Source organism: Helianthus annuus, chromosome 15 (assembly GCF_002127325.2).
Source record: "Helianthus annuus cultivar XRQ/B chromosome 15, HanXRQr2.0-SUNRISE, whole genome shotgun sequence".
NCBI lineage: Eukaryota > Viridiplantae > Streptophyta > Magnoliopsida > Asterales > Asteraceae > Helianthus > Helianthus annuus.
The window spans coordinates 170,128,470-170,200,558 of record NC_035447.2 but is presented as its reverse complement, the minus strand read 5'-3'; the positions used below and the strand labels follow the sequence as shown (position 1 = coordinate 170,200,558).

The 72,089-nt window shown below is 38.6% G+C and overlaps 2 protein-coding genes across 3 annotated transcripts; both read left to right on the top strand.

Moving 5' to 3' along the window:
* The first annotated feature begins 34,956 nt into the window (after positions 1-34,956).
* On the top strand, positions 34,957-42,455 carry LOC110914405. Of its 2 annotated transcripts, none has more exons than XM_035983655.1 (8): positions 34,957-35,439; positions 36,275-36,422; positions 36,500-36,650; positions 36,742-36,867; positions 37,834-37,914; positions 37,986-38,178; positions 39,225-39,495; positions 42,010-42,455. In XM_035983655.1, the coding sequence occupies exons 1-8, from the start codon at positions 35,239-35,241 to the stop codon at positions 42,285-42,287; spliced, it is 1,449 nt and encodes a 482-aa protein (XP_035839548.1). In that variant the 5' UTR covers positions 34,957-35,238; the 3' UTR covers positions 42,288-42,455. The 2 variants fall into 2 exon arrangements, with proteins under 2 accessions (XP_035839548.1, XP_035839547.1); XM_035983654.1 differs by having other exon boundaries at positions 42,007-42,455.
* A 4,126-nt stretch (positions 42,456-46,581) lies between these two features.
* On the top strand, positions 46,582-62,109 carry LOC110912764 (ATP-dependent DNA helicase SRS2-like protein At4g25120). Its single transcript, XM_022157567.1, has 28 exons — positions 46,582-46,896; positions 47,052-47,919; positions 48,027-48,068; positions 48,141-48,304; positions 48,882-49,056; positions 49,143-49,199; positions 50,183-50,288; positions 50,368-50,501; positions 50,579-50,653; positions 51,190-51,315; positions 51,391-51,522; positions 51,608-51,805; positions 51,917-52,017; positions 53,332-53,398; positions 55,277-55,327; positions 55,840-55,917; positions 55,984-56,190; positions 56,340-56,378; positions 57,120-57,191; positions 57,294-57,380; positions 58,368-58,424; positions 58,547-58,755; positions 58,873-58,966; positions 60,147-60,197; positions 60,824-60,886; positions 60,966-61,025; positions 61,630-61,692; positions 61,821-62,109. The coding sequence occupies exons 1-28, from the start codon at positions 46,757-46,759 to the stop codon at positions 61,908-61,910; spliced, it is 3,606 nt and encodes a 1,201-aa protein (XP_022013259.1). The 5' UTR covers positions 46,582-46,756; the 3' UTR covers positions 61,911-62,109.
* The last annotated feature ends 9,980 nt before the right edge of the window (positions 62,110-72,089 follow it).

Genomic DNA, 72,089 nt, shown 5'->3' with positions numbered 1-72,089 from the left:
CCTAGCTCATCGCCTTGGGGAGCTCCAGTGTTATTTGTGAAGAAGAAGGACGGTACCTTCAGAATGTGTATCGACTATCGCGAACTCAACAAGGTGACTGTGAAGAATCGTTATCCTCTACCGCGTATTGACGACTTGTTCGACCAGTTGCAGGGGTCGAGCTACTATTCAAAGATCGATCTGAGATCGGGATATCATCAGCTGAGAGTTCGGGAAGAGGATGTCTCTAAGACGGCCTTTAGAACTCGTTATGGGCACTATGAGTTTCTGGTCATGCCGTTTGGGCTGACGAACGCACCGGCAGTTTTTATGGATTTGATGAATCGAGTGTGCAAGCCGTACCTGGATAAGTTTGTTATAGTCTTTATCGACGACATCCTGATCTATTCTAAGAGCAAGGAAGAGCACGAACAACATCTACGACTTATTTTGGAACTCCTTCGGAAGGAACAGCTTTACGCGAAATTCTCGAAATGCGACTTCTGGCTTCGAGAGGTCCATTTCCTAGGGCATGTGGTGAACAAGGATGGGATTCACGTTGATCCATCCAAAATGGAATCTATTAAGAACTGGCCTGCGCCTCGCACACCAAAGGAAATTCGCCAATTTTTGGGATTGGCAGGTTACTACAGGAGATTCATTAAGGATTTTTCTAAGATCGCGCAGCCTCTCACGTTGTTAACACAGAAAGGCGTTGTTTATCATTGGGGAAACGCACAAGAGTTAGCCTTTCAGCATCTAAAGGATAGACTTTGTAGTGCACCTATCCTTTCATTGCCAGAGGGCACAGAAGATTTTGTGGTTTACTGTGATGCATCAATTCAAGGTCTTGGTTGTGTATTGATGCAACGAGATAAAGTCATAGCCTACGCCTCACGACAACTCAAAGTTCACGAGAAGAACTACACGACACATGATTTGGAACTGGGAGCTGTTGTTTTCGCACTTAAACTATGGCGGCATTACCTGTACGGAACCAAGTGCGCCATCTACACCGACCACAGAAGTTTAGAACACATATTCAAGCAGAAGGAACTGAATATGCGGCAACGACGATGGGTCGAACTGCTGAATGATTACGAGTGCTCTATCAGGTATCACCCGGGCAAGGCCAATGTTGTGGCAGACGCCCTCAGTCGAAAGGACACTACGCCTAAGCGTGTAAGAGCTTTACAACTCACGATCCATTCTAGTCTACCTTCGCAAATACGAGCTGCTCAGATAGAAGCACTGAAGCCAGAAAACGTTAGAACTGAAGCTCTACGCGGGTCAAGGCAACGCTTAGAACAGAAGGAAGACGGTGCTTATTATGTAACAGGACGCATTTGGGTCCCACTCTATGGCGATTTACGAGAACTTGTGATGGATGAAGCGCACAAATCTCGCTACTCGGTACACCCTGGTTCGGACAAGATGTACCACGATATTAAAACTACGTATTGGTGGCCTAGCATGAAGGCCCACATAGCAACTTATGTCAGCAAGTGTTTGACTTGTGCGAGAGTTAAGACGGAATATCAGAAACCTTCAGGCCTACTTCAGCAACCAGAGATACCACAATGGAAATGGGAGCAAATTTCCATGGATTTCGTTACTGGCCTACCTAGATCACAGCGCGGAAACGATACTATCTGGGTGATCGTGGATCGACTCACGAAATCCGCACACTTTTTGGCAATCAAGGAAACGGATAAGTTCTCCACTCTAGCGGAGATATACCTCAAGGAAGTTGTTTCGAGGCACGGGGTGCCCACTTCTATCATCTCTGATCGAGATGCACGTTTTACTTCGGAACTGTGGCAGGCAATGCACAAGTCTTTTGGCTCACGTTTAGATATGAGCACAGCGTATCACCCACAGACGGACGGGCAGTCCGAGCGAACTATTCAGACCTTAGAAGACATGCTTCGCGCTTGTGTAATCGACTTTGGCAACAGCTGGGAAAGACATCTGCCACTTGTAGAATTTTCGTATAATAACAGCTACCACACCAGCATTAAAGCTGCTCCGTTTGAGGCATTGTACGGACGTAAATGCCGGTCACCCCTCTGTTGGGCAGAGGTGGGGGATAGTCAAATCACTGGTCCAGAACATGTGGTAGACACTACTGAGCGGATTGCTCAAATACGACAACGCATGGCGGCCGCTCGTGACCGTCAGAAGGCCTACGCCGATAAGGGCAGGAAACCACTTGAGCTCCAGGTTGGGGAGCGGGTATTACTCAAAGTTTCACCCTGGAAGGGTGTGGTTCGTTTTGGTAAACGCGGCAAACTCAACCCACGATACGTTGGACCTTTCGAAATCCTTGAGAAAATAGGCAAGGTGGCTTACAGACTGAAATTACCAGCAGAACTCGGTGCAGTTCACAACGTTTTCCATGTGTCGAATCTGAAGAAGTGTCTGTCAGATGAGACGCACGTAGTTCCTCTGAAGGAACTCACGATCGACGAACAGTTGAAATTCGTCGAAGAACCTGTCGAGATCACGGACCGGGATGTTAAGGTCCTCAAGAGCACTAGAATACCTCTTGTTCGAGTTCGTTGGAACTCACGTCGCGGCCCAGAGTTTACCTGGGAGCGCGAAGATCGGATGAAACAAAAGTATCCCCAACTGTTTGAGAACAGTACAAACGCTACTGAGGCTGAAGCTACGGAATTTCGGGACGAAATTCCAGATCAACGGGGGGTGGATGTGACACCCCAGGAAAACCGGGAAAACCATGCAACTTAACTAGCTTCCTCAGTGAGTGCCATCAAATTTCGGGACGAAATTTCTTTCAACTTGGGGATGATGTGACAACTCGAAATTTAGAACCTTTCGTTGTAACTTGCTTGTACGTTATGTGACTAGTTTAAATGATAACGTGAACCTTTTTATGTGATAAGTGCTTTGTTACGTGTGTATTGTATTTATATGTGTACGTGTTATATGTGAACCGAGAACCCGACACGAAACAACAAGGAACCCGACTCGAGACCATGAGGTCTCGAGTGACTAGTAATCGGTTTTGGGCCTTGGGCCGAGAACCTTTGGCCGGTTGGGCCTTTGGGCCGTAAACCCCACTCGAAACCCACTAAGGGTGCACACTTGGAACTAGCCTATATATAAACTACCCTTAGTTAGTTCTTGCCATTTGTTGAACAATACAACACACACACTCTCCTACTTCTCTCTCTAAGCCTTAAGAACACAAACACACCTCCAAGACTCTCGGATCTAATCGGTTAGCACAAGGACTCTCGGGTTTGGAACTTTGGATCGGCACACACACACCTCACCAACCGGTTAGTATTTCTTGTTGGATATTGTTGAATGCATAAGTGTCAAATATGTTCATGATGTGTTTGTGCTTGAATAAATGTATGATGAGATTATGTGACAATATGTTAAGTTGTTAAGTTTTACATAATGTTTTGAAAAAGAAATCGGTTCATGAATGTTTCTTATTATGAGTGGAACTATACATATTTGATGTTAAAAATGGGTTCATGGTATGACAAAAAGGTGAATGATGATATTGGTTGCATTTGGGTTTGATCCGAAAAGTTTGGGTGTTTATACTAAGAAAAATCGGCTAATAAATATGGTTGTCAAGAAGGATGCATGCTAGAAAATTGTATCTTGATGGTTGTTCATGATTTTGGGTGAATAAGTGTTGTTTATGTTATGAAGAACTTGAATATATGCTTTGAATATGTGAAGAACACTTTGAATGATAGTTAAGAATGTGAAAACCCTTGTGATTTTGATCCATCTTTGACTAGTAACCTGATTAGGAAAACTGTTAGTGGAATGCTATTGGTAGTTTCCGGATTTGGGCCTGATTATACTGTACCATTAATCTGACCATCTGCATCAACACGTGAACTTGAAAACGACTGCTACCGACTCGCAATCACGCAGTTGCGACTCGCAACCACAGCGTGATGACTCGAGACCACGCGGTTGCGACTCGCAACCATAGCAGGACAAGCCGAAACCACAGGTTACGAGTCCCGTTGCGACTCGAGACCTCAGCATGATGAACCGAGACTACGGTTGCGACACCGGTTGCGACTCGCAACCATCCATAATCAACACACAGCATGACTCGAGACCATGCTTGCGAGTCCGGTTGCGACTCGAGACCACACTTTTTGGGCCTTAGTTAATGGGCCAGACTGATGGGCTTCTGTGTTAACTGCTTTTACGTGTTTGGGCCTAAGTAGTTGGGCTGAACTTGTGAACCGTATGTGCTACTGTTGACTGTTAACTGTTACTGCTAAACGTGCTTGCCAAACATGTTGAACATTTGTGCACTACTTGGTTCGAATCTGATTATACGTGATATCCGTGTTAGGACGTTATTGACTACTTGCGACTTGATTGACTTTCTGTGTTTGACTGCCGAGCAAACCAAGGTGAGTTCACACCCTTTACAAAGCATGGGATTCCCTGGGTTGGGAACGGGGTTAAGGAACGTGGTTCCTCGTCTACCTTGGGTAGGACGTCAGTGGTTCAGGAATGTGATTCCTCGTCCGGATGGACGGATAAACGTACTAGACTAAAACTCTATCACGAAGTCCCTCCTTTTTGTATCGACTAATCGCCGGGCCAATGGCGAGCGGGTCATTAGTTAGATAGCGCTATTTAGGTCTGACAAGCCTCACACCGTGCCGCAGAGGACGGGCGTGAACTAATGGATCTGGGGCACGTCAATGATGATAGACATTGATGTTTTCAGGGCACATAAACATGACTACAGTCAGCAATCGATACGGTAACGAGTCTAGTATACACATGGGGTAGCCCCCACGGCTGGAGAGCCAGATGATGTACATGGGGTAGCCCCCACGGCCGAAATGCCTGATAACTACATGGGGTAGCCCCCACGGCCGGAGTGCCGGAGTAACTGGGAACGAACTGGTCACGTTTTTAAACTATGGGGTAACCCCCACGGCAGGATGCCAGATAATGTAAACTGTTTTCGAAACAACTAAAACGAACGCCCACCCGTGAACTCACTCAACTAGTTGTTGACTCGTTACTACATGCTTTGCAGGACCATAGGTACTCAGTGGGAGCTTGCATGGAGGAGGATCGTTGTGGGGCACGGATTGCTGCGTGCTATGTTAAACTTGGAAACTTTTGAACTTATGTTATAACTTTAAACTTATGCTTCCGCTTGCAACTTAAACTTATTTGTTTTGAAACACCAATCGTATTGGTTAAACTTTTATAACTGTTTATATACTTGTTCAGTATGATTGGTGGCTGGATCCTGGTCAGTCACGCCTCCCAGCGGTAGTACTCCGCAGGTGGGATTTTGGGGGTGTGACATCTCATCTGATAGGCATTTCTTCAGATTCGACACGTGAAATACATTGTGAACTCCACCGAGTTCAGCTGGTAGGTTTAATCTGTAGGCTACTTTGCCAATCTTTTCTAAGATTTCGAATGGTCCGACGTACCGCGGATTCAGTTTGCCTCGTTTACCAAATCGAACCACACCCTTCCAGGGTGAAACTTTCAATAAAACCCGGTCCCCGACCTCAAATTCCAATGGCTTTCTACGCTTGTCCGCGTAGGCTTTCTGACGGTCGCGTGCTGCCGCCATGCGTTGTCGTATCTGCGCAATCTTTTCTGTGGCGTCCACTACAATCTCTGGACCCGTAATTTGACTATCCCCCACCTCTGCCCAACAGAGAGGTGACCGGCATTTACGTCCGTACAATGCCTCAAATGGAGCGGCTTGAATGCTGGTGTGGTAACTGTTATTGTATGAAAACTCCACTAAAGGGAGGTGCTTTTCCCAGCCGTTGCCGAAATCGATAACGCACGCTCGAAGCATGTCTTCTAGGGTTTGAATCGTGCGCTCAGACTGCCCATCCGTCTGAGGGTGATATGCTGTGCTCATATCTAAACGAGAGCCAAACGCTTTGTGCATCGCTTGCCATAACTCTGACGTGAATCGTGCATCCCGATCCGAAATAATGGAAGTGGGCACTCCGTGCCTCGAAACAACTTCTTTCAAGTAGATGTCTGCTAGGGTAGAAAACTTATCCGTTTCTTTGATAGCCAAGAAGTGAGCAGACTTTGTGAGTCGATCAACGATCACCCAAATAGTGTCATTCCCACGCTGGGATCTAGGTAAGCCCGTAACGAAATCCATGGAAATTTCTTCCCATTTCCACTGTGGTATCCTGGGCTGTTGAAGTAGGCCTGCTGGTTTCTGATATTCAACCTTGACTCTCGCACAGGTCAAGCACTTACCAACATAGGTAGCGATGTGGGCTTTCATACTTGGCCACCAGTATGTTGTTTTAATATCGTGGTACATTTTATCTGCCCCTGGATGTACCGAGTAGCGAGACTTGTGCGCTTCATCCATCACAAGCTCTCGTAAACCGCCATAAAGTGGGACCCAAATACGCCCCGTTACATAGTAGGCGCCGTCTTCCTTTTGTTCCATGCGTTGCCTTGAGCCGCGTAAGGCTTCAGCTTTGACGTTTTCGGGTTTCAGTGCTTCTAGCTGAGCAGCTCGTATCTGTGCAGGAAGACTGGACTGAATAGTAAGCTGTAGCACTCGCACGCGCTTAGGTAGAGTGTCTTTCCGACTGAGGGCATCAGCCACAACATTGGCCTTGCCTGGATGATACTTGATGGCGCATTCATAGTCGTTTAGAAGTTCAACCCATCTCCGTTGACGCATATTCAAATCCTTTTGCTTAAGAATATGCTCGAGACTCCTGTGATCGGTGTAAATCGTGCACTTGGTACCGTACAGGTAGTGTCGCCATATCTTAAGCGCGAAAACAACAGCTCCCAGCTCTAAATCGTGCGTCGTGTAGTTCCGTTCATGAACCTTGAGTTGCCGCGAAGCGTAGGCAATAACTTTATCCCGCTGCATCAATACACAACCAAGCCCCTGTATCGATGCGTCACAATAAACCACGAAGTCATCTGTGCCCTCTGGCAATGAGAGAATAGGTGCGCTGCAAAGCCTATCCTTTAAGTACTGAAAAGCGGTCTCTTGCGTATTACCCCATCTGTAAACGACACCTTTCTGTGTTAGCATAGTAAGTGGTTGCGCGATCTTTGAGAAGTCTTTAATAAATCGCCTGTAGTAACCCGCCAAACCCAAGAATTGGCGTATTTCTGTCGGTGTACGTGGTGCTGGCCAGTTTCTGATCGAATCAACCTTGGATGGATCGACATGAATCCCATCCTTGTTCACCACATGGCCTAAGAAGTGGACTTCACGAAGCCAGAAGTCGCATTTTGAAAACTTTGCGTACAGTTGCTCCTTTCGAAGAAGTTCCAAGATAAGACGTAGGTGTCGCTCGTGCTCTTCCTGACTCTTGGAGTAAATCAGGATGTCGTCGATGAAAACAATGACGAACTTGTCGAGATAGGGTTTGCACACCCTGTTCATAAGATCCATAAATACTGCAGGTGCGTTCGTAAGCCCGAACGGCATAACCAAGAACTCGTAGTGACCATAGCGAGTTCTGAATGCTGTCTTAGAGACGTCCTCCTCGCGGACTCTCAGCTGATGATAACCTGACCGTAGGTCGATCTTGGAATAGTAACACGACCCTTGCAATTGGTCAAATAAGTCGTCTATGCGCGGAAGGGGATAACGGTTCTTCACCGTCACCTTATTGAGTTCGCGGTAGTCGATGCACATTCTGAACGTACCGTCTTTCTTCTTCACAAATAACACTGGAGCTCCCCAAGGCGAAGAGCTTGGACGAATAAAGCCCTTCTCCAAGAGCTCTTGTAGCTGCTTCGACAGTTCTTCCAGTTCGGTTGGAGCTAAACGATACGGTGCGCGGGCTATTGGTGTTGCTCCAGGAGCTAACTCAATCTGAAACTCGACTTGACGATGAGGAGGTAAACCAGGTAAATCTTCAGGAAACACTTGAGGAAAATCACGCACAACTGGTATATCCTCCAACTTCTTTTCCTTTGCTGATGCGTCAGTGACAAGTGCCAGAATGGCAGTATGTCCCTTTCGTAAACATTTCTGCGCCTTTAAGAAAGAGATGATGCCAACCACAGCACCACTCTTGTCACCTTGTACTTCGAGAGGTTCTTGACTGGAGCGAGGAATACGAATAACTTTTTCTTTGCATAAGATCTCCGCGTGATGTTGGGATAACCAATCCATACCGATGACGACGTCGAAACTACCCAAAACTATGGGTATGAGATCAATCGAGAAAGTCTGACCCGCTAGAACAATACTACAACCCTTGACTACCTGTGCGGCTTCTACACTTTTACCATTGGCTAGTTCTACGACGTGTTTGGTGTCTAGGGGTGTTGGTGTACGTTTTAATAATTTACTCATTTTCAATGACATATAGCTTGTATCAGCACCCGAATCAAATAAGACAGTAACATAAATATCGTCGAGAAGAAACTTACCCATAACCACATTGGGATCATTCACTGCGTCACCCCGACCTAGCACAAAAGCACGACCCCGAGCTTCGTTGCCATTGTTGTTGTTGTTTCCCCCGTTATTGTTGTTATTGTTCCCGTTGCCCTGATTGTTGTTGTTGTTCTGGTTCCTGTTTAGCTGAGGGCAGTGTCTCTTGATGTGACCTTCAGCACCACAATTATAGCACCCCTTGTTGCCCTGTTGCTGATTCTGCTGTGCCGGTGGCTGCTGCTGATCCTGATTCGCAGGACGAGGGCTTCTACAGTCTTTGGCCTCGTGACCCATCTTGAGGCATCTTTGACAACGGCCCCTGTTACACTGGCCGCTGTGGTGCCTGTTGCAGTTGTTACACTTTGGAAGGTTTCCGCGATATCCACCCTGCCTGTGGCTACCTGACGACTGCTGGTTAGGGCTTTGATAGTTGCCAGTCTTTCGCTGCTGATTCTGGGACTGAACCGAAATTGATGCTTTGCTTGAATCCCCCTCCCATTTCCTCTTGTTGTCACTGAGGGTAACGGGAGTAGCTGAAGGAGTGACTGTAGCAGTAGCGCTGACGCGCTTAGGCAGTTTATTCTGATCCACTGCCTGATCGGTGATGCGATGAGCGAGACGCTGGATTTCTTGGATGTTGTTGAGGTTAGCCGAGGTAACGTGGCTCTGTATTTCTGGTGCCAAACCTTTGAGATACAACTCAATACGCTTGTATGGAGGGTCCACCATAGTTGGACATAACACAGCCAACTCATTTGATCTCTTGGTGTAAGCTTCGATTTCCGCACCAACCATTTTCAAGTTATACAACTCGTCCTCCAACTTGTGAATGTCTTCTCTAGTGCAGTATTCCCTCTTGATCAGTTCTTTGAAATCATTCCAGGGTGTGGCGTTAGCAGCTGCCAACCCTAAGATCTGCACTTGTGCGTTCCACCAAGTGAGCGCAATCCCTTCAAGTGTGCCAGTGGCGAACTTCACCCTGCGAGCCTCAGGGCATTCACACATTTCGAAAACCGACTCGAGCTTTTCAAACCAGTGGAGGAGTCCAACTGCTCCCTCCGTGCCACTGAACGAGCTAGGACGACAATCCATGAAATTCTTGAAGGTGCACCCAGGTTGTTGCTGAGCGGGTTGACCTATTGTGTACGAATAGGGCAAAGTTAAGTACGAGAATTAATGTAGGATCTAAAGATCCTAGTGTCTATACTGCAGGGTATACTACCTGCTTGGGCGGCTGCAACTGCCGCAGCAACGAGAGCCTCTAGCTGGGCTTGAGTCATGTTAATTCGTGCGGCCATTGATCTTCACATCAAAGGCAACATAAGTGAGAAAGGTTCGCGAATAGTGCGATGACAGAAGAGTGTAAGCACATAAGTATTCTCATGCAATGACAAGTTGTGAGCAAGGTAATGTAAGCATACTACGAGCAAAGTTCTATGCAAATTCTAGCATGTAGGCAATAAACATAAACCTTATTACCTAGGAAGTTGAGTCTTACACGTGGAGCGAAGCGTCGTTGTGGATCGTTGAGAGCACTGTTCTGGTTATAGTCTGGTTTTAATAAAAACGTTTTTCCATATTAAAACCAAGTTCTCTATAACCAATGGCTCTGATACCAATCTGTCACACCCCCAGAATCCACCTGCGGAGTATCACCGCTTGGGAGCGTGACTGACCAGGATCAAGCCACCAATCATATTGAACATGTAATTAATATTAAGTAAAATAAATGTAAACCATCCATCCAATACGATAGGTGTTCAAAACATAACCATAGTTTCAAAGTGTAGCGGAAGCATAGTATGTCACACCCCCAAAATCCCACCTGCGGAGTACTACCGCTTGGAGGCGTGACTGACCAGGATCCAGCCACCAATCATACTGAACAAGCATATAAGTAGTTATAAAAGTTTAACCATCACGATTGGTGTTTCGAAACAAACAAGTTAAGTTGCAAGCGGAAGCATAAGTTTAAAGTTATAACATAAGTTCCAAAAGTTTCAAGTTTAACATATCATGTAGCAATCCCTGTCCCACAACGATCCTCCTCCATGCAAGCTCCAGCTAAGTACCTATGGTCCTGCAAAGCATGTAGTAACGAGTCAACAACTAGTTGAGTGAGTTCACGGGTGGGCGTTCGTTTTAGTTGTTTTGAAAACAGTTTACTTTATCTGGCATCCAGCCGTGGGGGTTACCCCATAGTTTTAAAAACGTGACCAGTTCGTTCCCAGTTACTCCGGCACTCCGGCCGTGGGGGCTACCCCATATAGTTATCAGGCATTTCGGCCGTGGGGGCTACCCCATGTGTATACTAGACTCGTTACCGTATCGATTGCTGACTGTAGTCATGTTTATGTGCCCTGAAAACATCAATGTCTATCATCATTGACGTGCCCCAGATCCATTAGTTCACGCCCGTCCTCTGCGGCACGGTGTGAGGCTTGTCAGACCTAAATAGCGCTATCTAACTAATGACCCGCTCGCCATTGGCCCGGCGATTAGTCGATACAAAAAGGAGGGACTTCGTGATAGAGTTTTAGTCTAGTACGTTTATCCGTCCATCCGGACGAGGAATCACATTCCTGAACCACTGACGTCCTACCCAATGGTAGACGAGGAACCCATGTTCCTGAATCCCATTCCCAACCCAGGGAATCCCATGCTTTGTAAAGGGTGTGAACTCACCTTGGTTTGCTCGGCAGTCAAACACAGAAAGTCAATCAAGTCGCAAGTAGTCAATAACGTCCTAACACGGATATCACGTATAATCAGATTCGAACCAAGTAGTGCACAAATGTTCAACACGTTTGGCAAGCACGTTTAGCAGTAACAGTTAACAGTCAACCGTAGCACATACGGTTCACAAGTTCAGCCCAACTACTTAGGCCCAAACACGTAAAAGCAGTTAACACAGAAGCCCATCAGTCTGGCCCATTAACTAAGGCCCAAAAAGTGTGGTCTCGAGTCGCAACCGGACTCGCAAGCATGGTCTCGAGTCATGCTGTGTGTTGATCATGGATGGTTGCGAGTCGCAACCGGTGTCGCAACCGTAGTCTCGGTTCATCATGCTAAGGTCTCGAGTCGCAACCGGACTCGTAACCTGCGGTCTCGGCTTGTCCTGTTATGGTTGCGAGTCGCAACCGCGTGGTCTCGAGTCATCACGCTGTGGTTGCGAGTCGCAACCAGGTGATTGCGAGTCGGTAAGCTGTCATTTTCCACGTTCAGGTGCTGATGCAGATAGTCAGATTAATGGTACAATATAATCAGGCCCAAATCAGGAAACAACCAATAGAAATCCACTAACATTTTTCCTAATCAGGCCATTAGTCAAAGATGGATCAAAATCACAAGGGTTTTCAATCCTCAACATTCATTCAAAGTGTTCTTCCTATGTTCAAACACATATTCATCAAGTATTCAACCTTTATTCAAACAAAACTATGAACAAGCATCAAAACACTAAACATAACACACAACTCGGTTTTTATATATGTCCGATTTCATGAGAAATGCAAATCCGATTTCATGTATCATCAAGATCTAGTAGTTTAACTCTATTTAACACAAGATGTCATGAGTTCTTTAGCAACACATTCCAACACTATAACTTGTTAACATACATAAAACTTCATCTCATTCATGCATCCATTTAAACACAAACATAACATAAACTAACAATAATCATCAAGAAATACTAACAATAAACATCATCTCATGCATTTTATCATTTAACATGATTAACATAAATCCATAAACATTAAAAGCACTAACCGGTTAATGAAGTGTGTGTGTGTGTCGATCCGAAGTTCCAAGCCCGAGAGTTCTTGTGCTAACCGATTAGATCCGAGAGTCTTGGAGGTGGGTTTGTGTGCTTAAGGCTTAGAGAGAAAAGTAGGAGAGTGTGTGGGTGTAATGTTCAACAAATGGTAAAAACTAACTAAGGCATGGTATATATAGTCAAGTTCCAAGAGTGTGCACCCTTAGTGGGTTTCGAGTGGGGGTTCACGGCCCAATGGCCCAACCGGCCACAAGGTTCTCGGCCCAAAGGCCTATTCGGTCACTATTCACTCGAGACCTCTTGGTCTCGAGTCGGGTCCGTTGTTTCGTGTCGGGTTCTCGGTTCACATATAACACGTACACACATATATATATATACAATACACGCGTAACAAAGCACTTATCACATAAAAAGATTCACGTTATCATTTTAACTAGTCACATAACGTACAAGTAAGTTACAACGAAAGGTTCTAAATTTCGAGTTGTCACATCATCCCCAAGTTGAAAGAAATTTCGTCCCGAAATTTGATGGCACTCACTGAGGAAGCTAGTCAAGTTGCAAGGTTTTCCCGGTTTTCCTGGGGTGTCACATCCACCCCCCGTTGATCTGGAATTTCGTCCCGAAATTCCGTAGCTTCAGCCTCAGTAGCGTTTGTACTGTTCTCAAACAGTTGGGGATACTTTTGTTTCATCCGATCTTCGCGCTCCCAGGTGAACTCTGGACCGCGACGTGAGTTCCAACGAACTCGAACGAGAGGTATTCTAGTGCTCTTGAGGACCTTAACATCCCGGTCCGTGATCTCGACAGGTTCTTCGACGAATTTCAACTGTTCGTCGATCGTGAGTTCCTTCAGAGGAACTACGTGCGTCTCATCTGACAGACACTTCTTCAGATTCGACACATGGAAAACGTTGTGAACTGCACCGAGTTCTGCTGGTAATTTCAGTCTGTAAGCCACCTTGCCTATTTTCTCAAGGATTTCGAAAGGTCCAACGTATCGTGGGTTGAGTTTGCTGCGTTTACCAAAACGAACCACACCCTTCCAGGGTGAAACTTTGAGTAATACCCGCTCCCCAACCTGGAGCTCAAGTGGTTTCCTGCCCTTATCGGCGTATGCCTTCTGACGGTCACGAGCGGCCGCCATGCGTTGTCGTATTTGAGCAATCTGCTCAGTAGTGTCTACTACATGTTCTGGACCAGTGATCTGACTATCCCCCACCTCTGCCCAACAGAGGGGTGACCGGCATTTACGTCCGTACAATGCCTCAAACGGAGCAGCTTTAATGCTGGTGTGGTAGCTGTTATTATACGAGAATTCCACGAGTGGCAGATGTCTTTCCCAGCTGTTGCCAAAGTCGATTACACAAGCGCGAAGCATGTCTTCTAAGGTTTGAATAGTACGCTCGGACTGCCCGTCCGTCTGTGGGTGATATGCTGTGCTCATATCTAAACGTGAGCCAAAAGACTTGTGCATTGCCTGCCACAGTTCCGAAGTAAAACGTGCATCTCGATCAGAGATGATAGAGGTGGGCACCCCGTGCCTCGAAACAACTTCCTTGAGGTATATCTCCGCCAGAGTGGAGAATTTATCTGTTTCTTTGATTGCCAAGAAGTGTGCGGATTTCGTGAGTCGATCCACGATCACCCAGATAGTATCGTTTCCGCGCTGTGATCTAGGTAGGCCAGTAACGAAATCCATGGAAATTTGCTCCCATTTCCATTGTGGTATCTCTGGTTGCTGAAGTAGGCCTGAGGGTTTCTGATATTCCGTCTTGACTCGCGCACAAGTCAAACACTTGCTGACATAAGTTGCTATGTGGGCCTTCATGCTAGGCCACCAATACGTGGTTTTAATATCGTGGTACATCTTGTCCGAACCAGGGTGTACCGAGTAGCGAGATTTGTGCGCTTCATCCATCACAAGCTCTCGTAAGTCGCCATAGTGCGGGACCCAAATGCGTCCTGTTACATAATAAGCACCGTCTTCCTTCTGTTCTAAGCGTTGCCTTGACCCACGTAGGGCTTCGGCTCTAATGTTTTCTGGTTTCAGTGCTTCTATCTGAGCAGCTCGTATCTGCGAAGGTAGACTAGAATGGATCGTGAGTTGTAAAGCTCTTACACGCTTAGGCGTAGTGTCCTTTCGACTGAGGGCGTCTGCCACAACATTGGCCTTGCCCGGGTGATACCTGATAGAGCACTCGTAATCATTCAGCAGTTCGACCCATCGTCGTTGCCGCATATTCAGTTCCTTCTGCTTGAATATGTGTTCTAAACTTCTGTGGTCGGTGTAGATGGCGCACTTGGTTCCGTACAGGTAATGCCGCCATAGTTTAAGTGCGAAAACAACAGCTCCCAGCTCTAAATCATGTGTCGTGTAGTTCTTCTCGTGAACTTTAAGTTGTCGTGAGGCGTAAGCTATGACTTTATCTCGTTGCATCAATACACAACCAAGACCTTGAATTGATGCATCACAGTAAACCACAAAATCATCTGTGCCCTCTGGCAGTGAAAGGATAGGTGCACTACAAAGTCTATCCTTTAGATGTTGAAAAGCTAACTCTTGTGCATTTCCCCAATGATAAACAACGCCTTTCTGCGTTAGTAAGGTGAGAGGCTGCGCGATCTTAGAAAAATCCTTAATGAATCTCCTGTAGTAACCTGCCAATCCCAAGAATTGGCGAATCTCCTTTGGTGTACGAGGCGCAGGCCAGTTCTTAATAGATTCCACTTTGGATGGATCAACGTGAATCCCATCCTTGTTCACCACATGCCCTAGGAAATGGACTTCACGAAGCCAGAAGTCGCATTTCGAGAATTTTGCGTAAAGCTGTTCCTTCCGAAGGAGTTCCAAAATAAGTCGTAGATGTTGTTCGTGCTCTTCTTTGCTCTTAGAATAGATCAGGATGTCGTCGATAAAGACTATAACAAACTTATCCAGGTACGGTTTGCACACTCGATTCATCAAATCCATAAAAACTGCCGGTGCGTTCGTCAACCCAAACGGCATGACCAGAAACTCATAGTGCCCATATCGAGTTCTAAAGGCCGTCTTGGAAACATCCTCTTCTCGAACTCTCAGCTGGTGATATCCCGATCTCAGATCGATCTTTGAGTAGTAGCTCGACCCCTGCAACTGGTCGAACAAGTCGTCAATGCGCGGTAGAGGATAACGATTCTTCACAGTCACCTTGTTGAGTTCGCGATAGTCGATACACATTCTGAAGGTACCGTCCTTCTTCTTCACAAATAACACTGGAGCTCCCCAAGGCGATGAGCTAGGACGAATAAAACCCTTATCCAAGAGTTCTTGTAGTTGCGTGGAGAGTTCTTCCAACTCTGATGGCGCTAAACGATAAGGTGCACGGGCTACAGGCGCGGCTCCAGGAGCTAGATCAATCTGAAACTCGACTTGGCGATGGGGCGGAAGACCAGGTAATTCCTCAGGGAATACCTCAGGATAGTCGCGTACAACGGGAAAATCTTCTAACTTCTTCTCCTTCTCTGTGGTATCAGTAACTAGAGCCAAAATCGCAGTGTGGCCCTTTCGTAAGCATTTCTGGGCCTTAAGAAGAGAGATGATGTTCTCAACAGCACTTCTCTTGTCGCCACGAATCATGAGAGGTTCACTACCTAAACCAGGAACACGAACGATCTTTTCGTTGCAAAGAATCTCTGCTCGGTGTTGGGATAACCAATCCATCCCAATGACAACGTCGAAACTACCCAAGACAATAGGAATAAGATCGATAGAGAAGGTCTGGTTAGCGAGAATAAGCTGGCAACCCTTGACTACGTGAGAGGCTTCCAAACTCTTACCATTAGCTAGCTCTACAGTGTGCTTGTCGCTCAGGGGTGTAGGAATACGCTTAAGCATCTTACTAACTTCTAGTGACACATAACTAGTATCGGCACCCGAATCAAATAAGACTGTAACATAAAAGTCGTCGAGAAGGAACTTACCCGTCACCACGTTGGGATCATTCCTTGCTTCACCTTGACCAATCACGAACACACGCCCCCTAGCACCATTGTTGTTGTTTCCATTGTTACCATTCCCCTGGTTGTTGTTGTTGTTCTGGTTCAGTTGGGGACAATCTTTCTTGAAATGACCTTCAGCTCCACACTGAAAGCACCCTTTGTTGTTACCCTGCTGCTGTCGCTGATTCTGCTGAGGTTGCTGACGATTCTGGTTGACGGGGTATGCGCTTCTGCAATCCTTTGCAACATGACCAGGCTTGTTGCATCGATGACAGTTGCCCCTGGTGCATGGCCCACTGTGGTGTAGGCTACAACGATTGCACTTGGGGTGATTCCCCTTGTATCCACCGTGACTTTGACCACCAGACGACTGCTGACTGGGGCTCTTGTGATCGTCCGTCTTTCTCTGCTGAGACTGAGTTTGCACTGAAGTTGAACCCCTGCTTGAAGTTCCATCCCATTTCCGTTTATCCCCACTAGAAGCACCAGAAGTAGTTGCAGCACCTATTCGCTTCGGTAACTTGTTCTGCTCCACCGCTTGGTCGGTGAGACGGTGAGCCAACTGTACAACCTGCTGGATAGTAGTCAGCCTCGCTGAAGTCACATGACTTTGGATTTCTGGCACCAAGCCCTTGAGATAGAGTTCAATTCGCTTATATGGAGGGTCCACCATAGTAGGACACAACAAAGCAAGCTCATGCGATCTCTTAGTGTATGCCTCAATCTCCGACCCCGACATCTTAAGATTGTAGAACTCATCTTCCAGTTTGTGAATGTCGTCACGACTGCAGTATTCCTCCCTGATCATTTCCTTGAAGTTTTCCCATGGGGTGGCGTTGGCAGCAACCAACCCTAACATCTGCACTTGAGCATTCCACCACGTGAGAGCCAAACCCTCGAGAGTACCAGTAGCATACTTCACCCTGCGCGCTTCAGGGCATTCGCACATTTCGAACACAGACTCCAGTTTCTCAAACCAGTGTAGGAGACCTACTGCTCCTTCAGTGCCGCTAAAAGTTGTGGGTCGACAGTCCATAAAGGTCTTAAAAGTGCACACCGGTGCCTGAGCATACTGACCTAAGGTAGGTGAAAGAAAAGACAGAGTTTAACACAAAGGTTGGTTCACGAGAGTAGGATCCAAACGATCCTAGAACAATTTCGGACTGCAGGATATACCTCCTGCGCGTGCAGCTGCGAGCGCTGCGTCAATTCGCTCGTTGATCAAAGCCGTCAACTGGGCTTGTGTCATGTTAACGCGTCCAGACATGGTTCTTCATAATAAAAGCAATACGTGTGAGAGAGGTTCGCGAAAGCACGATAGTAGGACAGAGTAAGTACGCATGTGTTCAAACAACAGTAGTTATACTAGTTAAGCATACCATGAGCAATGTACTACGCAACTAACAAGTAGGCCATATACATACATTATATTACCTAGAACGTCGAGCCTTGCATGAGGAGCGAAGTGTCGTTGTGGACCGTTGAGCACTGTTCCGGTTATAGTCTGGTTTTAACAAAAACGTTTCCCCTTTATTAAAACCAAGTTCACTATAACCAATGGCTCTGATACCAATCTGTCACACCCCCAAAATCCCACCTGCGGAGTACTACCGCTTGGAGGCGTGACTGACCAGGATCCAGCCACCAATCATACTGAACAAGCATATAAGTAGTTATAAAAGTTTAACCATCACGATTGGTGTTTCGAAACAAACAAGTTAAGTTGCAAGCGGAAGCATAAGTTTAAAGTTATAACATAAGTTCCAAAAGTTTCAAGTTTAACATATCATGTAGCAATCCCTGTCCCACAACGATCCTCCTCCATGCAAGCTCCAGCTAAGTACCTATGGTCCTGCAAAGCATGTAGTAACGAGTCAACAACTAGTTGAGTGAGTTCACGGGTGGGCGTTCGTTTTAGTTGTTTCGAAAACAGTTTACTTTATCTGGCATCCAGCCGTGGGGGTTACCCCATAGTTTTAAAAACGTGACCAGTTCGTTCCCAGTTACTCCGGCACTCCGGCCGTGGGGGCTACCCCATATAGTTATCAGGCATTTCGGCCGTGGGGGCTACCCCATGTGTATACTAGACTCGTTACCGTATCGATTGCTGACTGTAGTCATGTTTATGTGCCCTGAAAACATCAATGTCTATCATCATTGACGTGCCCCAGATCCATTAGTTCACGCCCGTCCTCTGCGGCACGGTGTGAGGCTTGTCAGACCTAAATAGCGCTATCTAACTAATGACCCGCTCGCCATTGGCCCGGCGATTAGTCGATACAAAAAGGAGGGACTTCGTGATAGAGTTTTAGTCTAGTACGTTTATCCGTCCATCCGGACGAGGAATCACATTCCTGAACCACTGACGTCCTACCCAATGGTAGACGAGGAACCCATGTTCCTGAATCCCATTCCCAACCCAGGGAATCCCATGCTTTGTAAAGGGTGTGAACTCACCTTGGTTTGCTCGGCAGTCAAACACAGAAAGTCAATCAAGTCGCAAGTAGTCAATAACGTCCTAACACGGATATCACGTATAATCAGATTCGAACCAAGTAGTGCACAAATGTTCAACACGTTTGGCAAGCACGTTTAGCAGTAACAGTTAACAGTCAACCGTAGCACATACGGTTCACAAGTTCAGCCCAACTACTTAGGCCCAAACACGTAAAAGCAGTTAACACAGAAGCCCATCAGTCTGGCCCATTAACTAAGGCCCAAAAAGTGTGGTCTCGAGTCGCAACCGGACTCGCAAGCATGGTCTCGAGTCATGCTGTGTGTTGATCATGGATGGTTGCGAGTCGCAACCGGTGTCGCAACCGTAGTCTCGGTTCATCATGCTAAGGTCTCGAGTCGCAACCGGACTCGTAACCTGCGGTCTCGGCTTGTCCTGTTATGGTTGCGAGTCGCAACCGCGTGGTCTCGAGTCATCACGCTGTGGTTGCGAGTCGCAACCAGGTGATTGCGAGTCGGTAAGCTGTCATTTTCCACGTTCAGGTGCTGATGCAGATAGTCAGATTAATGGTACAATATAATCAGGCCCAAATCAGGAAACAACCAATAGAAATCCACTAACATTTTTCCTAATCAGGCCATTAGTCAAAGATGGATCAAAATCACAAGGGTTTTCAATCCTCAACATTCATTCAAAGTGTTCTTCCTATGTTCAAACACATATTCATCAAGTATTCAACCTTTATTCAAACAAAACTATGAACAAGCATCAAAACACTAAACATAACACACAACTCGGTTTTTATATATGTCCGATTTCATGAGAAATGCAAATCCGATTTCATGTATCATCAAGATCTAGTAGTTTAACTCTATTTAACACAAGATGTCATGAGTTCTTTAGCAACACATTCCAACACTATAACTTGTTAACATACATAAAACTTCATCTCATTCATGCATCCATTTAAACACAAACATAACATAAACTAACAATAATCATCAAGAAATACTAACAATAAACATCATCTCATGCATTTTATCATTTAACATGATTAACATAAATCCATAAACATTAAAAGCACTAACCGGTTAATGAAGTGTGTGTGTGTGTCGATCCGAAGTTCCAAGCCCGAGAGTTCTTGTGCTAACCGATTAGATCCGAGAGTCTTGGAGGTGGGTTTGTGTGCTTAAGGCTTAGAGAGAAAAGTAGGAGAGTGTGTGGGTGTAATGTTCAACAAATGGTAAAAACTAACTAAGGCATGGTATATATAGTCAAGTTCCAAGAGTGTGCACCCTTAGTGGGTTTCGAGTGGGGGTTCACGGCCCAATGGCCCAACCGGCCACAAGGTTCTCGGCCCAAAGGCCTATTCGGTCACTATTCACTCGAGACCTCTTGGTCTCGAGTCGGGTCCGTTGTTTCGTGTCGGGTTCTCGGTTCACATATAACACGTACACACATATATATATATATACAATACACGCGTAACAAAGCACTTATCACATAAAAAGATTCACGTTATCATTTTAACTAGTCACATAACGTACAAGTAAGTTACAACGAAAGGTTCTAAATTTCGAGTTGTCACATCATCCCCAAGTTGAAAGAAATTTCGTCCCGAAATTTGATGGCACTCACTGAGGAAGCTAGTCAAGTTGCAAGGTTTTCCCGGTTTTCCTGGGGTGTCACATAGTAAATAATCCAACAATAGTTAATAGTTTTAAATGTCATAATAGTTCAACGTAGAAACCACGATCCTTGTCCACAACGACCCGCTTCTCCAGTGCAAGCTCCAAGTACCTAACGATCTGCAAGGCATGTAACAGAATGATCAACAAACTAGTTGAGCGAGTTCACAGTAAGTAAATGCGTAACAGTAAGTAACGGGTGGCTCTACAGGGCCAATAGTAAGTTATACAGGTGGGGGCTTCCCATGTTATGTGACCACTAGACTATTCGTATCATCCCTGTTCTTCGTCCGAGAACAGTAGCGCGTATGGGGCGTGCGTAGGTTTTACGCACGTATCCTTCATAACCGAGGATAGAAGTGAGTAATGCGTACACGTAGGTTTTACGTGCGTGCCTGACATCCGAGGCAGTAATTGGCATGTGACCACGTAGGTGTTATCCCAACCTACGGAACCGTCCTGACATCCGAGGACCATGATAGGTGATAGTCTAGGAAAAGCATATATACGTTCTTAGTCAATGATAACCTTTAACCCATTCCCACGACCCGGGAATCCCATGCCTTAGTAGGAGTGTGAACTCACCTTGGTTTGCTCGGTATGCTAGGTTATGCACTCACAAGTAATTAATCACGTCCTATTGTATGCACGTATAACAAATCAGTTCATGTTCGCAATGATACGCATGCAATCTAATGTCACATAGTGCTTGATAGCCAATATCATGCATCAATCATGTATCACATAACAGTCAGTTTGCATATCGGCACAACACGTATCATTTCACATTTAATCATCAGCTAGTGTACACGAATACAAATGTTAACATTCATCACCAAGCATGGCATGCCAAATAAATCAAGCATACATTCCATCATTCAAAGTATGTTTATAACCCCCCATTATCTTTCGACCCAACTGTTATCTTTCGACACAACAGTTATCTTTCGACATATTAGTTATCACAGTTATCTTTCGGACCAATTGTTATGTTTCGAACCAAATGTCATCTTTCGACCAAATGTCATCTTTCGACCACGCTGTTATCTTTCGGTCAACATAACTATGTTTCGGTCAATGCTATCCTTCGGTCAACACTACTATGGTTCGGTCAATGCTATCCTTCGGTCAACACTACTATGGTTCGAAGGACAAGTATCTTTCGGTCACAACAACTATGTTTCGACTAACAAGTATCTTTCGATAAATATCAGTTACGTTTACTCCAAGTTTCCAAGTTTATTCGTGATTAACAATTAACACAAATTCAAGTATTCGGTTACCTCAGAATCGATCAAACAGGGAGTTTCATATTAAACCTCATGAACCCTAATTTAACCACATGAACAATAATAACACTTAATCATATTATGTTCCGGTTCCATGAACAATAAAAATTTCCGAATTGCATAATATCACAGCCGATCCACAAAACATTATCATTAAACATCATCACAACAGATCCGATTAACATACACATCCGATTAACATCCATATCCGATTAACATACATATCCGGTTAACATACAAACAACATATTGCAAGACAATTGATAAATCATGAAGTCATATACACTCAAAGCATCATCTATTAACATAAACAACATCACACACTAACCGGAAAATCTGGATCACGGAACGAGATCTTCGAACAGAGAATGGGTCTGCTATGCCGTCACACACACACACAATGGAACTAGGGTTTTTGAAATAACTGCCGACTTACATGCATTCACGTATATAAAACGTATCACAGGAATGGGCCAAGCCCATTAGAAAGACTGGGCCGAAAGATGTCGAAGGATCCTATCTTTGCTCGAAGGATAGAGTCCTTGGTCGAAGGATATGTTTCGTGATCCTTCGAACCGAAAGTTGATCCTTCGAATCGAAGGTTATCTTTCGTGATCCTTCGATCTGTAAGTCATGTTTCGTGATCCTTCGAAGGTTGGACCTATCCTTCGAAGGATCTTTGTGTTTCACACTAACAAGTTCACACATTTGACAAGTTTCACAAATACAACCAAACAATCAAACCATAAATAACTTCATGGCAATCAATACATGATCGTGCAATAAATACGAAATAGAAATTTCGGAAATTTGAGTTGTCACAGTTTAGGTGTCAAACTCTGATTGTTTAAAAATAACTTTGACTTGATTCTTGAAAATGCTTTTAATTCAAGATTACAGTAATATGTGCACATGCTAACGGATTTAGACCCACATGTGAGTATTAAAAGTAGAATTTTGCAAATTTTTTACCCGGTTCTCTTTTTAATTCAAATCTTTAATTGACCTAACACAACCTAAATTGACATATTCATAAGTGTTTGGCTATTGGATATAACATTTTATTAAAACAAAGCTACAATGTAAACATAAAGGGTGCTATAAATGCTGTAATATTCAAATAATAAAATAATAATAATAATAATGATAATAATAATAAAAGTCTTTGTATTAATATTAAACTAGTTATAATGTAAAAAAAAAAGAAATTAAAAATGTTATGCATATGGTTTTGTTTGTTGATACGTGAATGAAAAACAAAGAAGAATATGATACATATCTATACATATAATAAAGTAAATCATATGGGGGACACATGTCGCTCTATGAGGTGATCTCAATAGTTTTTTCCCGCCTAAATAAATAGATATAGATCATATTTGTTAATAAGATTTAAAAATATATATATTATTTTAATCCATAAATTTTATCTTTTTATCTTTTACCCTAAACAAATTGATATAAATAATATTTGTTAATAAGATTCAAATAAAGAATATATTCTAAACAAATAGATATAGATAATATTTGTTTATTTGTTAATAAGATTCAAATAAACAATATATTATTTTAATATATGAATTTTATATTTTACTATTTTTGTTCCATTTATATTTATTCAGTCTTTACTTTATGATAGGGATTAATAAAATTGAATTATAATAAAATAAGCATAGGTAACTCATGGCATCTACTGATGTTTTAGATTTTTAATGTAAAAATGTAAGTGAAAATACATGTAATAATTTTATCTTTTTATCTTTTACTGTTTTGTTTTCCAATTATATTTATCCATTTTATTATTTGGTATATAAAATTAAATTTATTCAACACGTGCAATACACGGGATTTTTTTTTAAATATATTTTTTTAGTATTTAGTATATGAAATTACGTTTATTCAAACTGTGCAAGACACAGGTTTTTAAAGATGTAACTTTTTTATTTTTTGATATATAAAATTTCATTTATTCAACCCGTATAATACACGTGATTCTTAAAGATATAAATTTTTTATTATTTAATATATAAAATTACATTTGTTCAATCCGTATATTACACGAGACTTTTTAAAGATATACAAATTTACACTTATTATTTGCTATACAAAATTACATTTATTCAATCCCTGCAATACACGTTGTTTTTAAAGATAATTTTTATTATTTGGTATATAAAATTAGATTTATTCAACATGTACAATACACGAGTGATTTTTTAATGATATAACTTTTTATTATTTAATATACAAAATTACATTTATTCAACCTGTATAATACATAGGGTTTTTAAAGATATAACTTTTTTATTATTTGGTATATAAAATTATATTTATTCAACTCGTACAATACATGAGGTTATATAATAAAAGAAATAAAATGGGGACATTTTCAATTGGGTTGAGATGCATGTATTGATACCAAGACTTTTCTTTTCAATAAGTAACGCACACAATTGTAGTAAAACTGAGTAAAAAAAAGAATAAAAATAGTTGCATATTTCTTTAGGGAATATTGGATTTCAATAATAAAAATTATTCGTCGTTGGTCGCCAATAGTCTCAACTTAAAAAATAACCATTGGCAGTCCCAACTATTAACATATTGGCCTCCAATGGAACCTGACTAATAGAACCCTAACGTCGTTAGTCTCTGGTCGCCGGAATAGCGTTTTTGGCCGGAAAACTCATTTTTTTGTCTTAAAACTCTTTGTAACCTTATTACTTATTTTAGGAACTTTTTTATACTAAAAGCCCCAATTATTGGGTTGCCACTCAACATTTTCGTTTAAAACCTTTTTGTAACCTTAGATCGGACCTAATTTAGAAACCTTTTTCCGGCGACTGAAGACTAACAACATTAAGGTTCTGTTAGTCAGAGTCCATTGGAAGGCAATATGTTAATAGTTTAGACAACCAGTAGTTATTTTTGAAATTGGAGCTGTTAGCGGCCAACGACGAATAGTTGAGATTATTAAAATCCAATATTCCTTTCTTTAGTTCAACTTTTTTCAAGTTTTGTTGGTGTGAATCTAGATGACTTTGTTTTTTATTTTATAGTTTTAGGAGGTTTATCTCATGAAATTCAATGTTATTAGGGTGAAGGGGGTGCTCACCTAATAGGTGAGTCCCCTCTCTTACGCCAAACCAATCCCCGTGTGCCACGTCAACTCCCCTCTTAAACTCCCCTAACACCCCAATTTGATGGCGCCACTCCCCTATTAGGTGAATTGGGTTTTTTTTTTTTAAAAAAAAAAAAAGGAAAGCATTGATTGGACCAAGCCTCCCTCTCTCCTCTCTCTCTCCTCCCCTCTCTTCGGTGCCTCCACCCCCAACCTCTTCCCCGATTTCACCCCCCGCCTTATTGGCGGCACCCCCCAATTCGGCAAAACCCCTCCCCGATTAAGCATCCCGAAGGTGCCCCGTACCCCCTTAGAGGTTTGTCCATGAAATTAAATGTTATTAATGACAACTTATGAATTTATCATGTATGTTCATTCAAAACTATCAAGAGTAGATTAAAATTAATAAGTATTTACAAATAATAAATTATATCGTTTTCATTAATCAACCCGTGTAACACACGGGGCCATAACCTAGTATATTTGATAGGGAATGGGATCAAATACAAACACTTAAGTTTGTAAGAACCATAAGAACCAATACATAATTGACAAGTGTCCATCAATAAAAAATTAGTTTAGGGGTAATTTAGACTTTTTGACCATATTTATTTATAACTAATTAAAAATAATTACAAAAAATATAATCAGCACAACACTATATAATTAGCACAACATCATTAATCGTTCTTCATTATCAGCACATCGTCCTCGAATCGTTCTCCATTATCAACATAAACGACATTAGCACAACATCTTCAATCGTTCTCCATTATCAGCACACCAGATGTGCTGATTATATCTACTTTTGGTGTTTGTTTGTATTATTTTGTAATTAACACATAATCAGCACCTTATTAGCACAAATATAAAACACCTTTTGTTAACTTTTTTTAAAAAACACTTTTATAAATACAAAAAGGTATAGCAATATGGTACTCATATTAAAGATAAAAAAATACTTGATTTTATGGTATATATTTTAAAAAAAAAATAATGAAGTATATAAAAGTTATTTTAGTTTAAAAAACCTTGGTGGAATTTGTATTTAATAGAAAATGGTCAAATGACTAGCAATTTTACAAAATTACCCCTAATTTGTTAGTAGTAATTTTTAATTATAAGAGTTTTATTTATAATCAATATCAACCCTTGATTTAAATTAACAATGGTTCAGATCTGTTCTTACGGTTCTTATAATTAGCACTGTTTGTACAGGATCTCAACCCTATTTGATAGATCATACTTCAAAAGCATGTTTCAACTTACAGTTCAGACGTCCAAAAATTGCGGCAATACAGTTCTTATCTTTGTGATATTTTTTTATATATCACATTCAACGAATCGGCCGAAGTTGTAGGATTTCGATAATTGAATCATCATTCCTTTAAAACCTCCGATAATGCTTCTACTTTTACTTCTACAATCCCACCACCGTTCGAAGTTGTTTTGTTTGCTTCGTCACGCCGCCCCAACGATCCTACAAACCACTGTCGCACTCCACCGTAGCACCACCATCGGCTGCCGCGAATCAGTTGTACCACCACAGCTACTCGCCATCGTGAAAATACCTAGACCGCACATCGCCGTCTTCAGCCCTCCCACACACACAAACGCCAGCGCTTTGAACCGTCGCCCGGGTCTGCGAGACTAACCTGTCCGTTCGTGCTCGTCGGTTCGACTTAAGGTACTGTTAAGCTTCTTTATTCCTAGAGGTTCTTTTGCTTTGTAGTTCAATAGTCTAACAACCTCCCATTTGATTAATCAGTGTTAGACCTACGACATCTGAGTAACTCCTCGTTGATCGACTCCACACTCACACGGCTATTGTCTAGTCGATCTAAACTCCATCGATCAACCATCATTCCTAATTCAAGGTACTGATGTTAGTCCTTCTGTACCATCATATTTTGATAAAGAGAAATAATAAAGCAATGTGAGGAAGATGGGTACCTTAATGGGATTTATGTTATGAGATTTTGTAGCTTGGGTGCTTGTATTCCATACGTTTGGTATCATTATATTGGTTTTCTAAGATTTAATAGTAACTTTATATTCCATACGTTTTCTTGTATTATTGACTAAAGATAAATCATGATTTGAATACATTTATAAGTAAAGGGTTTCATAAGTGATTTTAGACTTTCTTTTTTATATATACGAATTTTATAAATTATAAATGTATGGGTCTTATTTTATAAAACAAATTGTTTTATATTCTTATAAGTCTAGGCATTTAAATAACATGGATGTGTCTCACTTAAATAAAATCCCGTTCGGTTTTCCTTAATTATGTTGCATAAAGGTTAATAAAGTGAGGGTGAATAGATGAAGAATTCCTTGAGAACTGTTGTCTAATAATATTATATAGCTAACTATTTTCTTTTAAGAGCTAAAAGAACAATTAATATCACGGATCGATTCAAATGTTTAATATAACAAGGGAAAATGAAAGATAAATCTGACTCAGCTATAATATACTATAGGTTCCCGTGTTTTATTAAGGAATACTTGATTTATTTGCTTTGCTTGCTAATAAGGTATGGATTCTGTTTTCTTTTCATCATAGTATTATTATTCAAGTCAGTTAGTTTGTAGTACGGATGTTTTTGCTACTTGTCTCTGTTTCGTATTGTTATAAGACTAGTATGTATTGTAGCATGCAATAGACCTTAGACCTTGTGCTCATTATTGCATGTTTTCTTTAGACTTATGGCAAGATACTTTTATTTCTGATAGGCTTTGTACTCTGTCACCCGAGCAATTATAAGTTACTTGTGGTTGAGGCATCAACGATATAGCACTCACCGTGACGGTGCGTAACTAAAGTTCACGGCATCTCTAGTTTGTACTTGTGTAGCACCTGGCCCCTAGAGGCGAATAGATCGATCTTAGCTCTGACTTCTGACTCCTGACTCCTGTTGAGATGGAATAATGTTTGTACGCCTACACGCACCATCTCGGCGCATGGACTATAGCCATGCATGCCTCTGTTTAGGCTCGTGGGTGCTTACATATTACGTGACTTGTTTTACTGTTATATGTTGTCACGTATGTCTTGTCTCTGTTATGATATGTTTGATATGTTATATGCATCAGATTATGTTCAGTATATGTTATCTGTTCAGTATAAGTTTTGGGATTCAAGTTATATAAGTATCTGTTTCAGTGCCAAAATCTAGACTTGTTTAACGTCGGTACCGTTCATGTTTCTATCTGTATGTCTGCCTTACTTTTACTGTTGATTTCTCCGTTACTGGGCAACTTTTTGGCTCAGCCGTAGTTTCTTTCTTGTGTTTGTCTTATTTGATTGACAGTTGATTTGGGAAACGTGGGGAATAAGTGAAGAGTGTCGTGAAGATAAAGATTTATTTTCATTTCGGTAATGTAATGAAAATGTAATTAGGATATTTTGTTTTTCAACATTATGGATTGGTTTTAGTTTTGATATCTGTATGAGTGACACGTCAGCCTGTTCAGGTTGGGGTGTTACAAATGCTCTGTTCATTCTTTATCTTAGTAGACCTCAGTTGATTTTCAATGTTAGTTGGTGAATATATTTAGTAGAGATTTGGAATTTTATGATGAAAATAGATGTGTAAAAGCTCAAATTCGGTTATCTTCATTTGATGCCATTGTTGAGGTACATAATAGAAATATACGAAACTTACATAAATTCATGTATTGAATATGAGTTGTCGTTCATAATAGACATAATTGAATCTGATATTAGTCAGGACACCCGCTGCAACGCGCGGGCCTTCCCACTAATTTAATCAAAAGTTCTTTGTTCTGATTATAATTACCGAGTAAGAATGGTGCATTCAAACTATCCATCTATATAACAATACTATCTGAAAATGTCAGTGGCGGATCTAGCTCTATCAGTTAATTACCGATCAATACCAATGTCCAACTATACCATAACCTGGGTAAAACCAACCATCACCGACGAATTATCAATGAACACTTGACCAGGGTAAGTTCAAACACGGTGACCTTTGATCAGAACTCTTTCAACGGAAGATCTGTTGCTGATCTGTTGCTAATTAGATGATAGAATATCAAAATACTCTATAAAAAGCCATGAAAACAAACACTAAATGGCAATCCGACGTCATCCATTTCAAACACTAAATTGCACACATGTAATTATCTCTTTGTTAAATTGGTGCAACTAGTGTTCTTGGAACTAATATCCGCTAGGTCTAGGAAATCACGTCTTTGTATGAAATGTCACCAATTGTGGTGGGCTAGATCGCCCATGTTAGGGCCGTTCCTACGTTTTCAGAGGCCCTAAGCGAACTACAAAATGGAGGCCCTTTTGCAAATTATCTACAAATCCCACCTTCTTTACCCGGGCTTGGGACAGACATATAAAAATAAAAAAAGTATAATTGGCGTAGTTAAAAAAAAATTAATGTTACATGTTTTTCTAGATATAGTATATGTTCAAATAAAAATTATTTTTCTAGCTTTAACTCAGGCAAATTGTTTGATGAAATTATCGTAATTAAGTTATTCTAAAAAACTTTTCCGATTGATATAATAGCTAATGATTGTAGGTCTTTCAATTTGGGTAATGGACTAATGGGTTGTTTCTATTGCAAGCCTTTTTAGTGGTTGTTCAATGTATTATCTTGTAATAATTGAGCTTAGTATAAAGAAAACACACCAAATTTTGGAGACCTTTTAATTTGGGTGGCCCTAGGCCTGGACCTAGGGTCTGAAGCCCTTTGGGCCGTGGCCCATGTGTTCAGAATATCATCGCACGTCACTAATCCGTAGGTGAAAATGCCACGGTGTAGTCACTACACTCGGTTGGCATTCTATTGCTACATATCCGTCAGTCATCCCTAGGCATTTGTATGTCGTTGGAAGTCATGTTTTGTAATGAACTAGTGATGACAACTTTGAACCTATGCAGCATTTCATAGGTGACAGGAAAATGTTTCCAAAATCGTAAAGAAAATTGTTGGTATAGGAGTCGTTGAGTCAAAAAGGCATATGTTTGATAACTTGCATATTAGAAACCTTTGTTAAATAAACAAGAAATGAGCTAGACTATCTGAATCGCATAGAGTGTGGAAAGTTGTCTTCAAAACATAACAAAATGAAGCTTTTCGGGTTTACTATGTTTCTACAGTTGATCGCCTTCACGATCTCTCGACCAAGGCATTAGCTTCGACCCAATGTATTTATCTTTGGGCTAAGCTTCACATCTCTATAATTCTATAAATATTTTAGCTCATAGGGGTTTTAAGAGCATTACACGTTGCATATTTAATCTACCGAGCCACACCCAATGACCCAAAAGGTACAAAAAAGTTTCATTGTATATTCTGAAAATTAGAATATTTAAAAACATAGCAAACATAATCTTTATTGTTTTCGATATTAAAAAACTAGCAAAAGGACCTAGATGGAATAATTTATCAACAGTACAAGAATAAAAGTGAGTTTTGTAAGTAGATGCCCCGTCCGCGTTTTCGAGGCGATAGCCGAATAATTCTCAACCAATTAAAAAAAGGCTACTATAACTTTTGCTAGGAAAAAAAAAACAAAAACGATGATAAGACCGTAATTTTGGGCTCAGGGCAAAAGTGTAATTTTTCATGACTAATGAGCTAGTGTTAGGCAACTCCTTGACACGAAAAAAAATTAAATCGAGTAAACCAATTAAAAAAAAAACCTTTATAGTTTTGGTAAAAAAACTAAAACGATAGGAAAAACGTAACATTTAACATAGGGCCAAATCATAATTTTAATTCGGGGATAAAGCGTAAATTAAATGGACCAATGGGGGAGTGCCAGGAAGTTACCGGCACGACTGTAATTTTACACTGGGGGCAAACTTGAAATGTCATCAGGAAAAGAAACAAAAACGATGGGGAAAATGTAAATTTAAGTTGAGTGCAAAATCGTTACTTGGCTGTGAGAAAAAAAAGCTAATGGCAAAAGTATAAATTTATACGGGGCAAAATCGTTTTTAGCTGGGAGCAAAAGCGCAAATTTATTTTTAAGTGGGGGTAAAAACATAATTTTGAACTGATGGGAAAATCGTATTTTTAAGGGAAAAAACTAATGGCAAAACTGTAAATTTAAACAGGGCAAAATCGGAATTTTTAACCGGGGGCAAAATTGAGATATTTAGCTGGGAGCATAGGCGTAAATTTATTTTTATGTGAGGGCAAAAACATAATTTTTAACTGATGGCAAAATCGTAATTTTAAAGGGGATAAAATCGTAAATTTGTTGGGCCAATAGGGGAGTGCCAGACAGCTGCCTTGCCTGACACTATTAAAGTCGCCACCCATTCAGCCCAATGAAGTGCCGGCACTATTGCCTGTCGGTGCCGACTCTTGTAAATGTAGTAGTGGAGAATAAAGCCAGCTAAAGTTTGACTTCCGATCCTTATTGACACATCAATTAAACGGAAAAGAAACAACAAAAAAGGGAAATTCACGAAAATGGACATTTGACAGGTCAAAATTATGAAAATGAATATGCTTCGCGTCTCTGGTGGCTTCATTCCTTAGAGATTGCGTCTGTGGTAACTTCATGAATCATAGCAAATAAAAAGTTGACACGTGTTATCATCCTTAGTTTTTTTAATTATTTTTCCACCATGGTTTTTAAACGAGTATAACCTTTTTAAATGTTAATATTTTTTTAAAAGTTTACACCAAATTAAAGAAAATTTTATTATCTTTAAGTTGGTGTATTTTTTATAAGAAATATTATCGTATGCAAAAGTTATGTTCGTTTAAAAATCGTGGTGGAAAAGTAAAAAAAGTAGTTGCGGAGACACATGACACAATCTCAGACGCAAAGTTTGCGTCCCAATCAACCAATCACATGGGCGTTAGAGGGGTAAGGTTGTGAGTAGTGGCGGAGCTTGAACATAAAAACAATTAGGGATGGCAATCAAACCCGAACCCGCTGGGTAAACCTGAAACCCGACACATTTGGGACGGGTTTGGGGCCGGTTAATCGGGTTTGCGACGGGTTTGGGAATATTTTTTATTTTTTTCGCGGGTTTGGGACGGGTTTGGGATATAGTGATATACCCGTTTACCCGACCCAATTACCCGATAAAGTGTACCCGTTTACCCGATTGTAATCCCAATATAATTTCTTTTATATTATTAAATATGTATATATACGATACATCCATTTTTTACACATATAGGTATTCTATTCCGTATACATTGTAGTTATTTGATATATATTTTTATAATGACTATACAAAATGTAACCGGTTAGTTTTTACCCGATAAATACCCAATGGGTTTTGAGATGAGTATACTCAACGAGTAATCTTTTTAAATTAACGGGTTTACCCAAAACGTGCGGGTATACCCGATACCCGATGGGTATTTACCCACTAGAAACCCAACGGGTTTTGGGACGGGTTTGGGACAAGCTTATCTAACCGGGTTTGGGTTTGGGATTACCTAAACCCATCCCAAACCCGACCCACTGCCATCCCTAAAAACAATGGGACCCGGACTCTCAAAATCCAAATTAGTGGAGATTGGCTTCTTAAAAATATAATATTTTACACTAAAAAAATTATAAAATTTCACATAAAAGTAACACTATGAGCAAAAAGTTGAGACGGGACGGGGCACTCCCGGGCCACCAAGATGTTCCGCCAATGGTTGTGGGGTCCACCCCAATTAACCAATCACACCTTTTTTTAAGTCAAATTATAACATGATAGTTAAATGATGAATTAATTAAACTCATTATAAACGTGACGACAATGCAATGAGACATTATGTTAAACCGCTGTAACTTACAAAACCTTCATAACGACTCCCAAATTTCATGAACTAATTTGCAAAAACATGACACTAGTACTCGTTGGACCAACAATCATAAATTCAAAAGAGTTAACTGTTATTTTCGTCCGGTTTGGTGGAAATACCACTTCAGTGCAAAAAAAAAATTGCGTCAATTCCGTCCTCAACATTTTTGAAACGTCCCACTTTAGTCCAAAAATATAACGCCCAGGGCTGTAAACGAACCGAAGATTCAGCGAATTGTTCGTGAACCGTTCGACGAGAAGTTTGTTTATGTTCGTTCGATTAGCTTAACGAACGAACACGAACAAAAAAATTTGTTCGGTTAGCTTAGCGAACGAACGAACACGAACACAGATCTCGTTCGTTTGACTGCGTTCGTGAACGTTCGGTAATATGTTCGGTTACGTTCGTTCATACTCGTTCGTTTACGTTCGTTTGATTATATTAAAAAATAATAAATAATAAACCTTTTATCTAAACATAATGAAAACTTGAAACTCTATTTTTTCTAAGTTAGCTAAAATTTGGACATTTTAAAACATTTTTTTTTAGATAATTATGTCTAAGTTAGTTAAACTTGATTCATCGTTTGGTGGTTGTAGTAGACTTCTTGTGTTTTGTTTATCATTTAATAGTTGTATTTAACTACTTATTTCAAATGTTTAAGAGAAAAATGCTCAGATAGTCCCTGTGGTTTGCTCATTTTTCATCTTTAGTCCCTAACTTTCTAAAATTACACCTATAGTCCTCAAGTTTTTGAATTTCGTTCCCGAATAGTCCCTGGCGTGGATGGGGGTTAGTTTTTGGTGTTAGATGCGTGTGAAATAACAAAAATACCCTTACTGTCAAATTAATAACTAAAAAATTAAAAGAAATATAACTAATATTTTACAATTTAAGTGAAACCCACCACCCACCCTACCCAGTTCATCTTCCCCACCCCACACCATCTCCACCTTCAACCACCATCATCTACCCCTAGTTCACCGAAACCACCACTGCCACAACCATCCCCGCCACAACCACCACCGTCGCCATCATCACCACTGAAGATTGCCCGGTGATGCACAACTAACAGAAAAACAAATTGTCCCTTTACAAAATAGTTACGTATCAGTTGTCCCTTTACACCAACTCTCAAACTGTAAACAAAAAGAAAGAAATAAATGAATAAAAATTACCTCCTGTCTAAATGATACAATCACTTCATCTGAAAACTCTTGATATGCAAATACCTTGACCGCATCTTGCTCCATCTCCGTTTGGAGTATCCATCTCCCACTCCTTGATTAGTATATATCATTTCTTGTCAAATGTGTATATAGTTCAATATATATATGGCTTTAATTTTTTTTCTATTAGTTGTGCATCACCGGAACAGATAATAAAAATGAAAATTCTATCAACATCGCGCTGCTGCTACAGTGCTCCTCTGTGTCTCTTGAAATGAATACTCTAAACGGAGATGGAGCAAGATGCCCCCTTGGGGTGCTTCCTTCTTCACTTTGAAACATATTGTCTTCATCAATTCCTGTCTTCCTTTCCAACATCACCGCTGAAGATCGCCCGGTGATGATGGCGGCGGTGGTGGTTGTGGCGGGGATGGTTGTGGCAGTGGTGGTTACGGTGAAGTGGGGGTAGATGATGGTGGTTGAAGGTGGAGATGGTGGTGTGAAGTGGGGAAGATGAAGTGGGAAGGTTGGGTGGTGGATCCCACTTAAATTGTAAAATATTAATTATGTCTATTTTAACTTTTTAGTTATTAATTTGATACTAAGGGTATTTTGTTATTTCACACGCACCTAACACCAAAAACTAACCTCTATCCATGCCAGGGACTATCCGGGAACGAAATTCAAAAACTTGGGGACTATAGCTGCAATTTTAGAAAGTTAAGGACTATAGGTGAAAAATGGACAAACCACAGGGAGTATTCGAGCATTTTTCTCAATGTTTAAGGATAACAATGTTTTTATTTATTATTTTCAACTTAAATGTTCGTTTATATTCGATTTTATTTGCTTGTGTTTGTTTGTGTTCGAGACCCGTGTTCACGAACTGTTCGTGAACAATTGAATTTCCTTAACGAACTAACACGAACATAAGCTTATGTTTGGTATGCCTTCGTGAACAGTTCACGAACATGTTAATTTCCTTCACGAACGAACACGAACATGACTTTGTTCGTGTTCGTTCGGTTCGTTTACAACCCTAATAAAGCCCGTTAAAAACGTTGAGGACGAAACTGACGTAAGACGTTATCTTTTTTTTTGACTAAAGTGACACATTTCAAAAATGTCGAGAACGAAACTGACACAATTTTTTTTTTTTTTTTTTTTCTTTTCTGAAATGACATTTTTCAGTCAACTCAATTCAAAATTTGAAAATAAGCCGGACGCCAAACACTTTATAAAATCCCACTTAATTTTTCTTACATTCACGCTCACTCACTCAAGCGGCACTTCGTCTCTTCTAGGGTACATATTACTCAACAAATTTCTTCACAATTCGGTACCAATTGCTTGTAATTTGTACAAATAATTGCTCAGGACCACCACCAAGCCAAAAACCCTAACAATTCGTTCCAGAATCCTGCAATTTACGGTTTTTTCCGTCCAAATTGGTGAAATTTGAAGTATTGAATGTTTAAATTGAAGTTTTAGGGTTTTGAGGTGTGTTGTGCGGTAGAGAAAGGGGGAAATGATGGACGGACGGAGGATAACGGCGAGTCCACGGCCGTGCAGTGGGCGGAGAGTGGTGGCGAAGAAGCGCCGGCGTGGTGGCGGTGATGGGTTTTTGAATAGTGTTAAGAAGCTTCAGAGGAGGGAGATTTGTTCGAAACGACGTCGTTCTTTTGGTGTGTGTGATGCTCAGGAGAGATTCAGAAATATCCGATTACAGGTTATTGTTTGTACAGTTTTTTTTAAATGTTATTTGATTGTTGGTTTGTGTATGGAATTTATAGTTTAATTAGTTAATAATAATAGACTATTAAAAAATATAGTTAAAGATAGGTTTTATTTATTTAGAATTATGGTATTATTTGATACATAACACAAGAATCACTTTTCAATGAGTTCTTGTTTATGCAAGGGGATCTGTATATGGTTATATGTAGAGGTGTGAATTTCAAACGGGACCCGAAAACACGACACGAATCTAACACGGAATTTGTGGGTGTGTGTTAGTCTAAATGGGTTCCGGTCGGTTTCAGGTTGAACCCGCGAACCCATTTAGCTAAACGGCTAGGGTTCGGGTCAACTCAACTCGGCCGGGTTGGCGGGTTGACCCATTTATATCATATCATAAATTTGGTGTGTTCTTTACGGCATAATTATAACTTAAAAATAGAAATTGACATCATTCATTATAATTTAAATGTAATTGTATTATATACATTTGTGTTGTTTTGTAGGAAATTTGTAATTTTCACATAATAATTTGCGGAAAAAATAAAAAAATTAAATAAAATTCGGGTTGAACGGGTCGTGTTTGGGTCAACCCGTGAATATTCGGGTCGTGTTCGGGTTTATATGTATGAATGCTTTTCGGGTTCGGGTCGTGTTCGGGTTTGTCTAAAATTTTTGGGTTCGGGTCTGGTTGAACCCGCCAAGCCGACCCGTTTAGCACCCCTAGTTATATGTATGCCTAATATTCTTACTTTTGAGTTGGTTTAATGTTAAATTTTTGTTGACGGTAAATGCTCTCTTTATAATTTTTCATATGTTGTGATCAGGAGGAGTATGATACCCATGATCCAAAGGGACACTGTTCTAACGTATTGCCGTTTCTTAAGAAGAGGTCGAAAATCGTTGAGATTGTTGCTGCGTGTGATATAGTCTTTGCTCTTGCACAATCTGGAATCTGTGCAGCATTCAGTCGAGGTATAATTCGGTAAAAAAGAAAAAAAAAGTATTTATTGAAATAAAGTAGATGGTAATGCTGATACTTGTTAATGCAGAGACTAACCAGAGGATATGCTTTCTGAACGTGAGTCCTGATGAAGTTATAAGAAGCTTGTTTTACAATAAAAACAACGATTCACTCATTACGGTTTCAGTCTATGCATCGGACAGTTTTAGTTCCTTGAAATGTAGAACAACAGGGATCGAGTATGTGCAAACTTTCTATTCATATGTACATGATATTCTATCGACTCTACAAGACTCATTACTTAGCTTATCATGCCTATAATTTTGTTAGATACATTCGGAGAGGTAAGCCCGATGCAGGTTTTCCTCTTTTCGAGTCGGAGTCTTTGAAATGGCCTGGTTTTGTGGAGTTTGATGATGTTAATGGCAAAGTACTTACGTTCTCAGCACAAGATAGGTAATTTCTTAACCTGTATGCTAAGCGGTTAATGCTGTAAAATATTGGATATCGGTCAAGGACCGATGTTTGAGATATAGGTTATCGCGGTGGGATATCGGTAATTTTAATATCATGTAGAATTTATATATATGGCAATTTAACACTAACTATTCAGTATACATACTCTCCTACCATTAACAAATTAACCTTTTGTAACTTGCAAAACGCTAACAAATGTAGCAAGTAGGAACTGATTAAGACTTAAAAACACCAACAATTAACAATTAAGACTTAAAACACGAATAGCAGCAATAAGAAGCTTGGTTTTAAAAAGCGAGAGGCGCACAAAAGCGACGAGGTCTAAAATTGAGGCGCGAAGCGCAAAGCGCAAAAGCGGTGGGCTTTTCGTACCCGAGGCGCAAGATGTTTATATAATTTTTTTTATATATCCCATACATATCCCATAGGTTTTTAGCTTCCTTTAACCAAAATATAGCTATAAGTAAGACTTTTATACCATTTTAATTACATGTACAAGTCAAAAAACCCAAGGTACAACATTTTTATGCAGTAAAACGCCTAAGGTACATGAGGCGCGCGCCTCAGGCCAAAAAGCCCACAAAAAAACATCAAAAAATGCGCTTTTTGGTCGCTTCCTGTAATTACACAAGCCGAGAAGCAAAAAAGCCCCAAGCCCTGCGCCTTGTTGCGCCTAGGCGCGCCTAGGGCGCGCTTTTTAAAACCAAGATAAGAAGAAAGACGAATGGTAGAACTAAGAGGAAAGGTACTGATATCGGGAATCGGTCAATATCACCTTTAATATCGATACCGCTATTTGACACCGATATATTACATGGGGACCGATAACCGACATATCACCGATATTGACTGCATAGCCTGTATGGCTGTTATTTCTTTTCACGATCTTGTCATTTTGTGGGACTGATTGAAACTTGTATCTTTGCTCTTGTTAATTTATGTCAGCATCTACAAGGTGTTCGATTTGAAAAATTACATGATGCTATACTCTATATCAGATAAAAATGTTCAAGAGATCAAAATAAGGTAAATATCTCGATGTGAAAAATAGATGAAAATGTTGATATCTCCGTTACAATTTCTCGTTATTTTTACAGCCCTGGAATCATGCTGTTAATATTCAATAAAGCGAGTGGTCATGTACCTCTCAAGATTCTATCCATTGAAGATGGAACCGTTTTGAAAACTTTCAACCATCTTCTTCACCGAAACAAGAAAGTGGATTTCATTGAACAGTTCAATGAAAAACTTCTTGTCAAGCAAGAGAATGAGAATCTTCAGATTCTTGATGTAAGGATCCTTCTTATTTCCTCGCTTTATTAATATATCTAACACTATGTCAAATAGAGGTTGCGATTTCAACCAATATACTTACGAATGAGCTGCTTCAGATTATGTTTTATATCTAACTAGTGGGCTACCACCCGCGCTCCGCAGCGGGTTCGAAACGTAGATAAAAATAAGCAAATCACGAGAGTTAAAGTTGTTTGATGTTATAGTTAAGGGGCTAAACATATCATTATTTAAGTTGAGGGGCTAAAGTTGTTTATTATTAAAGTTGAGGTGTTTTAGTTAAGGGGCTAAACATGTCATTATTAAAGTTGAGGGGCTTAAGTTGTTTTAGTTAAGGGGCTAAATATGTCATTATTAAAGTTGAGTGGCTAAACATGTCATTATTAAAGTTGAGGGGCTAAAGTTGGTTAAAGCCAAAGTTGTAGGGCCAAAGTTGGTTGATGTGACAAAATAGCATATTTATAGTATATAGAGTAAATTACTTTTTGAGTCCCTGTGTTTTAGTGGTTTTAACCACTTGAGTCCAAAATCAAAAAGTTTAATGCCCCGAGTCCCTAGCCATTTATTTTATAACGTTTTGAGTCCAATTTTGTTCATTTTATAACGATTTGAGTCCAAAAAATTGGACTCTCAAAAGGTTAAAATTTGGACTCAAAAGGATTCAAATGATTAATGAAAATGCTTATAGGGACTCAGGTCGTTAAACTTTTTGCTTTTGGACTCAACTAGTTAAAACCACTAAAACACAGGGACTCAAAAAGTAATTTACCCCAGTATATATAATGGGTAAAAATGTAAAATATAAAAAAGGCATAAAAGGAAACGGGTTAAATCTGTAGGTTTATTAGGCCGAAAGTCTCCCAAAGTGTATTTTTACGCGTAAAACTTCCTAAGTCATCTTATTCAAATAATAATCAGATCAATATAAAAACACTTTTCTGAACTTATCCGGGTCAACCCATCTTGTTCACTCATTTTGACCAACCCATTTTTGTAATCTTAAGCGTCCGATATTTGAGATCTAAGGACGAGCTTTTATGTAGGTACGTAATTCTGAGCTAACAGAAGTTAGCAGGACAGAATTTATGACACCGTTGGCTTTCATCTTTCTGTATGAGAACCAATTGTTCTTGACATTTAGAAACAGAACGGTGGCTGTCTGGAACTTTCGTGGGGAGCTTGTGACTTCGTTTGAAGATCATTTGTTGTGGCATCCAGACTGCAACACTAACAACATATACATCACAAGTGATCAAGATCTTATAATATCGTATTGCAAAGCTGATCCAGATGATTCTGTCACAGAAGGAAACGGTAAGTTACTAATTATTAATATTTTAATTTAATTTAATTTTAAATCGTATCTTCGACAATGTTGTGACGGACATATATTCTGATACAACATCATGCAAACCATATACGTTATATGTGAACCTCAGATAATTAAAACTAGGGCTGCAAGTTTTCGTTTCATTTGCTAAGGAAATATGTGTTCACGAAATGAACACTTACCGAGCGAGATTTATTATCCGTGTTCGTTCGTTAAGGAAATGAACGTGTCCGTGTTCGTGTTCGTTTGTTAATTTTAGGTAACGAATGCAAACGAACACAAACTAATGTTCATGAACACAAACAAACACAAACAAGCGTTCATGAACAGAATATACAATATGATGATACTTATTAATATTTTATTTGTCATAATTTTGAGGTATTTAAATAAAATATAAAAATTAAAAACAATGATGAACTATCAATCACAAACATAAACTAACACGTTACCGAACGTTGACAGACATAAACGAACGAACCCAGCCTTTGTTCATGTTCGTTTCTTTAACTGAACGAACGGAATTTCTTGTTCGTGTTCGTTCATCTATTAAACGAATGATTACAAACGAACTTCCCGCCGAACGGTTCATGAACTCTTCACTTAACGTTCAGTTCGTTTGCAGCCCTAGTTAAAACATTTGTTATAATAATAATACCAGCAATATTAAGAAAATAAAAGGGGAATTGGCCTGTAGTAATCCCACCTAAACCTTATTGGCCATTAATAATCCCATCTCAGAATACACCCCCCCCCACCCCCCAATATTCCCACCTTTCACCTATTTTTCCTACAATGGTCCCCCGTTAAAGAACTTAACGGAGTTAAGCTTTTTTCCAAATTACAAACAGATTGTTTAGGGCTTTTGATCAGAACGATGACACGAGTCCATTGATATAAAACTTACTTCGAAATGGTGCTCCAAGTGACTTGATTTTGGTTAATTGGAAATTTAAACACCTGAATTGAAGCGCCGTTTTCATCGTTTGGAGTACCGTTTCGAGGCAAGTTTTACATCAATGGACTCGTATCGTCGTTCATATCAAAATCCCAAAAAAATCTGTTTGTAATTTGAAAAAAATCTTTACTCCGTTAAGTTTTTTTTAACGGGGGACCATTGTAGGAAAAATAGGTGAAAGGTGGGACTGGTGGGGGGAATATTCTGAGGTGGAATTATTAATGGCCAATAAGGTCTAGGTGGGATTATTACAGACCAATTCTCCAAAATAAAAAGATTTGGTGTGTCTGTGGGAAGTTTGGGTAACGGGTCAAAATGGGTCCAGCTTGAAGGTTGACATTTTTTTGGTCTGTGTAAGACGAGGTTAACCCGGACAGTGTTTTTTTTGCCCATTCTAAAAGATATATAACAACTAAATATCGTGTACTTGCTATTACAAAAATAGTATGATTACAGTAATACTATAAATCTTTCAATACAGTGATTTAGGAGGAGGTTGTATGCATAAACTTCGAACCATTTTGACACGTTCCCCATTTAGCTAAGCTCTTTGATTTCGCTGGTTTAAGATAAAACTAGGGCTGTAAACGAACCAAACGTTCGGCGAACAGTTCGTGAACCGTTCGGTGGGAAGTTCGTTTGTGTTCGTTTATTAAACAAACGAACACGAACAAGAAATTTCATTCGTTTAGTTAAATGAACAAACATGAACAAAGGTCGCGTTCGTTCATTTATGTTCGTGAACGTTCGGTAACGTGTTCGTTTGTGTTCGATAGTTTATTAGTGTTTTGTTTTTATATATTATTTAAATTAAATATTACAAGATCCCGACAAATAAAATAAAGAGTGAATTGCAAGTTTTGTCCTTTATCTTTAGGCCATTTTGCAAGTTTTGTCCTTTATGTTTAAATTTGACGAGTTTTGTCCTTTATGTTTGAAAATCAAGCACGTTTTACCCTTTGGGGCAAAACGTGCTTGATTTTTAAGGACAAAACGTGCTTGATTTTTTAAACATAAAGGACAAAACGTGCTTGATTTTTAAACATAAAGGACAAAACGTGCTTGATTTTTAAGGCCCAAAGGGTAAAACGTGCTTGATTTTTAAACATAAAGGACAAAACTCGTCAAATTTAAACATAAAGGACAAAACTTGCAAAATGGCCTAAAGATAAAGGACAAAACTTGCAATTCACTCTAAAATATTTAATAAGTGTTTTATACGATCTATTCATGAACGCGTGTTTGTGTTTGTTTATTTCCGTTTGTATTCATCAACGTTCGTTTTCGTTTGTTGTCAAACATTAACAAACAAACACAAACGGACACGAACAAGTATATTTCCTTAACAAACGAACACGGACATAAAATCTCGTTCGGTAGGTGTTCTTGAACCGTTCGTGAACACATATATTCTTTAACAAACGAACACGAACAAGGTCTCGTTCGTGTTTGTGCGGTTCGTTTGCAGCCCTTCATAAAACATTACCAAAATTTAGGATTTTGTTTCTTTCTCACTACATTCCGATGATCTATGCAGCAGCAGGTTCCATCAATATCAGCAATATTCTAACTGGAAAATGTCTTGCTAAAGTGAAGGCGGTGAGTGGTGTAACAATGGATGAATGCCTCTGTAGTGACATAATCAAATCTACGGGGAAAGGATGCCAGTGCAACTCGAAGCAACGGGCCCAGGGCAGGAGGATCACGAGCTCTGTTACAGAAGCCTTGGAGGATATCACTGCACTTTTCTATGATGAAGAGCGTAACGAGATTTATACCGGTAATAGGCTCGGTTTAGTCCATGTGTGGTCTAACTAGGAACTAATGTTGTATCTGGGTTTGATGCCCATTGGGAATACTGTATACCCATTTTAGAAAGTTTGGTTTAGAAATCCATGTTCATTCCTTTTTTTTTGAACAGCTAATTTCTTTAATCCCCTTGTCGTCTATAATTTATAATTTAACTTCTAGATGTCGGTTAATGTACAATATTCCTTAATTCCTTAATGTACGAGTGTCATCATCATCATCATTCAGTATATCCCACCAATAGCAAAGCTAAGGTAGGGTCTGAGGAGGGTAAGATGTAGACAGCCTTACCTCTACCACATAGGAATAGAGAGTCTGCTTCCAGTGAGACCCCCGACTCGACTTAACATACGAGTGTACGCTGTGAAATTACGCACGTTGTAAAACTCAAAACCTAATCACGCACGTTGAAAAACCATATTAACGTATGTTGAAAAAACATAATCACACATGTTGAAAACCATAACATGCTTTGTTACATAATTATAACATGCCTCGTTACATAAGTATAACATGCGTGATTATGGTTTTTCAACATGCGCGATTAGGGTTTTGAATTTTACAACATGCGTAATGTCACAACATACGCTCGTATGTTAAGCAATATTGTATTTTACACTTTCACTAACTTTTTTTTCTTTATAATTTTTTATGTTTTTTATTATTTATAATTTTTTTAATATGTTATCTTATCTCCTTTTATCCATGTCATATGTCAATCTACTAATAGTTAGTTTTTTTTTTTTTTTTTTTTTTTTTTTTTTTTTTTTTTTTTTCAAATTTGATTATCTAAAATATCTTACATTTACTCTAGAAAAATGTAAAAAAAAAAATTAAATTCATGATTTTTCTCTATATATAGTAGTATATGAATATTGATAAACTTTCACATCCAAATTTGATTCTATACATCTCTCTTTTGTTTTTTATATTTTGTAACATCATGGATCCATTTTCAAATTTGTGTATGAACCTTGTCGATTCTGAAAGTTATCAGAATAATCAATATTATGAAAATCCTGCGCTTTTTTAAAATTCAAGCCAACTTCCATTCACTCGAAATCTTCAAACGTCACCAAGTACTGAAAACAACCACAAACCATTAAATGGGATGCTGTTGAAGACATTGCTTTAATGTCGTCACGGTGGTGTATGGCTAGTGGATATAGCATTTGCGGAAAAAAATATGAAGAAATGTCATTGTGGAAAGAAATAAAGAAAATATATGATGTAGCTCAGGCCGAAAATCTGGAAAAGCTTGGTGAGAAGACTCTTGATCAAATGAAAGGTCGTTATAATCGACTCAACGAAAACGTCGGGAATTGGGTTGTTGTGTATAGGGAAGCATATCGCCAAGCAAGAAAGTGGAACGTCCCAAAGAGATATTAAGAATGATGCTCATGAGATTTACGAGAAAAGTGGGAAAAAGTTTAACAACTTTAATATGATCTCAGGCGTTCATCTATTAAATCAATGGTAGATAGTGAATTTCTAAGATTTTTCAACTAGAGTGGGTTTTCGATTTATTCTTGCTCTCTCTCTCTGTATATATATATATATATATATATATATATATATATATATATATATATATATATATATATATATATATATATATATATATATGTATATATAATCGAACACCAATGTGAGTTGGTTTTTAGAGCATTGACGATCCGTCCTCTGAATTGGAACTTTTTATATTATGAAAAGTGATTGTAGGTGGTTGGGAGTAGAGGAGAGAAAAAATATTACTGTTTATCTGTAAATTTGAAGGGACATTGTTCACCCTCTATAATTTTTTAATATATTTTGAATTTTTTAATATATTTTGAATGTGGTTGTGAGTGGAGTAGAAAGAAAGTTAATGATAAAAGTATAAAAAATATTATTTAATTGAAAAGAGAGAGAAAATGTAGTTGTTTTTAGTGAATTAATAGGGTACAATAAATATTAAAGTGGGCAACCCACTAAAACTCCGTATTCCCATCGTGCCTGTACTCGATCTTCGCGATTTCGAGTTGATTGTCGTTGGTCAAGTCACTCGCAGGGACACGGTCAAAGCAAGTTTTAAAGCGATCCAACTTCGGTTTGAGCTCACGCCATTTGTGTTGACACGCATTTAAGGTGTGACGCGTGTTACCGACGTGCTGTTGGTATTATTGAAGCGCTCGACCCCAATACGCGTTGTAGAGTACGTTGGGCATCGATAATCGATATAGCAAGTGCAATTTCTTCCTCTTCAGTCCAATGCACCATGTTTACCTTCGTTTTTTTTTTTCTTTTTTTTTGGTGTGGGTGTGGGTGAAGAAGATTGGGAGAATATGGTTTGGGGTTGGGTATTTATAGGTATAAAATGTATTTCTTTTTTTTAAAAACTTGGTTCGGCATAGTGGCTACCCTAAACCGTTCAAAAATTTAAAAAATGACTGCTTGGCCTGGCCACGCCAACGGTCCAATTTCTTTAACCATCCAGAGCCCGCCACGTCACCCAACCTCCCCGCTCCACACCAGGCAGAATAGCCACACCAAATCTAACGCCGACCCGGGGTGATGTAGCCGGCGTTAAACCCCCTTCCAAGCCCCATCCCACACCCCATACCCATCAGTCTTATACAACCCACAATACATTAACATAGTACCGAGACTGTAAAACATTCGAAAAGACTATGCATGGTGTTTGCCTTTTTGTGCGTTAGTTGTAGAGTATATTATATGACAAGTAGACATTACAAAAAATGCAACTAAGGTTACATGCACGAGCTCAATGCTCAAGGGCAGGGGTATGAATTTCTGACACGACCCGGAAAAACGACACGAACCTAACATGAAAGGGGCTAGGTTTAGTCTAAACGGGTAGGGTCACATCCTATAACTAAAAGTCTATCACCCATAACTATTATGTAAGCACTTATAATAATCACGGGTTTATTGATAACTATGTACAACTGCATATCGTACTATGAATGATTAACTTTTAATATTCCTCATCAGTTTGATTTTGTATGTCTCTTACATATGTTCTGCCGGTGAAATGACATATAGACAACTATAAATACAAACCAAACGTTAAAGGGCTTACTTATATCCTCTGGGATCTTCAAAGATGATCCTAGATTGGCCAATGCATCAGCTTCTGTATTTTCCTCCCTTGGTACCTGTGTCAAACTGAAAGAAACAAGTTAATTTCTCTTTTTAAGTTGTAATTATGGCATAAATATGTATTCATTTAATTTATTACATAAAACATATTGTAAAAAAAAATATAATATAATATAAATGTGTTAAACGGGTCAACCCATCAACCCGATCCGTTAACTTAAACGGATTCGATTGAGAATCTCGAGAACCTTAAGATTTTATAATTCAAATATAATTATTTTAGTTTTTTAAGTAAATTTTAATTTTAATATATTAATTTCGAAAAGAAAAAAAAATTCGGGTTGAACGGGTCGTGTTCGGGTCAACCCATAAAGTTTTGGGTCGTGTTCGGGTTAATATGTACGATACGATTTTCGGGTTCGGGTTAATGTAGATTTTTGGGTTCGGATTAGGTTGAATCCGCCAACTTGCAAACACGATCCGTTTAGCACCCCTAGTCAAGTGGGATGGGTTTGTTGGAAGTTGGTATGTTTTTACTCATAGATGCTCCTAGGATTCAAGTATGTGCGAATTAGCCCCTCATCTTTACATTGGCTCCACAAGTATATTGGTATTTTCAAGAATAACCAATTAGGACAACAAAAGCAACCATATATGATACTCATGTCATTCACGTGTGACATACAATAAGAGAAGTATTTCGTCCTATTTAATTAGTAGCATCAAGGTTTATATGTATAATAAAAAGGCAAATTGGATGTAAATAATCACAACTTTCTTAATTTTCTGATAATAATCCCAACTCAGTTATTTGCGATAATAATCTGAACTGGTCCACTTTTGGCCGATAATAGTTCGCCGTTAAAAACAGCTTAACGGAGTTAAGTTTTTTTCCGAATTACAAACCGATGTTTCAGATATTTTGATCAGAATGAGGATACGGGTCGATTTATGTAAAACTTATCTCGAAACGGTGTTCTAAACGGCTTTGTTTTCGCCATTTGAGCCAGTACATCGAGGTAAATTTTACATCAATTTGCGACCCGGGCCATACAAAACCCGACCCACAACCCACAACAAAAAAGTGCGTTCTTGAGAACATTGATTTGGTTTCTATAGTATTCTCTATACAACATATACGGGCCTGGGCCATACAAAACCCGACCCGTAACCCACAACCCACAACAAAAAGGAACATTTTTAAACGCAACAGCACAGGAGGGAAACACACAAACACCAAAACCTCCATTTACGCCCTTTAACTACCCATCAATTCCCCCTAGGGTTTGATGATTCGATCCATATTTTCGATCAATCTTCCTCTAATCACTACATAAATTCACCCATACTTTGCTCCAATCGGTACTCTCAACACAATGAACCACGAAAACGCCGTCGTACAACTCTCAGATGAACAACGCGCTCGAATTTCCAGAAATTTCCGAGCTGCGAAAGCTTTACGTGATCGAAAGCGCCATCGAAACACCTTCACCACCTCCGGTTCCGTTCCTCACAAGTATAACATTCTTATTCACTTTCTTTAGGTTTTAATGTAACATTGAAATGAAATTGATGCCCTAATTTGGTGAATTGTTATGTAAATTGTTTTGTTATATTTGAAATTTATCTATAGTTTTTGTTTTAATTTGTGTTTCGGTTTGTTTTACGTAGAGTTGGGGGTGAAGTTTCAACGGTTGTTAATAGAGTGCCTCTTTCGGACATTTCGGTGAACACTCCCAATGCGGTTAAGTACTTTAAGTTAAACGATAGTGAGTCTGTTGAAAAGTCGCATTTTAAGTTACCGTCTGTAGGAAATGGTGACGGTGGTTTGTTTGGAAACACACTCTTGTTGCAAGATGAGAATGGAAAAGGTCATAGCTCGTTTCAAACGCCTGTGAGACGAGTAAGTTATAGCGGAAGTTCATGTACGAATGGAGTTTCCGTAAGTAGATTTGACTTGAGCGATGATTCCTGTATCCTGAACGAGGATAAACTAAGCTTGGATTCGTTTAAAACTCCTACCAAGCCTTTTGGTTGTGACGTAAGTTCTGACGACAGCATGGCGGCTGAAAAGCAGGAATCTAAAGATATCGAGTTAATGGAAAATGATATTGGGTTAACCTCATTTACGACTCCATCGAAACAAGAGTCGTGTTCTAGTGTAAGCGAGCCCTCTACAATATTTCCCACCATTTTTTATGAAGACTTTGATGATGCCATTTTAGCTGAAATTGACGCAATATGCGAGTCTGGGGTAAAGCCCAAGGTAGTGGCTGAGGAGTCTAGTGGTGACGTTCAGTTGAAGAGCGTGCAGGCTAATACGGACAGCTGTGAAGTTAGAACCGATGTGGGCCCTGTTGTTTTAGAGAACGTAGAAAGTGATACGGTTTTGGATGGAAGTAGTTGCAGTAGAGTAACCGAAGGCATGCCTGACGAGTATGCGAAATATATGCAGTCATTAAACGATAGACAACGTGAAGCAGCATGCAGTGATATTTCGGTTCCTTTGATGATTGTTGCTGGACCCGGAAGTGGCAAGGTTGTGATTCTGTTCTTTAATCGTTGATACATTTCTTCGTCTTTCTTAAACCTTGTGTAATTAAATATTTCTTGATTTTCTTTTTTTTTTCTTTTTTTTTGTTACAGACATCCACCATGGTTGGGCGTGTTTTAATGCTTCTTCACAAGGTATTACTTTATAGTTACTATTACACCGTGGCTAATATGTAGTAATTTCGGCCCATTTGCTTATAAATTTAGGGCATTGAAGCATCCAACATATTGGCTATGACATTCACCACAGCCGCTGCTTCAGAAATGCGGGACCGAATCGGATCAGTTGCCGGGAAGACAGCAGCAAAGGAACTCATGATCAGCACCTTCCACTCATTCTCATTACAACTATGTCGTTTACATGCTGAAAAGTACGTCAACTGTTAATTTATTGTGTGTGTGTGTATATATATATGGAAGGGTTAAAATGAGAACTAGTTGGAGTTGTGCGAACTTGAGAACTTTTTGATCCAAAGGTCTTTTGATTTTTTTTCATTAAACATATCCAAAATAAAAGAAATCATATGCGACTTCTTACGTCGGTGTAAAAATTTTTACAGCACCGTAACGTTCTCGGGCTGATGACATCAGCAGCCATTTACACCGGTGTAAATCAAACTTGTATGTTGAATGAATGTCGGCTCGACAATTTTTTTCCAACTTTTCTTTTTCACATATGTCTTAGTTAGGTGTTAATCTATGTGTGTGCAAAATTTGTTTGAAAAACTCACACGGGAAGTAGGAGTTCTCGCGGTTCTCACAACTCGGATGAGTTCTCATAGGAGATGATTCCTGTATATGTATTCTTTTGAAAACATATACTGTGTTTTGAATGGCTTTTGCTGTTAAGCCTCATGCCAGTTCTCAATAATATAATTGTCATCTATATCTATATGTTTACTTTATCTCACTAGTTTTTAGTATTATAACATGTTTTTCTCATTGTAGGCTCGGTCGTACCCCAGAGTTTTTGCTATACGGTCAGGGACAACAAAGAAAGGCTGTTATCGAAGCCGTGCGTCTCACAGAGGGTGACAAACTTTGTAACGAGTCTAATGTCACTAAGAACTGCGTCGAAGACTTTAGAGAGAAGTCAAAGAAGTGGTTGAAATTTGTGTCACAAGTAATTTATCATCTAACCTTTAATTATGTTCATTCTAATGCGCTATTCATCTATTAGCTTTACATCCCTTTCCACTGTATATTCAGGCTAAAGCTTCCGGGAAAACTTCTGAGGATTGCCAGAGGCAGGGAAATGCTGCAGGAGTAAGATTTTTTTAGATAATGTTAGGCCTGTAAATGAACCGAACGAACACAAACAGAGGCATGTTCGTGTTCGTTCATTTAACTTTAATCAAACACGAACATATAATAATAAAAAAGGGTAAATGCACGGTACCCCTGACCACGGGAGGGATCCCCCTCCCCAGTTTGCTACCCGACCAAGCTCCCTGGCGGTGAATTCCCCAGTCTGCTCAGGGTAAGAATCGAACTTGCGACCTCCCCCTTGCAGGTTTAAGATGGGTGTCGGTGGCCACTGGGCTGACACCCAGTGGTTAACACGAACATATAATCGAACGCTCTTTTTTTTGTTCGTGTTTATTTATTAAGAAAATGGTCATGTTCGTGTTCGTTTAAAACCTAAGCGAATAGCTCACGAACGTAAACATACATAAATAAACAAACAAACTTAAACGAACATAATTTAACAATCAATAAACAACACAAATGAACATAATGGAACAAATGTAGATGAGCACAAATGAACATAAGTGACTAAACATAAACAAACATAAAGTAGTTTTTTATATAAGTTAGTGATTAGTTATGATAAGTTTCATTGCAAAACCCATTTTTATTACTAGAAAGACCAATTACCAATTAGTTATATGTATATAAGTAGTTAGAAACTTAGAATGTTCCTTTATGTTTAATATTCATATGAATATAATAGTGATATATTCAAATAGAAACGGACATAAATGAACAAACATAAATGAACAGACATAAACAAATGTAAATAAATGAACATAAACGGACGTTCATGAACATAGATGAACGGACAAAACGTGTGTTTGTGTTCGTTCGTCTATTAAATTAAATAAAAGAACATAAACGAACTTCCTGCCGAACAAGTTCACTAACAGTTCATGAACATTCGGTTTGTTTACAGGCCTAATTTCTTTAGATAACATATGACATATTATATAGATTCTGAACTACAAGTCTGGTTTTATATCTGGAATCAGGCTGCAATTCTTAGGAAATATGAGGACATATTAAACTCATGTAATGCTCTCGATTATCATGACTTAATTAGCTGCTCTGTCAAGCTGCTTACCGGTTTTCCAGAAGGTTAGGCATCTGTGTATTTTATTCATTTATTTCTTCTGATTTTGACGTCTTTTGGTTGTATCATGTATGTCACTTGAAGTTTTCAAGGAGTGTCAGGAGTCATGGCAAGCAATTGTAATAGACGAGTTTCAGGACACAAGTACTATGCAATATGATTTATTACGAGTTCTCGCATCACATAAACGCATAACAATCGTTGGAGACGAGGATCAGGTATATATTTGGAATTCCCACCTTTATTTATTTACTTATATGAATTTGATCTTTTATTTCTACAAATCATAATGCAGTCGATCTTCAGTTTCAATGGGGCTGATGTAAGTGGATTCAAGTCATTCCGCAGAGATTTTCAACCTCATAAGGAGGTCTGACTTAACACTCACATAATCCTCAATACATTTTGTGTAATTGTAACTATATGATGCTATATAGTTGATATCGGTGATATATCGGTTATCGGTACCCATGTAAAATATTGGTGTCAAATATCGGTAATGATATTATCGGCAATATTGACCAATATATCACCGATTTTCCCGATATCAATATCATTCTTCTTAGTTCTACCATTCGTCTTTCTTCTTCTTGCTGCTATTAGTGTTTTAAGTCTTAATCAGTTCCTACTTGCTACAATTGCTAGTGTATTGCATGTTACGAAAGGTTAACTTGTTAATGATAGGAGAGTATACTGAATTGTTAGTGACTTAGTGTTAAATTGCTGTATAATTAAATTCAGCATGATATTTATATTACCGATATCCCACCGTGATAACCGATATCTCAAGTATCGGTCCTTGACCGATATCAGATTTTTTACCGCTTTAACTGCATAGATATGATGTCACAAGATTGAATATTATAATAAGCAAAACCTCTTATTCTTTACATGATTTTGTTTCAGGTCAGACTAAATAAGAATTATCGTTCAACCCGCTGTATTGTTGATGCTGCTTCATTTCTTATACAAAATAATTCGAAACGAAGTCAGTTAAACAAGGTTGTTACTGATAATTCTTCTGGTTCTAAGGTAACTTCCTTTTTTTCTTCAATATTTTTTATTTATAGAATATGTGATTTTCATATGTTTGATTTATCTACTCAGATTATTGTTAAAGAATGTTGTAATGAGGATGCGCAATGTTCGTTTGTTGTTGACAAGATAGTAGAACTCACTTCGTCGGGTTCATCTGTTAAAGGCACTTTTGGAGAGATTGCTGTTCTTTACCGACGACAGGTGAAAATGAAACCATCTGATATTTTCTCGATATTATTAATGAAAATCTGTCAAGCAGTTCTCCGTTTTGCATTATACTTAATAGGTGTCAGGGAAAATGTTCCAAACAGCTTTCCGTGAAAGAAAAATCCCGTTTAACGTTCACGGGGTCGCGTTTTACAGAAAAAAGGTGGTAAGGGCTATTATATCTATGCTTAAAACAACATTGGTGGTGTGTGATGATGGGTCATTTCGGCGAGTATTCAAGGCCCTGCTAAATCTAGAGAAAGACGAAAAGAAAAGGGTATAAGTTTTATAGCGATTTATTTAACGTTTTTTAATTTTCATAATTCATTACTTGCAAATCTGCTATAAGTTTAACACGAAATGCATGTCTTACTTTTCCTCTTTGCAGATAATTGACCATATTAATAAAGTTTCAAGCGTAAGAAAATGCAGCTTCATATTTGCTGCTTCTGATATCTTCAGTGCAAAGATCTCTGGTACCTTAAAAAGGTTTGATGCATTACAAATATGGGCAAAAGATCAAATACAAATAATCTTAACATACTAAACATACAAATTGAAGGAAAACTCAAAAAGACAAGGTGGCATTTTTGTAATTACCACCAACTATCAAAGTTACTATACAAATGTGAACTCAACCAAAAATACCTAAAAACACATTTTTTTTTTTAACATTTTTTATTAAAAAATCGCTACATTTCGTTAGCAATTTTTTTTTGCCGCTACTAAAAGTAGCGATTTTTTAATAAAAATGTTAAAAAAATAAAATAAAATAATTTGTGTTTTTTTTTTTTTATTTTTTTAGGTTTGTTGGGGGTTTAGTTTTTAGCATTTTAGCTTGGGTTGGGGGGGGGGTGTTAGGTTTTTTTTTTTGGGGGGGGGGGAGGGTGGGGGGGTTTAGGTTTTTTTTTTTTGGCAAATTGGATTTAAATAATCCCAACTCACTGTTATTGGCCAATAATAATCCCAACTCATTTAATCACCAATAATAATTCGAACTATTCACTTTTGTTTGTAAAATACTCCCAGTTAAAAACACACTAACTAGGTTAAAAAATTGCTGATGTGGCAGGTGACGTGGCATGCCACATCAGCAAATTTGCTGACGTGGCAGTTGATGTGGTATTTTTGCTAACGTGGCAGCTGACGTGGCTGTCTACGTGGCATTTTTGATGACGTGGAACTGCTGTGGCAGGTGACGTGGCATGCCACATCAGCAATTTTTTAACCTAGTTAGTGTTTTTTTTTAACTGGGAGTATTTTACAAACAAAAGTGAATAGTTCGGATTATTATTGGTGATTAAATGAGTTGAGATTATTATTGGCCAATAACAGTGAGTTGGGATTATTTAAATCCAATTTGCCTTCTTTTTTGGGGGGGGGGCGGGGGTTAGGTTTTTTTAGGTTTTTTTTTTGGGGGGGGGGGGGGGTTAGGTTTTTTTTAGGTATATTTGTAGAGTAACTTTGATAGTTATTGATAATTACAAAAATGCCACCTTGTCTTTTTGAGTTTTCCTTCAATTTGTATGTTTAGTATGTTAAGATTATTTGTACAAGAACTTTACCCTACAAATATATACTTGTAGAATTAATTTTTTTAGGATCTTTCAAGTTATTTTAATATCATCTATTGTTTACATAGAAAAAATTACGTGTCTTGAAGTTTTATTACCTTGAGCGCCACTGCAATGTCACATACTTTTTATGTGATTTTTAGCAGCAAAGCTACAATGAATTAATGATCCCTTTATTTAGTGAAATTATTTTGACATTGTAATTATTATATTCCATCTTTTATTGTAGGAGTCAACTCACCCAAGGCCGTAAGGTGTTGAATACTTTGGAAATGATTTCAAAACTTGTCCACAGGGTAAGTACAACTATATACTTTGTATAACTGTATGCACTCTGTTCCAAAATGACATTTATAATTCAGTTTGTTATTAATGATCATGATTGTAATTTGTGAAACCTCTCTCATATATAGAGAATTCAGGTTTACGAGCTAAGTAGTTAATGCGGTAAAATATCGGATATCGGTGTCAAGGACCGATATTTGAGATATAGGTTATCGCTGTGGGATATCGGTAATTTTAATATCATGCAGAATTTATATCATAGTTGTCAATAGCGGCTATAGCCAGGGCCGGCCCTGAGAATTCGTGTACCCTGTTCAAGCTCGAAAAAATGTGCCATAGGCCTTAACGAAATTGGGTATTGGGCTCCCTAAAGGTCTAAACCTAATGCCAAAGGGGTTAATAACTAATCTAAACCATAAGAATAGTTTTGTAAGGGAGCCTATGTTGGTGTTTGTTTTGGTGTACCCTATTAAAAAAATATTTTACATATACAAATCGGGTTTTTTTTTTTTTTTCATAAAAAACGTGCCCCTCGAAATATCGGGCCCTGGCTGGTGGTCCTCCCCGCCCACCCCCAGGGCCGGCCATGGCTATAGCGACCGCTATAGCGACCGCTATAGCGCGCTATGTAACGAAGCGACCAAGTGTCGCTATTTGGGTCATAGCGACCAATAGCGTGAATAGCGACAGTTTTTTTTTGATGTAAATAGCAATTAGATATAGCTATAAAATAGCTGGATTTATAGGTTTCTGTTAAATGTACATGTAAAATAGCATATATACCAAGGTATTTTGATATAATATACATATAAAAATTTTCAAAATTCTTTTTCTAGTGTATAGCTATATAATATATAAAATAGCGGTCGCTATTCGCTATGTAGCATATAGGTCCCTTGTCGTTATTCGTCGCTATTCGCTATTAACAACTATGATTTATATATATAGAGAGAAAGTGTAAATACAATAGAGCTTATCGTGCGATGCGTACGCAAACAAGAGATTGTGCCGCGTGTCCCTCTCAGAACGTGCTTGATTATGTATATAACGTGTGTAAATCCGAAACACTTGAATACTCCGGAAATTAGGTAAGTCGGAACTCAAGTAAATCGGAACCTCTGTGAAATTATGCAATAACGTGCGTGATTATGTATTGTAACGTGCGTAATTATGCAAATAACGTGCGTGATTATGTATATAGCGTGCGGATTTCGGAACTATATGGCGAAATCCGGAATGCTTGAATACTCCGGAACTTGAGTATTTCCGAACTCAAGCAATTCGGAACTTATGTGAAATTATGCAATAACATGCGTGATTATGTATATAACGTGTGGAATTTGGAACTATACGGTGAAATCCGGAATACTTAATACTCCGGGACTTTGGGTAATTCGGAACTCAAGTAATTCGGAACTTATGTGCGGCTGTGATAGTCGCGTACGCACCGCACGATAAGAAACATTGTACGTTAACCAGCCTCTCTCTCTCTCTCTATATATATATAGCAATTTAACACTAACAATTCAGTATACTCTCCTACCATTAACAAATTAACCTTTTGCAACTTGCAAAACACTAACAATTGTAGCAAGTAGGAGCTAATTAAGACTTAAAACACTAACAATTAATAATTAAGACTTAAAACGCTAATATCGGTCAACTATCGGAAATATCGGTTAATATCGCCGAATGATAATATAGGTACTAATATTTGACACCAATATTTTACATGGGGAGCGATAACCGATATTAACAGCATAGTTTACGAGTGTTTCAGGATTAGCATTATTTGATGATTGTTTTCTGGTAAACAAATAAACGTCATGAAAATCTAAAAAAATCAAGGGGTAATCAACGTATTAACGGAATAAGCATTATGATGACAGGAACAATCTATTTCAGCTGTCATCAGATCAGTGGCAAACATGATACCTCAGGTATGTCAGGCTTTCCGTTTAAACTAGCTGTGCAAGAAGACGAATGTTTATTGGTTATATATTTTTAGGATTCATTTCATATGAGAACTCCTCCGAGTTGTGAGAACCGCCAGATTTCCTACAACCCGTGTGAGTTTTTCAACCACTTTTTGCACAAATGTAGATTAACATCTAACTAAGACATTTGTGAAAAAAATCGAAAAAATTGATGAGTCGACATTTATTCGACATGTAAGTTTGATTTACACTTGTGTAAATGGCTGCTGACGTCATCAGCTTCAGAACGTTACAGCGGTGTAAATTTCTTTTACACGGCGTATGAAGTCGTATAGGATATATATATTTTAATTTTGGAAAAGTTACATTAAAACATTTTCGCCATTTTTTTTTTTAAAAACCATATGATCAAAAAGTTGTCAAGTTCTCACAACTCAAGCTAGTTCTCATTTTAACCCTTCCCTGTATCTATATGTATATAGTAACATTTCAATCTTTTTATCTCTTTGTTACAGAAGTACCTCCTTGAGCAACGAGCTGTCCTTGATGTCGACGGAGGGAAGTTGCTAAACGAAGAGCATGATCTCAGATCGGTAACTTATTTTAAGGATTATGATAAAAGTTAGCTATAGATAAATAACTTTTTATTGCTTGTGCAGGTTCTTCAATATCTGTTGGATGATGTGTCTGAGTTCCTAAAATCTTACAACTTCGATACTGATGTGAATGATAATGCTACAGAAGAAAAAGGTTGTGTAAATGTACTTAAAGAATTCATAGATTTTATATCTGAAAGGGAAACAGAGAACTTTCGTGCGAGGCGAAACGATAATAATCATGCTGTTACTCTTACTACCATTCATCAGGTACACTTTCTTCCCCTCCAATGATCTAATTATTTATTGTCTAAATTAATCATGGATCATAGTTTCATGATCCTGATTTGCTGTACATTCTTGCATTTATAATTAACGAAATTCATTTAATTTAATATGTTACTTTGTTATTCCCATAGTCAAAGGGGCTGGAGTGGGACACTGTCTTCATAGTTAAGGTATTTGATATAATATCTTACCTTTGACGTTTTTTACTCATTAGAGATAATAATAACCCTATGCAGTTAATGTGGTAAAAAGTCAGATATCGATTAATGACCGATATTTGAAATATAGGTTATCACGGTGGGATATTGGTAATTTTAATAGGCAAATTGGAAATAAATAATCCCACCTTTTTAACTTTGGCCGTTAATAATCCCAAGTCAGTTATTAGCCGATAATAATCCGAACTGGTCAATTTTTTTTTGTAAAATAGTCCGCCGTTAAAATAGCTTAACGGAGTTAAGTTTTTTTCTGAATTACAAACCAATGTTTTAGGGCTTTTGATCAGAACGAGGATACGAGTCGATTGATGTAAAACTTACCTCGAAATGGTGCTCGAAATGGCTTGATTTTTGTTAATTGAAATTTAAACATCCGAATTGAAGCACCGTTTCCAATTTGCCATTTTAATATCATGCATAATTTATATATCGCTATCAACCTTTTGCAACTTGCAAAACACTTACAATTCTAGCAAGGAGGAACTAATCAAGACCTAAAACAATATTGCCGATAATATATGTACCAATATTTGATACCGATATTTTACATGGGGACAGATAAGATATTGGTGATATATCACCAATATTAACTGCATAGTGATAACCCGAATCGACCCATTCATAAGCACATGGGCCGAAAACCTCGACTAAAATTTATTTACTTAAGAAAACTACTTATGATCAATCTTTCAGGCAAATGAATCTGAAATTCCCCTTTTGCATGAATATAACGGCATCGCCAAAGAAACCTGTGCCTCCCTTGAGGTAAGCATGCTCTTGAATTTGAATTGATGTAAACTTTGCATATCATGTGAAAGATTTATAATTGAAAAATCGATGATGCTTCGTTTCGTTGAACAATGATAGGAGGAACGTCGGTTACTCTATGTGGCAATAACTCGTGCGAGAAAGAAACTTTTTGTTCTATATGTCACCATGGATTCAAATTGGCAGGTGAAGCATTCTTTTCTCTTGTCAATATTTTTAAGTTTTCGTAAATAAAAAACTGTCAAAATATGATTAAAATGTTGCATCATTCAATCAGTTGTTTTGAATAAGATGAATTAGGGCGCTTTATGCAGGTTGCAAATGAGCCGAGCCCGAGCTCGACCAAGCTCGAGCTCGATTAACTTATGACTATGAGAGCTCGAGCTCAAGCTCGGCTTGGTTCGAGCTTTGTTTTCAAAGCTCGAGCTCAACTCGTTTATTATCTATTAACTTATATATTAAAAAAATAATATTAATAATAGACTCGTTTAGGCTCACATGCTCAATAAGTGAAGCTCGAACTCGGGCTCGTTTACTAAAGAAGGTTATTTTTAGGTTCGGGCTCGGCTCGTACACATGTTTAAATAAGCTCGGCTTGGCTTGTTTACAAGACACCTTTAAAGACAGGGTAAATGTTATTAATATTAATAAAAACTAATATTACACTAAGGCTCGACGAGCCTGGCGAGCTGCACATGTCAAGCTCGAGCTTGATAAATAAACGGGCTTTATTTTAGGCTCAAGCTCGGCTCGAGCTCGATAAGGCTTGGCTCGTTTCTAGCTTTTTCTCGAGCCAATCTTGAGCTGCTCGGCTCGTTTGCACCCCTACTCAAAACAAGTGACCGTATACACTTTTATTTCAATAATTTGAAGTTTTCGTAAATAAAAACCGTCGAAATATGATAAAAATGTTGTATCATCTAATCCACTATTTCGAATAATATGCTTTAATGACTTTCAACCCATTTGGCCCGTTTATTTTCAAGCTGACTTTTTTATTCATACTTTTGACTAGTTATAGATGAAAATAGCCTCTTCATTTGTTAGTAAGTAAGCTACCCTATTTATCTACCCATTTGACGTGTTAGATATCTACATGACCCGAGTTGACATGTTCGTTAGTTAACGGGTCAGAATTGTTTTCTCTAATTAAATACCATTTCTCTCTTTCAGGTACTTCAACCTTCACGTTTCTTAAAAGAAATTCCAAAGCATCTTCTCGATATTCAGGTGCGTGTCTTTCAAGTTCCAAAGCTGTTATCAAGTACCGTCTTTAAGAACATCATATTTTACAGTTTTACATCATAGCGAATGTCAGTTTCGATTTCTACATTATTGAGCTTTGTTTTTAGGACGTGACAAGTTCAGTATACATGCAAGCAGAGCATCAGAAACTTCCAAATAAACAATCTTGTCTTACTAATGATCCGCAAGACACAGAACACGCGACAGTAAAAACGGGGAGCAGTGAGACCGAAACCGTCAATAATTTGTTTGATGAAGATTCTAAAGAATCAAATGAAACAATCTTGCCATGCAATGGCAATGATTTCTTGAAAAGGTTTGTCATAGAATTTGAATACGTTCTTTAACTGCAAATATCGTTATTCTATTGTTGAAGTTGAACTAATTACTAACCAACATGGCTTGTATTGTATATATATATATGATTAAACAGATTCAGCAGCGAAGAACGAGCAACCGTTTCCCATTTATTTCATCAATGGGCCAAGAAGGCAGCATTCAAGGAACCAAAGCGGTTGCTTGACAAGGTAACGGATTAAAAGGGGTTCAGGTCAAAACAAGTAATTTTTTTTGTATTGGTGTTAAAATGTGATTATAAAAGTTAAATGATTTTATTGATGAACTTATTTCCAAATATAATGATTTAGTTGGGTTTATGAATAAAAAGTACACCTTTTTAAAAAACTAGTGGGGGTTACCACCCGCTCTCCGCAGCGGGTTTGAAACGTAGATAAAAATAAGAATTTCGCGAGTGCTAAAAGTTGACATGATACTCAAGGCGCATAGGCCTCGCCTGGGGCCTGGGCGCAAGGCGCAAAAAAAGTGCGGGCCTGAGAAAAAAAAGCGTACAACAAAAAAAAAAATAAAATATTTTTATATAATAGAAAATTAATACTATTCTTCAAATAAAATAAACTAAAGCTATTATATAATATTTAATATCGTCTATTTAGTACCAAAAGTTATAAAATGCTAGTTTATTAGTGTAGAAAAGTAGTTTTATTAGATAAAAGTAGAAATCTAGCTAGAATCTTGCAAGAATTTAGAGAATTTGGCCGAAAACTCTCAAGAATCTAGGAATCTCGCCGGAACCTGCGCATGAACCATCACTTGGAGAATTAAAGCGCAATTGCCTTGACTTAAGGCGCAATTGCCTCGCCTCACCTCGCTAGGAAATTGGGCCTAGGCGCAAGAGGCGATGGCTTTTAACAACTATGGTTTGATGTTTTAATTAAGGGGCTAAACATGTCATTATTAAAGTTGAGGGGCTAAAGTTGTTTATTATTAAAGTTGAAGGGCTAAAGTTGTTTTAGTTAAGGGACTAAACATGTCAGTATTAAAGGTTAGGGGCTAAAGTTGTTTCTTATTAAGGTTGAGGGGCTAAAGTTGTTTTAGTTAAGGGGCTAAACATGTCATTATCAAAGTTGAGGGGCTAAACATGTCATTATTAAAGTTGAGGGGCTAAAGTTGGTTAATTGCAAAGTTGAGGGGCCAAAGTTGGTTGATGTGACAAAATAGCATATTTATAGTGTATATAATTACTTTACCTCTTTAAAGATAAACCATAATCCGAATTGATCCATTCGTAAGTATATGGGTCAAAATTGCCACTTCTACCACTTAAACATAAGAATAATTAGGTAACTTCATGCTTATATTTTCTTGTGTCACGGCTTGAGTTTGATTCTTGTTTTTGGCCGTTCATAGGTTGCCTTTGTAATTGATGAAAGGCTTAGAGTGAAGAAAACTGCACAAAAGGTGACACACTTCTTCTTGAATCTTAGTGGAGCAAAAATTACTTGAAACAAAACCAAAAATTGTTTAAAGAGTAAAATGCCATTTTCGTCCCTGAAGTTTGGCTAGTTTTACGACTTTCGTCCGAAGGTTTATTTTTCCGCATGTAGATCCAAAATGTTTGAAATTTTGCCATTTTCATTCGGCTCGTTAACTCCATCCATTTTTCTCCGTTAAGTCGGGGTATTTGTATATTTTTTTGTTAACTTAAAGGGCAATTCGGTCTTTTTATATAAGTTGAAAAAGACTGAATTGCCTTTAAGTTAACAAAGAAGACGGAAATAACCCTGACTTAACAAAGAAAAATGGATGGAGTTAACGAGCTGGATGAAAATGACAAAATTTTAAACCTTTTGGATCCAGATGCGGAAAAATAAACCTTTGGACGAAAGTCGCAAAACTGGCCAAACCTCAGGGACGAAAATGGCATTTTACTCTTGTTTAAAACACGTGAACTTGACGTGAGATTTTTTTTTGAAATGTTTGGAACCAAATTTTAATAGTAAAACATGTCTATTGCGTCCAAATAATTCTGTATTATTTTTAGCTAACCTTGCATCGCAACTATCATGTCAATTTATACACACCAGGACGTTCTTCGGTCCCTGAAGTCATGCTTGAAGACCAATGAAGCATTTCAGTATGCTGAAAATGTAGGTTTGATCAAAATCAGTTACTATATACATTTATTAAAGTTATAATTAAAATGATTTTTCTTTTCTCAACCATCAGGTTCTACAATGGCTACAAATACCTGCAGAAAAGCGTGCTTATATTACAAGGGAAAAACAGGTTTGTCTCATGCCTACTAAGACCACCCGTAGTAGTTTAAGAAAAATAATGCCCCCACCATGGGGCATTATCCGACACGTGTCATCCCAGTCAGCATGGGGCGTTATTGCAAAAGTGGCGTAGTGGGAATAATGCCTATTAATGCCCCTTCCAATTATTAAACAAAAAAAAAAGAAAAAGCAAACACTTGGTGATTGGCTGGTCAAACCCTTGGACACATGCAAAAGAAAAAGCAAACACTCCCATTGGTCAAACCCTTTTCATTTCAGCGTTATTATTAAAACGCCTAACTACAATTTTTGATTTTTTTTAAAATAACGCCCCATGTAATGGTGGTGGGGGGGGCGTTTCCGGGCGTTTTTTTTTTCAATTTTTTTTTTAAAATAACGCCCCACTACGGATGGTCTAACTACTAATCGACAATCCTACATACTATAATATAGTCAATCTTAGAATCAGAAGGGACCATTCTGACCCATTTACTCACAATGAGTATACGGATTGGTTTTTATCTTTAACGGGTCAAATGGGAAAATATATCGGGTTGGCTTTTCGGTCTTATTCATTTAGGATCGACAATCACACTAAGTTCTTTTTCTTACAGGAACATTTCCAAAAGTTAAGGATCGAGACTGCAATGGGTTCATCTGAAGCTACGTCTAAGCAGGCGAGTTTGCAGTTTCTTGCTAAATACATTGTTTTTATTTTTTTTTCTTATTTATATTTTTGCAATTAAGATAGTTTAGAATACATCATTGCTAATGATACTTATCTTTTTGAACTATTGCTTTACAGATTGCTTATCTACAAAGTCTAGGATGTACTACTACCCCAACTTCGCGTCTCCATGCATCTCGTTTAATCGAACAATACAAGTCACTGTAGCATTATTTTATCTTTAATGCAAGAAGCATGTTTTGTATATCAATTTCGGGTAAAATAACATCTTAAACTTAAGGCTCTTAAGTATGTAGTATTGATGAAATCAGCCATTCAGAATGAAAAAAGAATTGTTAATTTTGTTTGATGGTTTCGACCATTCGTGAAGAAACGTGTCCTTACAAAGACATGCGTGTTTATAGTTCGGTTTAGGTGGTTGAAATTTTTAGCCACGTATTCTCTCTAAAATTAAATTTATTAGACCAGATGTAATAGTGTGTTAGTATAGCGTTAGGATGTCGTCTATATAAACCACACCTATAGTAACCATAAACATACAATCAAATACAAACACATTCACTAAGTATAAGTAAATAGATGCCATTCGGTAACTAAAATAAGAAATTGTAATATAAGAAGTAATTGTCAAAATGTTGATCAATTTTTGTTTAACTAGAAAATTTAAGAAGCTGCAAACTTGGTGTAGTTTGATTTTCATACAAGTGTTTTTTAGTTTTGTCATACAAACTAATAAAAAATATCTTAATTCTATATAGTAAGAATAAACGTTAACTTTTTAGCAAAATCATTACATACATGAAGAGACGATTGATATGTATGTCATGTGGATTCTTTTCCAGACGTGAAACATGGAAGCGTCCCTTCTTTTAAAGAAATTATTTTAAAGAAAGGATGACAAATTTACCTCATTTGATTTTGACCGTTTTAAATACAAATTCATACCATCTTATAAATAATTAAAGAGTATATAGATATATTCAAATCATAATTTTTACACATTTTGAATGATATATTATCAAATTTTGACTAGTTAAAGGGTATGCATATTTAAAGTTAGTTCGGTGAAGTTAATATAAATGATTAAGTTGACAAATTTTTTCCGTGACTAGTTAAAGGGTATGTGTAATAAAAGTTAGTTCGGTGAAGGTAATATAAACGATTAAGTTGACCGATTCTTTTTGTACAAAATAACAGATTTTTTTTCCGTGACTTATTCTATTTTGTGCATTAAATCTGATCGTGACCAATAGAATAGTATCAAATTTATAATGCTTTTCACATAAAATGGTCACCGTTTCAACCATAAGACCATCTGTAGTGGGAAGGTGAAGTGGGTGTGAAGTTGCCCCACAACGCCCCATAATGCCTCGTACACCACCCCTGGGGCGTGATCTGATCAAGAAAAGCTCAGGCGTGTTTATGAAAACGCCTCCTCCACTTTGAAATGACCAATAAGAAAGTTTCAACTCATCGATCATAATATTATTTGTTGTATTTTTCTAAAAAAATAATATTTGGTTAATCATTATTGGGGTATTATAGGACATTATACCACTACATCACTTTTGAACTTCACCTCTCATAATGCTTCATATGCCACATATCGCTTCACGCCCAAAAAAAGGACATCATGCCCCAGTATACATGGTTTAATAAGAATATTATCAAATTTATAATACTTTTCACATAAAATGGTTACCATTTCAACCATAAGATAGAAGCATGTGCATGACATTAGTGGTGCACAAATCGGGTTTTTTTAAAAACCGGGTTTCGGGTAGGATCGGGTTCGGGTAGGATCGGGTTTTACAAAATCGGGTTTTTTTAAAAACCGGGTCGGGTCCGGGTCCGGGTTCTCTACCAAAAATGTATACCCTATATACCCGGGTTCGGGTAGGGTTCGGGTCGGGTTTTATAAAACCCGGGTATTATAATACCCTATTTCCGGGTTCGGGTCCGGTTCGGGTATTCATCGGGTAGGGGTCGGGTATGCATCGGGTTGGGAAAAAACCCGCACCGGGTATTAAAAAAACCCGACCGGAACTATGCTTATAAAATGTATCAAACATAACTCTCACACATAGACATCAAATCTATTGATAAACAGAGGCACAAGTTATAAACAGAGGCACAATTTATAGTTCTTCATGTGGTTATTCTTGAACTTTATAAACAGAGGCACAATTTATTAAATACAAAAACTAATAATGATATTAAACCAACAAAGAAAATAGAAGGGCCAACATATATTGGCATATTTGTTTCCACTTGTAATGAAATATACTAAATAATTAAGTAGCGGTGGCAAATATCATTAGAAACCTAATAATTAAACAAGATTACATCAAAGTGCATACATAATTTTGTTAAATCATAAGAACTAGAAGTCTTAATGCATGCATAATTAAACAAGATTACATCAAAATTGGGTTTTTTTAAAAACCGGTTCCGGGTATTTATAAAACCCGGTTCCGGGTTCGGGTTCGGGTATTTATAAAACCGGGTTTCGGGTATAAACCGGGTATAAAAAAACCCGGTTCCGGGTTCGGGTTTTAGATCAAATATGCATACCTGGTCCCTACCCTACGGGTAGGGTCGGGTTCGGGTTCGGGTATAAAAAACCCGGGTTTTATAATACCCGGTTACGGGTTTTTTTTTCGGGTCCGGGTTCGGGTTTTTTGTGCACCACTACTGTGCTATAAGGGTGAAGGGGGTGCTCACCTAATAGGTGAGTCCCCTCTCTTACGCCAAACCAATCCCCGTGTGCCACGTCAACTCCCCTCTTAAACTCCCCTAACACTCCAATTTGATGGCGCCACTCCCCTCTTAGGTGAATTGGTTTTTTTTTTAAAAAAAAAAAAAAAAAAAAAAAGAAAATCATTGATTGGATGGCAGCTCCCTCTCTCCTCTCTCTCTCCTCCCTCTCTCCTCCCCCCTCTTCGGCAGCTCACCACCGTTTTAGTCCCTCTCTCTCTTCACCGCTTTCGTTGGCGGCACATTACCGATTAGGCAGGAGGGGTCCCCGATTGCAAATCGGTGGGTACCCGCATATTGATATCCATTGAGATAATTTCCATAGGTGCTGTGGACACATGGGTGGGCCAAAAGTTGTACTACTAGACCCAAGAAATAGTTACCTACTTACATCAAGCATCCCACTTGGTTTTGGACTTTGAGCGGCCCTTGATGCTCGTTGAAATAGAAAGGAAAAAAAATATCTAAATAGAATCTATGTAAACGAGTCTACTAACTCGTGAGTCATTTGAGATTGGTTTTTTTGTTTGTTATACGAGATTGATTTACTAAAAGTTTGAATCAAGTAAAGTTTATACAAGACTGAGTTTAAAAGAATAAATTCGTCTAATGAACGAGCCCAAGTTTCATTGGCTAAACTCGGCTAAGTTCATAGGCCTAAACAAGCCTATTTCTTATATAGACAATAACTTTTATTCAATACAAAAATAAGTTTTACATAATAACACTATTTTAATATAACTATGATGAAAACAACTAAATAAGATATATTATACACAATATTTATAACAATAAAAACATAAATAAAACAATTAATGAATAACACACGATCCAAGCTCGAGTTTGAACACCTTTTCACAAATCATACTCGAGCTCGAGCATTGCTAAGCTAAATGAGCAAACTCAACTTCAAGCTCTGTTAAGCTAAACTAGTTCGCCTCTGCTCGTTTACACCCCTAAACTTTAGATATCTAACCAGACTTAAAAATACAGTTGTGTAATTAAAACTTTTCAACCAATTATATTAGAATTTTTAATACATTCACTTCAACTTCACCACCGTTTGCAACTTGAGGGTTCAAATAACAAGTTAGATCTTGACATCGATACGCCATGTTAACAATAAAAAACGGGCCAACTGAATATTAACGGACCCCAAACCCCCTTTAGTTCCGTCCATCCAAAGTTAACAATCCATATATAATTTTTGAATAAGTCAATCACACTACCTATCATTTCGCACAAAAGAATGTTGGGAAAACTCCATTAAGCTTGCTTTAGATTCATGACACTAGCATATGGTGTGCAAGAGCCTGCTAACCCAATGGGGGTGAGTGGGTGACTATTGGTGGACACATTACTTTCTCCCATATTTTAGACACCTTGCATAGTTCCAAGCAACTTTCCAACGTCCATGAAGCTTGCTTGCTAGCACACTAACCCTAGTAAAAGATTCTTCAATGGGACCCATATTATCCATAAGATCAATCATGATACATGATTGACGGAATTAAGAATAAAATATAACCTTTTTTGGACATAAGGACACAAGATATCATGGCATTATGGCAATGTTGCCCATAACATGCTTCGTAATTAAAATCAAAAGTTAGCCATGATGGAGTTAAACACGAGGGATGACTATCTGTTCTTACGGTTTGTAGGATAAATATGGTTTGTACCGGAACCAACCCCATAAGGATATTATATGACCAGCTCAATATTGAAAATGACAACAAAATTGAAACCACAACGACCCAGATTCAAAAGGTTTGAGTTTTGGACTAAAGTGGCAAAAGTGACCAAACCTCTGGGACCATCTTGGCAGTTTACTCTAATAATAATGATTTAACAACATAATCTACGTCGGAAATGTTAACGTAAAATTAGCAGCCAATTCTCCCGGTTAACTAGTTTATGAAAGATTTTGGTTGAAAAAGTTCCCGCTTTCAGATGGTTTTCAGCTAGGTTAATGTCAGTAATGACTATCGGACGGTTTCTTCACTGATGAATCATTGTCAGATCACTGACGAGTGCGTTAAATGTTGATTTTTCTTTTCTTAAAATGTGCTTTGATGATATTCGACAGTGATTTGTCAAAGAAACCCTAGTGTTCTTGTAGTGAAGTATCACCTAATCTCATATCCTTCTCATACCCATGAAACCTTTTAAAACTACATACTACCCGTCTCAAATGTTTCAGATTCACCTATCGAATTTGAGTTCTGATTTATTACCATCACTAATAGTATCCAACATCAAACACATAGTATATGTTTAGAAATTAATGCATATTTTATGTTAGAATCCACCACAAATCCCTAGTGGAACATAGAAAAGGCCGGCTATATGCGCATGGCCCCAACCTAGTAATGGATGTCAATTCAATCATCTATTGTTTCTTTTTATTTTCCCTAAAAATATCCAACAATATCCAATTATATCACTCGGTTCTTTACTTAACTAGTTGATTTTCAGCCCGCGTGTTGCGACGGGGACTCAATGTCTACAAAACGTGTCTCAGCAACATAAATAAAAATAACGTGGTAAGGATAGTCACTCTGTCCTAAAAAACGATTTTAAATAACCTAATATATAATAATAGATACCACATGTCATACACGTTGGAAATTCGGTTGTTACGTTAAAATATGGATGAGCTCGGTACCGGTAACGACACCGAAAGTATCGATCCGGAAAATCATCGAAATTAGGTACCGGCACCGAAAATGCTTGGTACAATACGGTATGGTATTTGAAGGTAAAAATCAATAAATACATGTATGGTGCTACACTGGTGTCGAACCGAAAGTAACGATTCTGAAAACGCCAAAAGGTGAGTACCAAATTGGTACCGAAAATGATTTACTATAGTAAATTTGGTACCGATACGATACCGGTTTGAATACAGGATTTGATACGATTTGCTCATCAATAATCTAAATATCCAAGTTAATTTTACATGCTACAATTCATTTATTATAGAAAAAGATAAAAAAGAAAACAAAATAAGTTGTGTATATAAAACCTCATTCAAAGTAAATACAGTTTACTTAGTGTGTGTATAAAAAAATAATCTAAACGGTGCAATTACTTGCATTGCTACGTTGCTACAAGATTTGATGTGCTCGGTACCAATCGGTACCGAAAATACCGTTACCGAAATCCCCAAAAGTGGGTACATATATACCTAGTATGGTACGGTTCGGTACTGGTACGACGCCGGTATTAGAGGGTAAAAACCGGTGAATACCGGTGCCGAATCAGTACCTAAAATACACCCGGTTTGGTAAATTTGATACCGATACCGATACCTGATACCATTTACTCATCCCATGATAATGTTACTATTAGTTGCATTCTAAATTTATAATATATATTACTATTCATTGCATTCTAAATTAATGTTACTATTAACTATTCCCCTATATATTCCCCTATATATATATATATATATATATATATATATATATATATATATTTTAAATTAAAAACAAGAGTAAATGAACAGTAAACAAAATTTTGAATGAATATATATAGTAATGAAAATAGAATTAAATGAATAGTAGTATCACTAAAGAATGAGCTGGTGTCGGGTATCAATATTAAATTTACCAAACCGGGTGTATTTTCGGTACAAGTTCTGCATCGGTATTCATCGGTTTTTACCCTCAAATGTCGGTGCCGTACCAGTACCGGTACCGAGCCGTACCGTACCAGGTATATTCGGTACCGGTACCCGCTTTTGGGGATTTGAGTAACGGTATTTTTCGTACCGGTTGGTACCAAGCTCATCAAATCATGTAGCAACGTAGCAATGCAAGTAATTGCACCGTTTAGATTACTTTTCATACACACAGTAAGTAAACTGTATATCGTTTGAATGAGGTTTTATATACACAACAACTTATTTTGTTTTATTTTTTGTCTTTTTCTGTAATGAATGAATTGTAACATGTAAAATTAACTTGGATATTTAGATTATTGATGAGCAAATCGTATCAAATCCTGTAATCAAACCGGTCACTACGTCAAAAATGGCTTACGGCCACATAAAAAAAGTGTGACCATACGCCTTTCGGCACACTTTTTTTTTCCAGCTTAAGTGTGACCAAAGGTCCAGTCATCATAGGCATCATACGGCCACATTCACTTATGTGTGGCCATAGCAACTTAATCTGTGGCTAAAAGGTCTTGTTGAAATCAATCATTTTGTCAAATAAGTGTGGCTAAACGGGTAGCAACAACCACATGAATTTACTATAAGTGTGACCATTTCTATTATATAGTCACCAATAAGTTTGTTTTGGCCACATTAATTTTAAAAAACTGTGACAAAAAAGGTTGTTGTAATCAAGCAAATGGTCCATTAAGTGTGGCTAAATGTTATCAATGGTCACATGACTTTATTGTAAGTGTGGCCATCTGTATTATATAGCCACATGAATTCACCGTAAGTGTGGCCGTTTCTATTATATAGTCACTAAAAAGTTTGTTTTAGCCACATAAATTTTAAAAAACTGTGGCAAAAAGGTTGTTGTAATTAACAAAATGGTCCATTAAGTGTGACTAAATGGTATCAATGGCCACATGAATTTATTTTAAGTGTGGCCGTTTCTATTGTATAGTCACATGAGTTTACCATAAGTGTGTATGTTTCTATTATATAATCACTAAAAGGTTTGTTTTAGCCACATGAATTTTAAAAAAAATGTGACAAAAAGGTGGTTGTAATTAAGAAAATGACCCCTTAAGTGTGACAAAATGGTATCAACAGTCACACGGATTCACTGTAAGTGTGGTCGTTTCTATTTTATAGTCACATATATTGTTGCGGCTATGTGGCCATTTTCGTGTAATTAGCAATTTTATTTTCAATTTTTCGTAGAATTAAAACAATAGCAAAGATGAACAAACCTAAAAAACGAAATTAATAATATTAACAATAGTAAACCAAAATCCATACATAAGTTGTCAATTTGAATACTAAATACATAAACTTGCATGAATCCTAGCAGCACTTTAACAAATAAGTCACGGAAAGCTCTTGAAAGCGCGAGTCCTGGACCTTCTGGTATCTCGTCGATTGAAGCTCGAATCCTAGACACTCCTGGCTCATCATCTAATTCGCACACACTCCTCCTATTGTGTATATCCTCTCTCTTTCCTCTAAATCAGGGATTAGAAAATGTAAGCGGTAAACACACACACACACACACACACAAAACAATCAGATTTCATATAGTTATATAATGCATGACAGTGCTTACGAGGTAAACTCGGTTTAAAGTCTACAGTTAGCTGAACGGCTATCACCTCACCATCGTCTGAAGTGGTCCCAAGAACAGCTCTAGAATCACCAACATTTGCCAACATGATAAGATCTCCCTGAGAATGAATTATGTTCAGTGGGTTGGGTAACAAGGTGGGTCAAGTGGGTTGGGTAACAAGGTGAAATGGGTTGGGTTGGGTTGAAACTGGCCAAATTGGGTTGGCCCGGGTTGACCCATATAGACTTTGTTCTATTCTCTTGAACATGTTTGCAAATAATTTATTTTCTGCCGTATGATTAATTTTTAAAATAATAATTTGATTATTGATGTGTGTAAAATGCAACATATAAAACACATCAATTAAGGCATAAAACTAACCCTTTTTAAGTACTAATGTTGGAAAAAGAATGTTTTTGTCTTCCTTTTGTATTTTCAGGATGAAATGAGCTCAAAATCACAAAAGAAGCAAAAAGACCACTAATTCTACCATAAATACAAGAAAAGGAACAAAAGTGGACTGCCCGAACCCTCAACGGCACCTCCCAAGACAAAGAGAAGAAAACAGAGTCTGAACACGCCCCGTGTCCAGCGAACACGGGGGCGTGCCCAGGAAGCAGCAGAAAAGACAAACCAGTAGAAGCTTCCATTGCTCACCACGGGGCCGTGTCCAGCGAGCACAGGGGCGTGTTGAAAGTACAGCAGGCGCATTAATTGTAATTCGCAATTACAATTAATGAAGAGAGAGAGTGTCAGACGGGCACGGGGCCGTGTCCAACGGACACGGGGCCGTGTCCAGCGTTCTGTCCAGCCTATAAATAGAGGAGCTTGGTTTCATTCTCTCTCATCCCTTGGCACACCACCTCTCTCACACCTCATCCACCACCCACCACCACCATAACACCATCATCCACCACCATCATCCATTGTCCATCGTAGAGTGTGTGAGTCGTCTCGGGATCCAAGATTGATCGTAAGAGTTCTTGACAATCAAGGCCATGTTTGCCTAAGTCTCTTACATCACTTGGTGAAGACAAGTGTTTAGTATAATACTTTTTATTTTTAATCTTTTGCACTTTTTATTTGGTTTTGTATTAATGACTTTAATAACTAGTTACTTATGTTGAAGGTGATCTTTCCTTATCGTTTGTCCGTGGTGTCTTGGCATTATTTTACTGTCTATATAAAATAAAAGATTTTCACCATTCATATCTCCACGGTCTATATGGAGGTATGTTGGCTACCTGGTCGGGGGTTAAGGGAACGGTTTGGTAAGGGTCTTGCCCTTGTTCAGCGTTTAGAGGTCCTGCTTGGGACCTGGGTCAAATTTAGTAGGATCTCCTTCAATACCCATAGGTATTGGATGGCGGGGCTCCAAACTCTTTGACCCCCTCATAAGTTAACTACTATTAATACTATAACCCGGCTATTTAGGACTGTATCCCTGCTGACTCAGACTACTTAGCCGAGGGTAACGTCACCGCCAAAAGCGGGGCCTACCACAATTTGCATTAATAACTTAATTCATTATCTTTCAATAATCCGACCCTTTAGGATTGTATCCTTGCTGACTCAAACTACTGGGTTGAGGGTAACGTCGCCTTCAAAAGAGGGGCCTACTACAATAACTAAGATAATCTCTTAAACAAGTGCAAAAGTGCGAAAATAATCAAAGGTTATACTAATACACGTGTCGGATCCAAGTGATTCATCTTGTCTATCTGTTTTTATTTTATTTTATTTTTCAGCATTTAGTTAGTTTTTATTTTTCTTAGTTTAAATCATTTTTTTTCTAACCTTTTGATTTGATTAGACGTTGAGGATAAACCGGTATTAAAAGCTCTTGTGTCCTTGGACGACCTCGGTATCTTACCAACACTATACTACGTCCACGATGGGTGCACTTGCCCATATGTGTGTTTAGTGTTAGTGAATATCGTGTTTTATAAATTTAAAACTTGGCTAAAAGTGTAAAAAGGGCTTAATTAAACATCTAAAAACATATACACACTGACACGCATCAAGTTTTTGGCGCCGCTGCCGGGGACACAAGGATTTTAAGAAAGCTTAAAATCGACGGCCTAATCAGTTTTTCAAAACCTTTTTCAAAACGCGCGCATTTTTCTGCATTTTAGTTTAGTTTTTGCATTTACAGTAGCCTGAACACGGGGCCGTGCTCGCTGAACACGCCCCCGTGCTGCATATTTTAGAGTAGATACCCAGATACAGAGTCTGACCACGGGGCCGTGCTCGCTGAACACGCCCCCGTGCTCAACGTGACCAGTAGATTTAATTAAAACGCCCAGATACAGACCCTGAACACGGGGCCGTGTTCACCCAACACGGGGCCGTGTCCAGC

Excerpts from the sequence above, each read along its gene's own strand:
- LOC110912764 (XM_022157567.1), top strand. The coding sequence starts at position 46,757 with ATGAACCACGAAAACGCCGTCGTACAACTCTCAGATGAACAACGCGCT. Across the intron at positions 55,918-55,983 it reads AAGAGCATGATCTCAGATCG|GTTCTTCAATATCTGTTGGA; the intron begins GTAACTTATTTT and ends TTGCTTGTGCAG. Across the intron at positions 60,887-60,965 it reads CATTTCAGTATGCTGAAAAT|GTTCTACAATGGCTACAAAT; the intron begins GTAGGTTTGATC and ends CTCAACCATCAG.
- LOC110914405 (XM_035983654.1), top strand. The coding sequence starts at position 35,239 with ATGATGGACGGACGGAGGATAACGGCGAGTCCACGGCCGTGCAGTGGG. Across the intron at positions 37,915-37,985 it reads GTTCAAGAGATCAAAATAAG|CCCTGGAATCATGCTGTTAA; the intron begins GTAAATATCTCG and ends TTATTTTTACAG. Across the intron at positions 39,496-42,006 it reads TTCTGTCACAGAAGGAAACG|CAGCAGGTTCCATCAATATC; the intron begins GTAAGTTACTAA and ends TGATCTATGCAG.